Source organism: Rhamphochromis longiceps, linkage group LG3 (assembly GCF_057381845.1).
Source record: "Rhamphochromis longiceps isolate RC_006_pf linkage group LG3, R_longiceps_female_GT1.1, whole genome shotgun sequence".
Taxonomy (NCBI): Eukaryota; Metazoa; Chordata; class Actinopteri; order Cichliformes; family Cichlidae; genus Rhamphochromis; species Rhamphochromis longiceps.
Genome location: NC_140559.1, coordinates 72,152,891 through 72,210,551, shown reverse-complemented (window position 1 = coordinate 72,210,551; position 57,661 = coordinate 72,152,891). Strand labels below are relative to the sequence as shown.

The window sequence follows — 57,661 nt, the reverse complement described above, 5'->3', positions numbered from 1 at the left end:
GCTTTGGATCAAGTGCACTTCAGCTTGTGGTCGTGAACAGATGGCCAGACATTCTCCTTCAGGATCCCAGAAACTGGATTCTGTTCATCTTGACGTTGCATCTCCAGACTGAGAGATCTCAATTACTTTGTTTCTTATTTGCTTCTGAATTTCCTTGGATTGCGCCATGATGTGTAGTTTTTGAGGATCTTTTGGTCTACTCTACTTTGTCAGACAGGTCCTGTTTAAGTGATTGATTCAGCACAGGTTTGGCAGTAATCGGGCCTGGCTATGACTATGGAAAAATTGTATATTTTCTATTGATAAATGCAAATATTTTATGTCTGTTATGTGCATTGCCGTGTGGAGAATATAAGGAAAACAATTGTGTGGTTTACATTGTTTCTTCCTCTTAGATTTCTTGATTTTTTAAAAAAATTGCAATAACTTTATGTTAATTTCAGTGCACTTTCACATTTCTTTAAATTCAAACTACAGTCCTGTGAATAACTAGAAACACTTCTAGCAGCACAAATGTGAGCTAATTGTTTTCTGCTTGACTTTATCAGTCTCTCATATTGTTGTGGAGGAATGTTGGCCCACTCTTCATTACAACGTTGCTTCAGTTCTTTGAGCTTTGTGGGCATTTATTTAAGCACAGCTCTCTGAATGTCCCAGGTTGAGGTCTGGACTTTGCTTTTCAGCTATTCTGCTGTAGATTTGCTGCTGTGTTTGGGATCATTGTTCGACTGCAAGACCTAAACTTTACCTATTAAACAGTTAACTCTGTATTTTACACTTTATGTGAATATTGTTGCAGATTTCAATTATTAATGTTTTTATAACTTTGTTCTTTCTTATATTTAATATTATACAATATTTATACTTCATGTCTCTGTCTTCTTTTGAACACTCCAGCACAGCATCACTATAACTTTGTCCTCACTGACAATAAAGCTGTTTTATATATTTCATTGCAAATGTTTCAAGCAATTTGTAGCTGTATCTTAAGATATTTTGTTAATAATATAGTATTTTATATTGTTTTTTTCCCCATATTTGAGAAATATTTAACATGTAAAAGTCTGTTTATGTACAATTTGGTGATATTAGCCCTGATTATTGGAGGAACTTGTACATGAAGCAGATTTCTGAGACTTCAGATTTGAAGGTTGTTGTCATATAATCTAAATGATGGCAGATTAACGTTCCCTACCTCTGTCCTACAACCACAGGACTCCTTTGCATTCGACTGATAGAAATTTCAAGCTCAGTGTTAATGAAGATTTCAAAGGCCTTAGTGCAGGGGTAGGGCACGTCTAAAACCTGCAGGGACACCGGCCCTCGAGGCCTGGAGTTCCCTACCGCTGCCTTAGTGTGAAAGGAATGAAGCTGTAGCGCCTCCCAGTGGTTGAAAAGAGGTACACAAGAGGTTTTTGCAACCTGCTGTTTAATGAAGGTAATCAGCTGGGACAAAGGTACATTATGAGAATAATATCTCTGACAAACCTCTACCTCAATTAAAAGATGCATTTTGATTTACATGAATGCATTTCATCTTCTCTGCAAAGGCTACACAACCTTCTTTGCCATTTGAGTGTGTCCAGTCCAGCTGAAACCAGCTCATTACTGATGGCATGAAAACGATCTGTGAGGTAACATTTTTACTGTCATTCATTCCTGTTGAAAACTTGTCACGTGTTTGCTTAGGTTCTTCTCAATAATCCTCCCGTATCCTGTGTAAAAACTACCCGAGCTTAAAGTATACAGACTGCCGGGAGGGGCGAGACGGGAATTTTCATTGCATATATATATATATATATTAAAATACAGATAGCAGCAGCCACGAAAACATAGGCAAGAGAGAGCATAGCAGTGTCGTAGATGTAGCCAAATAAGACAGATAAATTAAGATGGAAAATCCCCAAAACAAAACCCAATCTTTAGTGTGGGAGCATTTCCATGTCATTCCCAAAGGTGTAATTATTTTCAGCGACTGCAAACTGAACACAAACTTTTCATAACTGAGTTTGTTTCTTCAGTTGTATTTTGGTAATGCTGTTGTACAGCAGGGAAGCAAACACAAGTGCTAACGCTAACAACATCCAATCAGGATTTATTGGTTAGATCAAAGCTAACATCTGCATTACATGTGAGCACTACACATGTTATTTAACATATATAACGTATAAGATTTTTACATCTTTCTCTTTCCCTCGAGAAGAACTGCTAAAACTGTAGAAATAACATTACAGAAAAGCAGGACATGCTCAAGCAAAACATTATAGAAAGTCTGTCACGGTTCTGGGTCAGTTTGACCCAGTATTTTGAGTTGTCATGTTTTTGCAGGTTTAGTTTAGTTCCATGTGTCATTTTCTGTCTCTCTCTCTATGTCGAGTCTGCGTCTTAGTGTGATGGTTTCTTGTTCCTGTTTTATTGTGAAGGTCTGCGTCTCATGTGAGTGTGTTCAGTTTGACCTCTGTCTCGTCTTGGTGATTATTCCCAGCTGTGTCCACCACCTGTGTGTAATTCCCCTGTGTTTCTCTGTGTATTTAAGTCGTGTCCTCTGTCATTGTAGTTGCTGGTCCGTCTGTGTATCCACCATGTCTCACCCGTGTGTTTGTGCTCTGTAGTTTAGTTGTTTCCAATCTAGTTTAGTTCATGCTCCATTTGCTGTTTGTCCATATTTATTTTTGTGTTCAATAAACCACCTTCACTTCTCCACTACTGCCTGCGATTGGATCCTCATTTATTATTTTCACACGGCTCTCCTCACCCGCCGTGACAGTACGGACCAGCCAGATATGGATCCAGCGGCAGTCACCCCACCTAGGGAGCTTCAGGAGGCCGTTATCGACTCTGCTTCTAAATTGATTTACCAGCTGTTAGAACATGAGGGAGAAGTGTCTCTTTACACTGTGGAAGCCAACCTACAACACCTTATTTCCAGTTACCCCTGGTTATTGGACTCACTGCGTCCGCTCGTACAGAATTTTGTTCTTCACGAGCTTCACCTACACCCCCCCGCCGCTACCGCTCGCCTGCTCATGCAGTGATATCATCAGTGACAAGTCAGGTGATAGAGGCTAATGCAAAATGGTGTTTCAGTGAGGCAGAATTTATTATGACAATACATTTTTTTTTAAATACTCAGTATGAATTAAACAGGTTAAAGGTCAATGCTCTGTTGTAATATAAAGACAAAATGATTGACAGCAGCCCAGCAATATCAGTAAAACGCAAATTAGCCACATGGTGCAATGTAAGGAGCTCTGTGATTGGTTAGGAAAGGACAGACTGGCCACCTCGATTTTTCTTCACTGCACATTGATCCATAGCTTTGCTCTGTAAAGGCTAACAAAGTGCTTTTGCTTTACAAAGACATTCAGCGTCGGTATTCACTCTTTTAAAATGCCACTGAACACTGGAGTGAAATGGAGCCCTGATCCTCAGAGTTTTATTGTTGCTAACATTTCTTATAGATAGCACAGATAGTGCCCCACTGCAGTAATCACTCATGTCTAGATATTCCTGTTAAAAACGAGTTTTTCCTCCCCACTGTAACATGGCAAACATAGCAAACGGATAATCCAGCTGAAGCTTCAGACAGCCGTCAGACAGTGAAACACTGCCATCTGCTGGACGCGAGTAACACAGACGCTGAAGGAAAAGCACGCACACTTGGAAGACTTGACCATTTGCACAAAATGAATGGCTGACACTGGACAGATGAGAGAATGTGGATGGTCACACCCTCGTGCATTAAAGAGGGCTTTCAGTTCATTGAAAACACAAAACCAAACACACAAAAGACACAATGAGACAGCTGATCAGTTTGCTTCACTAAATCATCGACACAAGCCGTGTTGTAGAGGGTACTGCAGCCGTGGCAGGTTATCATCTTAATGTGGCCCTGACACTCCATCGTACGCCACAAAGCTGTGAATAAATGAAAAGCAAAGAGGCATCATCACTAACATAATAACTGTAGAAGTTATCCCGCTGCATTACATTTATCAGGATATCGTAATAAATGTTCATCATATGTTGCTTTGACCCATCATTGTTGTCATTAATATCGGTACGTGACACTGGACACTTCCTGTCATTCATATGTCCTGACTTTGTGATCAGTGTAGCAGCTTGAAAATAACTGCTTGGTTAACAGCAGGTGTACAGGCAGGTGCTCTGATCAAATAACATGTTTGGCTAAAGAAACAGAAAATAAAAACATGTAAATAGGAACACCCACATCTCTACTTCTTCTTCTATTTTCCATTTCACACTTACAAAAAAGTTCTCCTGCGTAGGTGTTGAGACAAATATATGTCAATTTAATACTTCAGACAGGCCCCAGAGCAGGTCTGAACAATTAGTCCACTTAAAATCAAAACTGCAATTTGAAACCATGCAATTAGCAATTTTGCAAAGAAAACTTGGCTAGGCTAAGCTAAGCTAACTGTTAGACAAAGTAGAGGAGTTGGAAGAGTAAAGGATTCTGGTTAACTCCAGTTCAACTTAACATTAAATTAAACTGACAAATATCATGTTTATATTCATATCTTAGTCTTTTGATGAGCTCTATCTTATAAATCTTTTAGACTCAGACGAGGTCGGCACAGGGACAGGCCTCGGGGGTCCAGGCCCACCCGGTGAAGTCCTTCTTCCCCAACATCTTTTGATGTACTTCATTTATACATTTTGGTAATGAAGTACTTAAACTACCACCTCACTGATTAGTTATTGCAGTGTGAGCTCAGTTCAATTAATCAGGTCACAGTAGTTTAGCACTTCTACAGCAATCATGCAACCAGCAGGACTGAGGAGGACACAGGGTGGACGGGCTTTGCAGGTCAGACTTTGAAACTATCTTTTATTGTCATTACGCCAAAAGCAGTGAAATTATATGCTGTCCCATTCAGTGCAAATAAAGAATCTGTGTTTACTGACAGGACAAAGCACTGAACATGATTTCATCTGTTAACCTGGACAAATTCCAAAACAATTCCTTATTATTTCTTTTTCTTAAGTAAAACCAGTAAAAGCTTCTACTTCAAAAATATGGACTTAACACTGAGATCCTGATATTTTAGACCAGTTGAATTTAGATGATCTTTTTTAGTTCGTTCAGTTTGCTGGTTCTAACGACGACGGTCTTCATCAGTTTTAATGTCACTGTGACTCATATCTCTGCATGGCTGTTTTGTTCTGAGTGCACTGTGACAATGAAGTTAAGATCCGGTGATCAGCACAGCAGCCTGGGAGTGACTGCTTGGTTAACGACAAGGTTTACAAGACCTGATCAAATGTCACACTGGAAATATTTTGCAAGTGAAACAGCAAATGAAAAAATGTAAATATGTTAACTGGACCACCTACATTGTTTCGAGAGCAGGGGTGAACTAAAGAGTGCGACCCATCACTTCAGTTTCAGCATATAATTTCTATTTAACACTCAAAAAAATCTGTTGTACAAGTATTAAAAATATATTCACAAATGAAATTGACATGCCTGAGATGAAAACATTACTCATACAAGTTGTCAGGTAAAGTCTATAGCACTGTTACATCTAAATATGGACACTGAGCTGGGACGATGTCACAGATCTGAGCCTCTGCACCTTCACTATACGTTTGTGTATGTCAGGCCTGTCCTGTATCTCTCCACCACCTGATCCAACACACCACCAAATCCTGATCAGCTGATCATCTCTGCTCCTCTAATCACCTGAATATCCAAGTATCCGAAAGTGTCCATCGATCTGACAATACAATTGTAAAACCGATCATTGACCTGTGCCCTAATGTGTTCTGTGCACTTGTGAACACACTTCCTTATGGAGTACGTTTATTAAGGACACTCTTTCATTAGCACACAGGTTCAATAACACAACAAATAACCTCCAATAAACCTTTTAATAAACTGTCATTGGAGGCTGATGTGTTCTCTCTTGGCTTGTTTTCTTGTTGTGTGCCACACAGAAAATAAATGCATGGTGTCTTAACTCACTGATACGGGGATATCAATGAGCACAGAGTCCAGCCAACGATGGCACAAAGTCAAACCTCCTTCAAGGAAACTGGAGAGTCCAACACTGGCATTGAGGCTACCCCAACAATATCAATATGGTGTAACTTCCTGCTCTAACTCAGGCTCCTTCCCCACAAGAAAGATGATATTTTATGTACTCGAAGTCAGACCTGGAATCTGTGGGTCAGACTTCCTGGGCCCCCGACCCCTGACCTCTGAGATTTTCATGTCTTGTATTTTATAATATTTATCTTTTGTTCTCCTGCCAAAATTGTAAACACTGTCATCATGCCATATTGCACTGTTGTTCGATCAGCTTCATTAAATATACTTTTATATATACTTTTATCCTTTGTTTTGTTATACATCCATTTAAACCCTCATATGAAATTATTACAACCAACTGGTAGTAAAACAAAAATAAAAAGATTGTTCAACATTTTAACTGCAAATGGTCAAAACACTCACTTTATTTGCCAAAAATTATACTTAAAAAGGGGAAAAAAGAAGTGTTAATAGTTTATTTGAAAGGTCAAAATATACCAACACATCTTTTTATTTTAAATCTATTTGTTTGTGCATTAATTTTTTTTCTAAAGCCAGATGTGGAAAAACAGGCTGCATCTACATGCAGGTTCTTGTGGTCAGTGGTCATCATATTTGCATTATCTTTCTGAGTCACAAGCAGGGAAGTGTTAAAGTTTCCTAGAAGTGGTGGGCCAGTGATGTAGGTGTGGATGCAAAGGATTATTTGAGGTGGTGCTGATCAGAAGTATAAAAATCAAAGTGTCCAGATCCAAACACACTTTGTTCCTCTGTGACAGAAGTGAACTAGAACTCACAGCAGCATCTGAACTGCAGAAGAGATCTCTGCTCATCTCCGTCTGCATTCCTCTTTTGGTAAGAACTTATTATGTATCATTTAAAATGATTTTCCTTTTAAAGCTGGGCAGCAGGCTCACGTTGAACATCTCCATAAACTGTCATAATTCTGCTGCTACACTAAACACTGCATTCGGTGAGCACACTAAACTTACGTAAGCTGTATATTTGCACGGTGAGAGACCTGTTTTTGCTGATTTGTGTTCAAATACAACAAGATCTTATTTAAACTGACTGTCAGATGTTGCCTATCCAGTTATGTAATGAACCCACTATATACATGAACCACAGACCCTTCACCACATCTTCATCACCTGCTGTTCCAGACAACCAACTTATACCTGAACCACTGCAGGTTAATCATCATCATTAGTAAAGGAAAAAAAGGTGAGTGTCTTATTATTTTTATTTTGCAGTGTGTCATTGTTACTACAGAGCACACTGAAACATGTGACAGGAAAGAATAACTGAGTGCAGAAAGGCTTTTATATTAAATCGGATTTAAACTTTGTTCTTAATGAACCGGATCTATTATGACCTGGACTTTTATCTATAAAATGGGCTTGTGAAACCCAGAGGAAAACTCTCTCAATATATCTGTAGATATAAATATATATTTATCCAAATCACATCAAGTAAAAAAGGCAAAATGACAAAATAAAAAAAAAGAATAACAAAAAGTATAAATGAAAACACAAAATTTTAAGGCAAAAACAAATATCTTGATGTCTTAATACGATGAATATAAAATATAAAGTAATACAACAAGGTTAAATATCTAAACATTTAAACTACTTCAGCTTTTCAAAGCTTCTTTTTCCAGTTGAAAATGACATCATCACGCCTGAATCTGCTTCCAGGAGCCGTCCAGATCAGGCTTGTTCAGGATATTTAGAAATCGTCCTAACAGTTGAAAAATAAAAAATAAACAGAGAACAAAGTAATATATATGATTAGAAATAAATAAAAAAGAAAACTATAAATAAAACGACTTCTTTCATTTAAAGAAAAAGGTCTATCAGTCCTCTTGTCGTGTGTGTTTGCAGCTCACAAAGACGACTTACTGAGCTTCAGGATCCAAAAGGATGTATCTGCCAAATTCTTAATGTGGAAAAATGTCCATGTGTTTTCTTCTCCAGGAGACGATGAAGACACTGTTTGTCTGCACGATGCTCGTGCTGCTCTTTGCTTCCGGATTTTCCAAAGTGAACAATTTTCAACCAAGCGAGCACCGACCTGAAGAAACACCTTATGAAAAGTTTAGAAGACAGCATGTAGATGCTAAGATGACTGAAAAGCTGTGTAACACAGAAATATCAAATAGGAATATCTACAAACTTGACAACAGTTGTAAGGAAACCAACACGTTCATCCTCAGCATTCCAGCAAAGGTCAAATCTATTTGTAGAGGTGATGGGAGGTACGATGAAAATAGCGGCATGACGTATAGTACCGCAACGTTTCGCATAATTAAATGTAAGCTAAAGCATCAGGGAGCCAGGAAACCCAGCTGCCAGTATGAAGGCAGGCTTCTCACTAACAGGATCATTGTCGTGAAATGTGAAGGGAAGTTACCTGTGCACTTCGATCGGGACCTTCTACCCTCTGAGCGCAACGATGGCGAGCAACTATGAGGAAAGAGTGGTGTGGAGGGGGGGCGTGGTCTGCGATGCTGCTGCAGGTGAGATGGATGTACCTGCGCTGCATTTGCTATCACGCCTCGCCAACTTAAAAGGCTTTGTGCTGTCTGAGTTGTTGGTGTTGTGGATGTGTTGGCTGGCAGTCCACAGACAGACTGATTTACACAACTGTGGAAAAAATAAAATTAATAAATAAAATAAATTGGAAAACATAGATGTGTCATTATTTCATATAGATTTCAAATAACATACCATTTGATGTCAACATGGTTTAGTTGCATTTGCAGTGCTCGTGCTGTTATATTCTTATGATTCTGTTCATTTTATGAGTGTATCCTTCAGCCTTGCTTCACATATTTACTGCTGCTTGATCAGCTTTAGTCCTGCTAGCATCAGCACAGGTAGAAACAGATCACACATCAGAGAATCGGCCGTGCATCTAAATGCAAATGGAAACTAAAAATGAAAACATAGATAACTGAGCTGAACTTCATAGATCTGAAAGTTGACCAATGCATAGATAGTGCTAAAAATCAGGTATCGGGAAAACACATTATTTTATATTATGCTGTAGTCAGGGCTCTGAGTGCGGGCAGGTGGAAATGTGGATCCAAATGCAGGACTCCGAGACGAAATGTAACTAAAACCACAGCTTTTATTGCTGGCATGAAACAAAAACAGAAACCAAACCATGAAACCAAGCAGGAACACACAGGCAGGGTCTGAGGGTACGACGCGACACCAAGCGTGGGAAAACACAGGGCTTAAATACACAGGGTAGTAATGAGGGAATGGGCCACAGAAGGGAGACACAGCTGGGGGAGCTGAACTTCATAGATCTGAAAGTTGACCAATGCATACATAGTGACAACACATTATTTTATATTATGCTGAAGTCAGTTTTTATCCAATTTTATAACTATATCATATAATAAAGTCTGTTTTGAAGTTTACTATGGTAACAATTCATCTTTTTAGGCTTTTCAGAAACACTGTAACTTCATAGGTATGAACCAACAAACCATTTTTCATCATGAAAATAAAAAATAAATCTAAAGGAGATAAACATCACAACTGTTCAACCAGGCATTAAGTCCATTTTGAAACAAAGAACGATGTACACTCAGCCAATCACATGGCAGCAACTCAATGCAGTGTAAAAGGTGAGATGTAAAATAAAACAATTAAAAATATTAATTAATCTTAATCAATCTTAAAATATGAAGCAATCTTCTAACTCCCCTTTACATACAAAGCTGTGGCCAACCTTACAAACCATTTTGAATTTTTTCCAGCCGAGGCGTTCAAAATAACCAAACTGCTAATAGTCACGGTTTAATTTGGGCAGCTGCCTGCCTAATATAATGTAAAATCATCACAATATTTTACACAAAGAGAGTAAATGTATCCTTGTACTCAGCTAAGACAGCTGGGCTGCTGTGGCTTGTGTTTATGTTCAGAGTGACATCTGATTTAAAAGCAGACTGTCATGGTTGCGGCTGTGTGCAGGCAGGATGAGGACCCAAACGCAAGCTCACGGAGGCAGGAATGAACTCAAAACACAGCTTTATTGCTGGAGAGAGAAACCATACAACCTAAACGAGGAAACTATAACGTAATACACAGAGAAACACACGGCCATGAATGAGGGAGAACGCGACACAGAACTGAGGGAGACGCAGACATAAATACACAGAGGGTTAACGAGGGAAGTGGGAGCACACGGGGAACACAGGTGACACTGATAATCATAACAAGACACGGCAGGAGTGAACGCAACACTGACGGGAGACTGTCAAAGTAAAACAGGAAGTACACGGAGGTTCAGAGAGGAGGAGAGACAGCACGGGGAGAGCACGGACATAACGGGCTGGGAAAACATGGAATAAAACTCAAGGAGGGGAAACGAGGGCTCACAGATAAACAGAGGGGCACACAGGAGGTAATCAAATAAGGAACATCTTAACAGAAACCATGGCATAAATAAAGAACAACACACAAAACATATGAAAACTAAGAATGCTGGGCCAACATGGCCCAGGATCATGACAGACAGCAAAAGACACTGAGCAGCATATCAGTCAGCATGGGAAAAATGCCATAGATTTAAGGAACCAGGCTAAAATAATTGGTTTCTAGTGGGTTCTATTGTAAGTGCTCTATATTTCAGCATGACATACTGTATGCATCCTACACTGAGAACCCTTGAAGCTGATCATCAGGGTATGCTGTGTACTTCTTACACAGAAGATAAAATAACATGCAAAGATTTTAGATGGTTGTGGTTGGTCCTTACACACAGATGTAAGGTCAAAAAAAAAAAATCACCCACAATGGATCGTTCACAGACGCTGGTCCAGTGGAACCCACTTCCACAAAGGCTGCACCTGCTCTGGCAGAACAGGAAGCATCAACTACATAGTAGCTATTTTCATAATTAAGACATCAACTATAGGTGTTCCCAAAATGTGCCATGTTGTCTGCACACCTGACAGCTCAATAAGTCCTGTGTTGATTACAGATGGTGGTTGTTTCCAGAAACAGCACTTGCATAAAACAAGTACAGAGCACTTTATGAGCCAACCTGCTTCTTTAATGAGCATTTAGGTTGTTTGTATTCAGTGTTCACAGATAATATGCTCATTAAAAGGGGGGATCCACTATGTCCTTCTTCACAATCCTGTCTGCCAACTTTAAGAAGAAATCAGAGTGACGCAGAAGCTTTAAAACAGTGTTCAGAATAATCAGTGATGCTTTTATCTGAACTGATGACAGATAAAGATGAACGTGAGTGTGGCAGAAGAGTCAGTTCTCCCTCTTTCTTGGAAGTATACAAAAGTCTGTTGTTTCTAAAAAGTTAATAAACAAACAACAAGTTCTTACAGAATGAGACGTGAAGCCTGGAGACGAGCAGTTCAGACACGCTGTTATTAAATTCTACCTGAGCAGGTTATAGTTCACCTCAGTTACGGAAGAACAAATAACACTTGGCTCTGGGAGCTTCAGTTTTTATACACTGTCGTAGCACCACCCTAAGCCATCATTTGCATCAACACCTCCATCACTAGCCCAGCAGTTCTAAGAAACTTCTCTGTTTGTGGTTCAGAACCTAATGTGACACCAATGAGCACAACAGCATGCAGCTGCAGGTTGTTGTTCATACCTGGCTTTACAATAAAGAGCCATGTTTGCAGGCAGCTGTTTGAAGTTTTGTGTAAAATATCATTTTTATAGAAATAAACCAAATGTGTCTAAATATATTAAGTAAACAATCAGAATAAGAACTGTGGCGTGGGTGTGGTCCTTGGCCAGCTGCAGAGGAGGGGTGACGCAGTGAGCTCCCGGGACGGCGCAGGGGCGGGGTGAACAGGTGTGCTGGGATCTGACAGTGATTGTGTCTCTTTATATGTTGGCAGTGACAGACGGAGACGGAGGTGACAGCAGAGAAAGAGAGCGCGGGAGTATATGTGTCCACGTACAACCCCGAGTTTAATAAAAGGTTCTGCATTGTCAAAGTCGCTCCGGCTGGTATTTCTTGGGTCCACCATTACAAGAACATTTTGAAATAAAATCCAAAAACTGCATCTGGCTTAGTTTTTGTTGAATAAATAATGACTCTGTGTAATATGTCATGCGTTGTATATGTAAGTTGTATTTGTACAATGAAGCCAGGCTTTCTTTGTGTTAGCTGCCTGACAGAACCTAAAACTCTAGTCAGAGATTGCAGGTGTCACAACAGACATGATCAGCTTTCTCTGTCGATCCTATCTTTCTGTTTCACACTCTGTGCACTCATAGAAAAAAATCTTTAAAAAAAACAATCACATGACTCTTCTTCCACACAACATGATCCCTGAGTGCCGCCTGCTCCAACCAGACATGTTCTCACAGCGACGATGGTGATAATTAAAATCTACAAAGAACGTGATAAACATTATTAAAATGCAGCACTGTTAAAGCAACGTGATTAATGCTGCATTAAAATGAGCCTTTAGCACATAGAGATGATTCAACAGTTTCATTTGACTTCATTGTTTCTAAGGCAGATGCTACACCAGTGAAGGTGCACTTAGTTTTCACACACTGCTTCTGCATTGTGTCTTAGTTTTAGTGGATTAAATAATGACACAGTGTTTGTTTGTTTTTCTTTAGTAACAAATGACCTCAGACCAGCTTATAATATTTTATAAACAAATAAGCATAAATGCATAAACTCAGCCTGGAATCACATGGGATAAACATGGGATGTGCATTTTTTTATTTGTTTTGTGTTACTGAGTCTTGCAAGAATGCCAACCTTACCAGCAGCAGCTTGGTTTTTTTGTTTGTTGTTTTTTTAATTGAATGAGTGCTGAAAGTTGAGCAACAGCTGTGACAACGAGAGAAGATGGAGCCAATCAGAAACAACTGTGAAAATGTACAATATGCAAGCTAAGAAAGCAAAGTGTAGCAATGTTGCCATCATTTTTGTTGTTGTGGGATTTTTTTCAACATTCACTGAAAATCACTTCTCTCATATTTCCTCTTTATTATTTTCATCACTGTTTAAGAAACGTAACAAAGTCTTATAAAGCATCTAAACCAGCATCATGAAGTGATGTTTAAAGATGGCAGCAAGCTCACAGCATCTCTCAACTCAAGAGCAACATTCAAAGTGCACAGGCTGAAGGAAAGTATTGATTTTATCACATGCAATTACAATACGCCTTTTCATCTGTATCTGGATGTACAATGGGTATCGTTGTTTGTCCCAGCAGTTTACAATACAGAATGTGCACGTCTGTGGGGCTTTTATAAAGATTTCTATTTGCATTGATACAATTGCTTGGATCACAAATTGTTCTAACTTGATTAAAGTCACCAATGATAAAGGTATTCTTGCGCTTACAGTTACCATTATTATCTCTGTTTGCTATCAGATCATCACATCCCCCTTGTGGGATCATGTTGATGATCTGCTGGTTTTCTGAACACGTCCGTTAGTCATGCAGAGCACAGTGCCAGAGAGCGCCACCAGCAGGAACATGGAAGTCTTCATTGTATTTCTATATCGAAAAAGTAAACAGAGTGAATATATAAATCAGTATTATTTCATTTCATTTATTAACTTGTTTATTTTTCCATTTTCCTAAATGTTAATCGTGCTTAACTATTAAAGTAAAAATACAGATAGATAGGAAACTCTCTGAAAAGTCAAACTGTTTTCAGTGAGTTTATATATTTGCCAGAGGAAAGGTCAGAATCTGCATATCTGACCACTTTGAATCAATTTATATCTAAACAGAAATCAGTAAAAGTTCAAATCACTTTTATCAATATCCTCACTTATGAGGATATTGATATCCGTATAACTGGAGTTATTATAGATGTTCATACATGACATTTGTGAAAAAGGCGAGGGTGTCAGGGTCCCTGTGTCTACCCGCTCGCCTCAGTGTGGCTACATGTGTTTTTTTGTTTTGATTTTGTCCCCGCTCTCTCCCTCCCTCCTTCTCTCACTGCCTGGGCGGAGCTCATCTGTGGGCTCCTGCCCTTGGCCCACGCACCTGGTGACACCTGTGGCTCATCACCCAACAGTGTTCCAGTCCCCTTATAAGATGGCAGCCCTGTATTTCTCGTCGCTGGACCGTTGCCGACTCTCGTCAGTGTTAACCCCAGCTCAGTTCGTTCTCGTGTTTCCCTAGCGATCTTCTTACAGTAACCTTTTGCATCTCTGTGAATAGATTTCCCTGGACCTGCCCCTGTGTTACCTGAGCGATCAAGTGTGTGAGGATTGGAGCGAGCTTTTGTGTTTCTTGTGGAGTGTGAAGAGGAGCGTGGATGGAGTGAGGACTTTGGAGCGTGTGTGGACTGCAAGTGTCTTTCCCCCCTCCTGTTCGTGTGTGGATTCCCGGAACCCGTCTTTTCCCCACTGTGTAAATAGATCACCTGGTGCTTCTGTAAATAAAAAACCTTTATTGTTCCCTACTCAGAGCCTACGCGTGAGTCCGTTCAGTCCCGTTGTGACAGAGGGTAAGGACGTAAATCGACTGGTAAAGAGGGACTGGTGAAGAGTCTGCAGCCGCAGCACCGATCCATCTGTCCATCTCCTGTTCCCTTCTCTGATCACTCGTGAACAAGACTGCGAGTTTTGTAACTTAATAAAAGCAGTAATTTGTTTGCCAGAGTGCCCCTTCCACGTCACACCCTGTTCTTTCCTTCTTGTCTCATATGAAAATTCACTTTGTGGAGCTTTTTGGGAAATTGTTAAACTTCAGGAAGATTCTGAACATGCCCCATCGTTTAGCCAGCTCTTTGGAGCTGAGCAGGTTCAGGCCTGTTGTTGTAAGTTTTATAAAACGATCTCATTTAAACGGATAATCCAGCTGAAGCTTCAGACAGCCGTCAGACAGTGAAACACTGCCATCTGCTGGACGCGAATAACAAAGACGCTGCTTTGACGGGTGAGGGAGTTTCAACAAGTCTGCAACGACTCAAGCATCAAACTACAGAACTATTGTAGCGGACATGGTGCTCTAATGACTGCTTCATTAACGCAGCTCAGAAAGGATCAAACATATCAATAAATTATGAAATAAAAAAATTACTGTTTCACTGCACACACAAACCTTCTCTCATTAGCACAACACTGCCCAGGCCTCAGAGTGTATTCCTTATAGACTATTAAACCTTAGCATGTTATTTTAAAGTCTTACAGGTGAAACAGCCAACCAGTGATCCTAACTGTAATTTAAAATATTCAGCTGCAAAAATGCTTTTAGCAAATAGTTTTTTATGACTGTGCTAAGATTCAATACTAGATTTTTGCTGGTCTGATTAAAAGGTTAAATGTAGAAGTTTTGGGATCATATATTAATACTTCCAAAACAATAAAGTTGTTGTAGAGAATCTATGTTCATTATTGTTGCTCATCATGGAAAGACAAAGACATCAGACTCTGCTGAAAGATTTTACACTCCTACTCTCTGCACACAGCGGTCTGAGGGACCTTCCAGGATCGGGGATTTTATTTATTTTGTTCTTTTTCGGTCTTACTGGTTAGTAGGTTGTGATTTTCTACCTGTTGATCTCTCATTTGGAACATGATTTGCTCTGGAGCAGATTAGGTTCAAAGTATGAGTTGACCTGGCATTATGTCTTGGATTACAAAAAAATCCCACATTAAACCTTGAAGTTAGCCGGATAAGACAGCGTTCTGTTTCACAGTAAAGGCCTCAGAGAGTTGTTGCTAACCAAAGTCTATCTTGTACAGCCATGCAGCATCTAATGACGTTTTGTAACCTGTCACTACAAAGGAGCAGTGAAATGATTGCTGTTTTAGTGCACATACACAGTGTGGTGATCAGTATAAGGACATTAAAGTGATGTTGCAGAAAGCTGCATCTGGTCAGAAGGAAAAAAAAACACGCACACTTGGAAGACTTGGCCAGATTTGCACAAAATGAATGGCTGACAGTGGACAGATACAAGGATGTGGATGGTCACACCCTCGTGCATTAAAGAGGCCGTTCACAAAACCAAACACTCAACAGACACAATAAGACAGCTGATCAGTTTGCCTCACTAACTCATCTACACAAGGCGTGTTGTAGAAGTAGAGCAGGGCGATATGGCCAAAAATATTCATCACGATATAAATTTGAAAATGTGCGATAACGATATAACTGACACGAGACAAAATACTTTACAACTCCACTTCATTTGTGCAAAAAAAAAAAAACAAACAATCAATGTATTTTCACTTAAATAAGCAGCTGCTTTTCATGTGCATTAAACTTATATAAAAATGTAACAGTGCAAATGCAAATTCCTCCCTGACAGTTTAACCAAAAGGCATTTCCAGTGGAAACTGGCCGACATATCCTCAGCACAACCATGTATAATATCCACAAAACTTAAAAAGAGGTTAAACAAACACACAGTACAGTAATATTATGTTGAAGCACAGTACGTATCACTCCGCGGGGCTCCTGCCTACGATAGCCGTAATGCTCCAACAATCCATCAAGCGGTGCGGCTTCGTAGCTTAGCAAAGTCGTACTAAAACATTTGACAGATTTTCGAGCGCCGTGCACATAAAATCGTTTCCAAATCAGTAAACACAACCAGGATTCATACAGTGGCTTGCAAAAGTATTCGGCCCCCTTGAACTTTTCCCCATTTTGTCACATTACAGCCACAAACATGAATCAATTTTATTGGAATTCCACGTGAAAGACCAACACAAAGTGGTGCACACGTGAGAAGTGGAACGACAATCAGACATGATTCCAAACATTTTTTACAAATAAATAACTGCAAAGTGGGGTGTGTGTTCAGCCCCCTTTGGTCTGAGTGCAGTCAGTTGCCCATAGACGTTGCCTGATGAGTGCTAATGATTAAACAGAGTGCACCTGTGTGTAATCTAATGTCAGTACAAATACAGCTGCTCTGTGACGGCCTCAGAGGTTGTCTAAGAGAATATTGGGAGCAACAACACCATGAAGTCCAAAGAACACACCAGACAGGTCAGGGATAAAGTTACTGAGAAATTTAAAGCAGGCTTAGGCTACAAAAAGAAACAACGTCCCACGGAGCACTGTTCAAGCGATCATTCAGAAATGGAAGGAGTATGGCACAACTGTAAACCTACCAAGACAAGGCCGTCCACCTAAACTCACAGGCCGAACAAGGAGAGCGCTGATCAGAAATGCAGCCAAGAGGCCCATGGTGACTCTGGACGAGCTGCAGAGATCCACAGCTCAGGTGGGGGAATCTGTCCATAGGACAACTATTAGTCGTGCACTGCACAAAGTTGGCCTTTATGGAAGAGTGGCAAGAAGAAAGCCATTGTTAACAGAAAACCATAAGAAGTCCCGTTTGCAGTTTGCCACAAGCCATGTGGGGGACACAGCAAACATGTGGAAGAAGGTGCTCTGGTCAGATGAGACCAAAATGCAAAATGCTCTGTGTGGAAAACTAACACTGCACATGACTCTGAACACACCAGCCCCACTGTCAAATATGGTGGTGGCAGCATCATGCTCTGGGGGTGCTTCTCTTCAGCAGGGACAGGGAAGCTGGTCAGAGTTGATGGGAAGATGGATGGAGCCAAATACAGGGCGATCTTGGAAGAAAACCTCTTGGAGTCTGCAAAAGACTTGAGACTGGGGCGGAAGTTCACCTTCCAGCAGGACAACGACCCTAAACATAAAGCCAGGGCAACAATGGAGTGGTTTAAAAGCAAACATATCCATGTGTTAGAATGGCCCAGTCAAAGTCCAGATCTAAATCCAATCAAGAATCTGTGGCAAAATCTGAAAACTGCTGTTCACAAACGCTGTCCATCTAATCTGACTGAGCTGGAGCTGTTTTGCAAAGAAGAATGGGCAAAGATTTCAGTCTGTAGATGTGCAAAGCTGGTAGAGACATAAGGCAAACCGGATTATAAGGAGCACTGTCGATTTCCAGAAAAATCAAAGGACTGATTTTTAGAGTGCCTTATTTTCCGAAAAGCACAGTAATAACATAATAACAACGGCCCGCTAGCATGCTCTTGGTTGCTGAGGGCTATGCTGTGGCTGAGCTGCAAGATTAACTCTGCAAAACCAACTTTCATCAAGTAACAGGGCTCTAGAGTGCAACCAATTTGGTCGCAAATGCGAATCCGTGTAAATGAGAGCAGGTACACTGATTCCACACAAAGACGTAAACACAGAACGGACCGACGCATCAGAATCAACTTTGTCTTTCTCAGCTTTCTCACCCGACGGCTCGTAGACGGACACGCTGTCGGAGCTTAGCGATCCTGATGCGTCCGGTCCGCGCTGCGATTACGTCTTCTTGCGCTGATTCTGAGCTGCAGGTTTTGTCTCTCCAACCAAAATTCAGAGCCAGCAGCAAAAGAAGCAGCAAACTGCGCTTCACATTTGATCAATGTCATTAATTTTGCTGTTTTGCTTCCTCGACTATTAAAATCACACTCCATGCACAGCTAGCTCTCTCTCTATCTCTCTCTGTACTTCAAGAACAGTTTCCCGTCTCCAATCTCTGTTTTCTGTATTTTTCATTCGCTTATTACCCACCAGTCTACCGTTGTTTACAGCGCTGTGGCTGCTGTCTTTTTCTTTTTTTCACTTAAATGACCTCGGACAAGAAAGCCTATTTTTTCTGTTGTTCAATACTGAAGAAATTTAAACTTCATATGCAGAACATTGTAGAATATTTTTAAGGTTATCTGCTATAAAAAGCCAGACCAGGAAAATCTCCTTCATGTTTTTCTGTGTTTTATTCTCAGTTACTTTCACACAAAGGCATCTGCTGTGATGTTCACAATTCTGATGAAGTCAGTACTGATAAATGATCAGAGTTATAATATTTCTGACTGTCTGAGGCTAAGTTGAATCGAATCGGGACTTTGAAAACCGGAATCGAATGGATTATAGAAATCAGTGATGATACTCAGCCCTAGTGAGCAGCCTAGGCATGACAGAAGTGGATGTAGCTGTAATAGGAAAAGAACTATTGCTAACTTTTCTGTTAAGTTAAGGCCTGATCCTTCTGAAATTCATAGCCAGTGCTCTGACACGGTGTCATCAATCTTTGAATGCTGAAAAAGCACAGTGTATCCAGAAAAACACATTATATTATATCAATTATTATAAAATTTGTGTGCGCCTAACTTTTTAAAGTTAGGCGTACCGGTACGCCCATGGCAAAAAGTTAGTCTAGAGCCCTGCAGTAAAGACGAGAGTTGGTTTTGAAAGGTGCAAAGAAGGGAGGGATGAGAAGTAAAAAGCAGCTACTGTCAGTCTTTACAGACAGAAGGACTGATTGGCCGTCTGGGAGCCCAACGGATGTTAAAAAAAAGAAAAAAAAAGTTGAAAACGTTGAAGGTTTGATCATCTACTCCCTCATCTCCATCTCGTTTTTACTCCCACTCATTTCCAGCAGCCGTCTCTGTTAGTCTGCCTTCCCATTTCCATCCTAATGAGGATTTATTCCCACTGAAGCAGCTGCACGGCGCAGGGAAAGAAGACGCAGGAACCGCACGCTGAGTTCATCCACAACTTCTGACCTTCCCTGTCTCTCTCCATCCACCTCTCTTCTATCCGTTTAGATGTTTACCTGTCCATGTGACTGTTGACATTAGGAAGCTGTCACTAAACTGCTGTCGCTGCCAATGACTGTCATGTCCCCCTCGAGTGTTAGCCCCCCTCCAGAGCTCTAAAGCACAGGCTTTAATAAGCCCGGCAAGAGAAATGCCAGCTTCCTATGCAGCCTGAGCTGAGAACATTGGAGTGACAAAGAAGAGGGGGGCAAAAGTCTGATGCACACTAGGGCTGCCACGATTAGTCGACTAGTCACGATTACGTCGACTATCAAAATCGTCGTTTGAAGCTTTGTAAGATCACAAAAGACGCAGAAATAAGTAGCAGGATTTAAAGACATAAAGACCTGGACGGCCGCTAACTTTCTGCTTCTTAATTCAGATAAAACTGAGGTTATTGTACTCGGCCCTGAAAATCTTAGAAATATGGTATCTAACCAGATTCTTACTCTGGATGGCATTACCTTGGCCTCCAGTAACACTGTGAGGAACCTTGGAGTCATTTTTGACCAGGACATGTCCTTCAACGCACATATTAAACAAATATGTAAGACTGCTTTCTTCCATTTGCGCAACATCTCTAAAATTAGAAATATCCTGTCTCAGAGTGACGCTGAAAAACTAGTTCATGCATTTATTACTTCCAGGCTGGACGACTGTAATTCATTATTATCAGGATGTTCAAAAAGCCTTCAGCTAATCCAAAATGCTGCAGCAAGAGTCCTGACAGGGACTAGAAAGAGAGAGCATATTTCTCCTGTTTTGGCTCCCCTTCATTGGCTTCCTGTTAAATCCAGAATTGAATTCAAAATCCTGCTCCTCACATACAAGGTCTTAAATAATCAGGCCCCATCTTATCTTAATGACCTTGTAGTACCATATCACCCTATTAGAGCACTTCGCTCTCGCTCTGCAGGCCTACTTGTTGTTCCTAGAGTATTTAAAAGTAGAATGGGAGGCAGAGCCTTCAGTTTTCAGGCCCCTCTTCTGTGGAACCAGCTTCCAGTTTGGATTCAGGAGACAGACACTATCTCTACTTTTAAGATTAGGCTTAAAACTTTCCTTTTTGCTAAAGCATATAGTTAGGGCTGGACCAGGTGACCCTGAATCCTCCCTTAGTTATGCTGCAATAGACATAGGCTGCCGGGGGATTCCCATGATGCATTGAGTTTTTCCTTTCCAGTCACCTTTCTCGCTCACTATGTATTAATAGACCTCTCTGCATTGAATCATATCTGTTATTAACCTCTGTCTCTCTTCCACAGCATGTCTTTTATCCTGTCTTCCTTCTCTCACCCCAACCGGTCGCAGCAAATGGCCGCCCCTCCCTGAGCCTGGTTCTGCCGGAGGTTTCTTCCTGTTAAAAGGGAGTTTTTCCTTCCCACTGTTGCCAAAGTGCTTGCTCATAGGGGGTCATATGATTGTTGGGTTTTTCTCTGTATCTATGAAGCGCCTTGAGGTAGGGCTGCTCAATTAATCGAATTTTAATCACGATTACGATCTGGGCTTTCAACGATCATTAAAAATGACTGAGCCGATTATTAGCCCCTCCCTCATTTATCCGCGACACCTTAAAGGCCGGTCCGTGAAAATATTGTCGGGCATAAACCGGTCCGTGGCGCAAAAAAGGTTGGAGACCGCTGATTAAGAGGACCCGAGGGAAGCTCGGAAAGCTAAGCAGAAGTTATTTGGAGAGTGACTGCCGTTGGTTGAAAAGAGAGTTTAAAAAAAAAAAAAAAACTTCAGTGGTGTTGCACACTATTTTATATTATTTTTTTAAAGTCATTGTTAACCCTTTAAAGCCGGTCAGAGCAGCACGCTCCGTTTTACGTAACTATTTTTAAATCCCTGTAGAACCTGAACCGTGTAAGCTAGCGCAATAATTTGTTTTGCATATGAAACCGGAGGAGTTGTACTTACATCTGATGCCATCAGCTTGTCCTCGGTCACGGTTTCCTTCCACATATAGCTTTGCAAAAATTGCATAAAAAGCGCTTGCAGGAACAAAAACATAATATTCCAGAAACACGCTTTGCCGATCCTATCAGCTGTTCGTAACACTTCCCACAGTGAAATGATGCACATGCTGTTTTCTTTGCAAATTTGCATCATAGGATTGTTTTTTGTTTTTCCTGCAGTATATAAAAATTGGTGTATCTCCAAAATAAAACTATGAAGACACTCAAAATAAATTTCCTGTGGTGGGAAACTATTTTTTGCAACTTTATTGTATTTAAAGTTTTGAGGGATAAACCTCTTAAATTTCTCCAAGTAGAAATATATGTAAACAAAACAAAAGCGATTTTCTATTTTTTTTGTAGTTTATTGCACTTTTTTGCAATTTATGTAGTTACTATGGACTTAATGCATACATATTATTAAAATATGGGCTATAACAGTTGTATTGATGTATAGCAACTTGAAATGCTCCCACAAATGGCACTACAGCATGTAAAAAAAATAAATAAATAATATAAGCTCTGGTGGACTTGGTTCTATAGTAGGTCTTAAAGGGTTAAATAAATATCGTCAAATAATCGTGATCTCAATTTCAGTGAAAATAATCGTGATTATCATTTTTGCCATAATCGAGCAGCCCTACCTTGAGGCGACTTATGTTGTGATTTGGCGCTATATAAATAAAATTGAATTGAATTGAATTACTTAGCCGAAACCCAAAGACTGCTTGGTTGAGTTAACTTCCTGAACTATCTACACCAAAAGAACAAATCCTTTAAAAATATGATCCTGGTTCCAAAAATATGGGGTAAAGATAAGAAGGGAGGAGGGAAAGAAGAGGAACTAGGAAAAAGATGAAAGAGTATAAAAAGTAGACCAAGCCTGGACTTAACCTCTGCTAACTCCTAATGAGCTCAGTAAAACTGCTGAGGTGGTTCAGGGAGGATTTCACAGCAGGCTGTTTGCACATCCCTGGATTTCAGACATCCACTCTTCCACTATTTATGGGCCTGACTATGTGCAGCGCTTCAGCTGCTGAACTGCGCAGTTTGATTGCAATTCTCTGTGAGGTTGTGTGACGAGAAAGAGCCCATTCTTCTTAAATATTCCACGTGGCCAGTTTTTAATCGTAAATTAGGATCATGTGCTGTGGCTTTAACAGCTTCACGTGTGGAATTTTAAAGACACTCTGAGACAATATCTGTAGATCATGTTGTTGTGTTACAAGTCAATATAGAATCAGAGCAATGTTTTAACTTCTTTTGCTGAAATAATCTACCAGTGTTAAAAAGTGACATGCCAGTTGCTCTGATGTCCGCTGATCAAACAGTGTATAAAAAGTATAAAAAGTAGACGTGTGTTTTGACAGGTTAGAACGTTAAAGCTTACCAACACTAATTGTGCCTGTCCAGTAAATAATAGAACTATTTCTGAATGAAATAAGCCTGTTGTTGGGCAGCATCTTTCATTCTTTCACTATTAAGAGTTTAAAACTAAAGACGACTTGAATAATTTTGACTCACATAATGAAAAGAGAGGTTTGTTTTACTTACCCTGAAGGCTCTGAGGACTGCTAATGGGTCATCAGTTGTGAGTCTCTGCAGGAGTGCTGGCCAGCAGCGATGAGCCATAGGCAGCAGTTCATTTTCCCTCTCACTCAGCACCTGAACGCACAACTCCAGCACGTCTAGTACCTAAAGACAAAGACGCACAACACACCTAACAATTATCTCTGTTTTGATCCTGATTATATGTGAGCTGAAACTAATTACTGAGGTCTTCATTGAGAGCCCAAACTCCTGAGCAGGCACGACTTCAGCACAGACTTATTTCTGTTTCACTCCTGGACCAGACTGAATGTTTTTCCTTGATGAGCATTACACCACTGAACAGTCATCCACACAGTTCTGACAGGATGAATTGTACCAACGCTGGCGGTCCTACCTTCACAAGAATGATTATTTTTGTTATTAGTCCAACAGTTGACTCTACGTAAAACTACTGATACAGTACCTTGAGTCGGAGCCTGAGGCTGGGATCAGACAGCAGATGAATGCAGCGCTCCATAACATCCTTAGTGATGCTGAGGTGGGAGGGAAGCTCTGCTTTCACATCAGGACTACCAGTATCTTCAACATCCTCACACTCAGTGGGAGGGACTTCTGCAATGGAGCACATGTACAGTTAGACTGCCAGTTTAGCAGTGAGGTTCAGATTTCTATGACTCTTAATTACAATGATCCATCTCCTCTACACTCTGAATCTAAAATAATCACCACTACAACCTATAGCTTATATTCCACTGGCCCTTAGACAGACCTATTACCTTGGTCTTCAGTGTTATAATCATCCTCTATTCCAATGCCCTCTGCCAGTTCTTTCTGTTTGCGGTAATTCAGCAGGAATTGGCGAATGCTGAGGTCTTCCTGGTCACTGGAGCTCTACCTGGAGCTGACAGACATACTGGTCCTGCAACAATTGGAAGGAAACCACCTCGCTAAAGGAAAAAAAAGACAACAATATCAAAATAGGTTTGATTACAATAAAATAAGTCAGTTAATCAAAATCAGTGTGACAGAGATGCTGATGTTTTTGAAAAGAGCCCATTAGTGACATTTAATTCCATATTTTTACCGTGACGGCTTGTAAAACTGCAAAAACTGCAAACACCTATAGTGCCGCTGTCTAAATATTATTATGAATATGAATTCTATAACAGAAAACGACTGAGCATTTAAACCATCACGATGTATTAAATGTTTCCAAAGATACTGATAATTTGATAACAAGAAAAGTTAGTTCTCCTCAAAATGCGCCTGACTAAAAGTGGGATCAACCAGTACATATAATATTCATCCTGCTACATTTAGAAAGTGGCAACAACAGTAAACATGAGTAACTCCACCGTGTGTCTATCCGGTCTTTAAGTGATGACGTGATCAATCCTACTTCTGGGCCCAAACTACTCTGCGTTTAATAAGGCTGTTGTGTTTTTAACATGTTTTAATGCTTTGTAACTTGTTCTATTTAATCTCAACAAGCCCCTTACAAAAAGTAAGCGATCACTGTCGGCCTCTCTCAGTTTTTATTACAACTATTCATTTTAAAGCTCAGTTTTTAAAACCTTACCATGTAACTACAGCCCAGGCAATGCAGCAGCACATTAATGACTAACCTGTATGTGGATGGATTATCTCAGTTGTTCTCTTGACTGAAGTTTGGTCCGTTTACAGCATCCTGCCATGCCACTGCATTTGTCCCTAACCATCGGGAACCCTCACCTTAACTCTTATCCAGTGGAAAAAAGTTCCCCTTCATCACTGTGTTAATGTTATGCTAACATAGCTGTTTCGCTAGTCACATAGCACATCACTATATACCAGCTAGCCAAACTTCAGTAACCCTACAAACATCACTGCTGCTTACTTTCCTGTCTTCATGTATGTCAGAAGTGATAGCAGAGCTGTGCCTTTTAATTTGTTTTAGAAATCCCTCAGTCAGAACCTGGTATATTATATTTAGACGGAAACTAGTGAGCTAACTCTCTGCTAAGACCAAAAAAGTGGACCACATCAGTCCAGCTCTGAGGTCCTTACACTGGCTGCCTGTCCGTCAGAGGATAGACTTTAAAGTTCTGATGCTGGTCTATAAAGCTCTGAATGGTTTAGGACCAAAATACATCAATGACCTCCTGACCCAGTATGAACCATCCAGATCCCTCAGGTCATCTGGATCCGGTCTTTTATCAGTTCCCAGAGTCAGAACCAGACACGGAGAAGCTGCATTCAGCTTTTATGCTCCTTATATCTGGAACAAACTCCCAGAAAGCCTCAGATCAGCTGAAACACTCAGTTTATTTAAATCCAGGTTGAAGACTCACCTGTTCTCAGCTGCATTTGAATAAAGCACCAAATCCACACTTTAAGCTTAAATTTCAAAACTTACATTTAACTACTGATTTTATCTACTGTTCTGATTTTATCTGTTTTGATTTTATATACTGTTGTTTGTTTGTTTGTTTGTTAATTAGTTAGTTAGTTTATTTGCTTGTTTTATTCAATTTTAAATCATGCTTTTTATTTGTTCTTGTTTCTAATGTCTCTGTAAAGCACTTTGAATCACCTTGTTGTTGAATTGTGCTATACAAATAAACTTGCCTTGCCTTGCCTTGCCTTGCCTTGCCTTGCCTTGCTAACTTCTAACTTCAGACAGATTTTTAACTCTCAGTGATCATTTGACTTTGGGACCTGCAGTGTAGTTTGGGTCCAGACACGCTAATGACCAGACTTAAAGACCAAATTTCGGGTCACTTTTGCTGGTCCCAAGCCCCAATAAAGAAGCTAGCTTGAAGCTTGACATAAAAAACAATAATTGCTAAGAAAAGTGTAATTTGTAGTTCTAAATATATTCTAAATGCATTTAGATCGTTTTTACTCACTTTATGTCTCTTCCACGATGTTACGTCTCTCTCCTATGTTGGTTACAATTACATAAGCACTTAGCAGGACAGTGGAAAAACCCAGGGCCACAGTGATACTGAGAATTCCACGGTGTTCACTGTCTTCAGCAACCTTACGAGGGCCGGTTGAACGGCTACAGTCTTATCATACACGTGCAGTGTTCCTACAAGCCATAAGGTTACCTTGAGTGAGGAAGATGATGATTGAATGTCCGTCTGAGTCCATAGGTTGAGGTGCAAGCACATTTCTCCCATTCTCCACAGAGGGCAGTGGCGCATAGGTGTGACGTCACTAACACTTTAAAAGATAGAGTTTGCACAGATGTACAATCAAATCTTCTTCTATTTAAACACAAGAAACAGCAGGTCTATTTGCAGTGAGATGTAATACTCCGATGAATTTTAAACACGCTATAACATTTCACACATCGTTATGAGAGGAGCGTTTCTGAGGCAACGACAAAAGGCTGGTTTTCAAGGGGATATTTCTGAATTTTCTTTTTCGCTTTCCATCTTCTCTGCATCACAGCACAACAATTGGATTAATAAACCTGCAGCTGAATAGCAGCAAAGGGATTTCAAATATTGCTTCATCGCTAATAATTTCTGGTGTTTGTATCTAGTCATTTCTAGACAGTGCAGCCACTCCACCACTAAATATTCAATTTATGTCTGCAGCAAAATTCCAGCTTTTTTTATTCATTTTTTCCCCCCCAAGCATGACTGAGTGCAGACAAATCTACATTGTGGTCATAACTGTGTTTACTGTTGTTTACTGATTTAATCCCCTTGAATACAGATGAGCCAGGATCACAGTTTTAATGAGTGCCAGGTGGGTGCAAAAATATGTTAATTCAAGGTCATGTCAAGGGGTTAAGACTCACTGTGTTTCAGGTCAGCGGAGCCACAGCTCTGACTACTGCCACCTGTGACCCACTATGTTATTACTTTAGAAGGAAGAGGTGAGGTGATAGCAATGATTAAACATCCACTTTGTTAAAAAGAGCTGAAAGTCAAATACTGGAAAGCCACGTGTACTATTGGATTTTACTTTGCTCCAAGCAGATCTAATCTATATTTCAGAGGGAAAGATCTTTGTCCCAGGCCAGCACTGCAAAATCATCTGAAGCAGTCATTTAACAGAGAACAAGCAGCAGTTAGCCACACTTTGGACAACCTCTCCACTAAGAAGCTGACCTACATTCTTAAAGCAGCCAACTTTGAATGCTAAATCCTGCTGGGTTAGAGTTGAGAGACACACAAAGAGAATTCTTCTTTATGCATATTCTACTATGACTGCAGCGACAACTAATACTGTTGTCTAATGCTATCTGGACACTTGACTCTCAGGGCAGATGTTCATAATGATGATGACAAAAATGTGGCCAATGTTTTAACACAACCTGCACTAATGATTGTGAGGAATATTGAAGCTCTAACACCACATGTGTCTCATTCTTACATAATGCATCACAAGTATTACTAGGATCAATGAAAAATAAAGCATAGCTGTGCTTTTTAACCATCTGTATTGAACATCTGGATCTCTGCACTGTGACATAAAATAGAAATCTTATGTAGTACATAAAATTTTTCCCTTTCTCCATCACAGATTATAGACATTCGAAAAACGTCAAACACTTAAAAACTGAAGACAATCTGTTTCGTCTCGTATTTTAAAAATGGCGTCAGGTGGTTGCTGTCAGTGCCTCTGTCAGTGCGCCCCAGGGTGGCTGTGGCTACAATGTAGCTTGCCATCACCAGTGTGTGAATGTGTGGATGACTGGATATGTAAAGCGCTTTGGGGTCCTTAAGGACTAGTAAAGCGCTATATAAATACAGGCCATTTACCATGCTGTGCACGTGATGAAATTGTATGTTTAATGATTTTTTTCCCTGCCATTATTCAGATTGAAGACTCGTGGAACACAAGTAATAACATGATTAAGTACTCACTCTAATGCGATTACTGAGTTCAGCAAAAGTAATGAGTTACCGTTAAAATACTGCATTAAAGACAAAGTAGTAATGCTTTAATGGCTAAAAATTATGATGCATGAACGCTTCCCGGCCAATGCAGCCTTGCAGTCTGCTGTATCATTTCTGTCAGACAACCTTCAAGTAACCCGTCTTAAATCTGACAGCCACCTTCTGCTTTTCCGACTTCATGCCGTTTCCTGCAGCACCACATGGCTTTTTGCTTTGACTCCTCAATCACTTTCAAATGAAAACAAACTGTCCCACAGAGGGAAGGACAAACTTTTAAAAAGTCCAAAATAATCCTTTCAGGGAAAACAAAACAGGAACTACTACTCATTCTAAATCTGAGTGGGACTAGCAGCGTATAAAACCAACTGTGGAGTCGACGCTGTTGTTTTAACATAAAGCACCGAGGCAATACTGTTCCTAAAATTCAGTGGGACAATTTTTCTAAAAAAAAAGGAAAATACTGTGTGGACTGAATTCCAAGCAGAAAGCTACACGACAAGAGTAAGTAATGCTTTTACCAGAAAGTACAGCACAGGAGGACTTACAACAGCCATTAAAATGCACCCACATTTGGGTTGAGCGACCTCTGCATCAAACAGAGAGCATTACTGTGGAGAGCACAGATACAGGACTTTCCACTGCAGCATTCAATTACAGCAGTGTGGTTCAGAATGCAAAAACAGCTGGTGATAGTACAAAAGAGCCGTGTAATGCAAAAAAATTGATGAGAACATACCTGTCTCTCCCCACAGTGTGTCATGACTATCAATTTGCACAGCGTGCTCATTATTCAACGCCAGCAAGCCTCTCACAACCTGCCAAAAAAGAAACTTAGATTAATGACATGCTGTTTCAGCAGAAAAAAAAAAAAAATCAAATAAACCTTTGAGAGGTTACAGTATACAAAATGCTAATCTTAAAAAACATTAACAAAAACGCGCATTCAAATAGTTGAACTTTAAAAGGGTCTTTTCTGCATGCAGGTTGACTTCACTTGGCCCAGTTATGTTATTCTAATCCAGGCCTTGGGAGCCAATTCCAGCTAACGAGGGAGCCAAACTAAACCTTGAGTCTACGTCTCACCGGGGCAGCTGAAGGCGCTGCACTGTTATCGATTGTGAATCTACATGCAATTCTGAACAGTACTTCTGGCTTTGAGTCATATTCACAGAGAACGCTGTGTGCTCATTTTTATTTTATATATCTATAGTTCCTTCTGATCTTTAAAAAAAAATAAATCAGAAATTCTTTGTGAAGGCTGTTGTGAAACCATGCAAGAAAGAAAAGGTCTTGTCTCACTATTAAAACTGGAAAAACCAGGATCCTGTGTGGCTTAAAGTATGTTTTTTGTACATCCATGTTTTCTTTCTTTTGTAGCGAGAAACAGTACAAAAAAAAAGGGCATTTATGTCTATGGATCTGGTAAAATACATGCATGTGTGTCAGTCAGACCTGTGTGTGCCCCATGCTCGAGGCTGCAATCAAAGCCTGCTGCAGAGCTTTGCTCTTCAGAGAGCAGTCCTGCTGCTGCCCCTCAGCACTCCATTCTAGCTCCAGCAGGTACTGGATAATCTCAAGGTGTCCTCGTAGGGCAGCATGGACCAGAGCACACTGGCCACTCTTATCTACATGATCAACCTGGCAAAAAGAAGATTCTTGGTTTTAATAAACAGAAACAGCAAAAACCTGTGAGGTAAATGTACCGTATGCATGGTTCAGACGCATTTTTCAAATTTAAGTAATTTTTACGCACTTTCAAAGTCCATTATCAAGCTTTTCCAGTACATTACCAAAAAAAGAATGAATGTTTCAATTTGCATTACCTCAATAAGACCATGTAAAAATTGAAACAAATCATCTTAGGTCGACTTAAAAGTCCTTTGTTCTCCTTTTGTTAAAACAGAGAAAAATGCACCACACGAAAACACTGAAAAAGGAAATGGTTGATTTATATGCATATAGTGTACAAACTCAAAACACATATTTCTCTTAAAACAGAAAGATGTGCAAATGTGAACAAATCAACTTAAAGATATTCATCTCCACTTGACAAAAAACAACAACCACACAAAACAAGAAAACTGCACAAATTAATAAGTCTTTAATCATTAATAATAATTAATAATTTTTGTGACACAAAAATAGGAGACAGATGTTTGTTATTTTAACTAGTTAAGCACACATGCCCAGAGAAATGGGGGGAAAAGGGAGGAGACCACGTTTAATCGATTATAACACGAGGTCAGAAATATAAGTGCTGACATGAGTAGTGTCCACAGAAACCTCTGAATCTCAGCTAAAAGCTCATGTAAACCATGTCTACAAACACCAAACAAAGCAAAGACACCAGACAGTTAAAAGAGCAGTTACTGCACCATGAATCTGTGGACAGGTAATATCCCTATTTTGATTTATGATTTTCTGGAGTTAAATGTGAACCAAAGCATATTTTCAAACGTGTTATATGCTATAAAATACTTTTAAAAATTAGGTGAGGGAAATAAAAAATCATTTTTTCTATGTTTGAGTCACAGTAACTTTGACATAGTAACATCTGCAGTAATATTTACAGCTCTGATGACATCTCACCAGTGTTAGCTTTATTTTGACACCAAGACTGTTTACACAGAGTTTGTAATTGCAGAGAAATACATTTATTTTGGTCATTTCATTTTGGAGCAGGAAGCTCACCCTTCTTGGTATACCCTTTAGATGAATACAGAGTTTTTAATTAAATACATATTCTTTAAATAATGTTCCCTTTTAGAAAAAGTAGGATAATTAAAAAAACAAAACATTTATTATAGCTCTGTCACGTAGAAAAAAACCTGTCTTTTTTCTGTGGTCTGTTATATAACATTAGGGGTGTTCGTGGCAATTAACTTTTTAATCGACTAAGCGGGTCAAGTAAGAAACACTTAAATATTAAGTTACATTTGAAAACTGTTTAAAAAAAAACATATCCCCATTCCACATTCCAAAATGTCATGTGACAATCTGATTGGCTTAGGAGTGATGATGTCACAAGGATGTCACAAGGATGTCACAAGGATGTCACAAGGATCCTTTGAAGTTTTTCTATAAATAGGGGTGAGAAACAGCAATTTTCAGTTCGTTTCTTCGCAGCCTTTGTGTTTGCAGCCTTCAAACGTTGACTACAGAAAAATTTGGAAACCTCTCAGAGTCATCGGATACAAACGCCAACATGTATCCAAGATTACGGCAACCGAGACAAAAAGATTTCGCCGCCTCTCCTTCCACGCGTGGCCGGCCAATTTCTCCAAATGGCCTCTTATCCATCCAAAGGGCATTACAGGAGAGTAGGAATGAAAACAACCATCTCCAGAACAAAATTCGACAAATTGAAGAAGAAAAACGTCACCTGGAGAAGAAGTGCTTACAGATGGAAGCACAAAACAAACACCTGGAAGAAACACTACAGCGCCAGCCCGACATCAACATTATTAATGAGGGCTGGGGGATCAAGTTTGCTCAAGCCAGAGAGCAGATTGTATCCCTCATCAAAGAAAACAAGAAAAAGAGCGCTGAAGTTAAAGAAATGTCCGAGCAGCTTCAAGGCAGGAAAGCGACGATTGATAAAATGGAGTGGGATCTGCAATACATGGACCAAATGAATCACCTGCTCCAAAGAAAGCTTGATGAAGCTGAAGAAAAAAATAAAGAAGTCCTCCAACAGAAGGAACAACAGGACACAAAGCAAAAAGACCTGCAGCGCGAGCTCCAAGGCATGCAGGAAAAGTACAGAATGGTGAAGGCAGAGTTGGAACAAACATTGGTCCAAAATAAAGACCTCCTTCAAGAGAAAGAGCAACAGAAAGAAAGACTGCCAGAAGAAAAGTGCATTATCAAGGACTTTGAGAGTAAAAATCAAAAGTTGCAAGGATTCTGTGATGAACTGAAGGTCAAAACAAGTGAGCTGGAGGGAGAAAAGGAAACACTAGAAAAACGATGCTCACACATGCAGAAAAAGATTGATCACATGGCCAAAAACAACTCAGAGCTCATTAAGGGGATATTGTTGGAATTCAACAACTTGAAGCGGGAAAACACAGAAATGCAGGCCCAAAAGCAAAAACAAGACAAAACGCATGAGGACCTGCAGTGTACGCTCCGCGATATCCAGAAAAGAAATGAGCAGCTAGAAGGCCTGCACAAAGAAGATCAAGTGAGAAATGCAGACCTGCAGAAGGCAAAGCTGACACAGGAGGCAACATCCAAAGACCTCAAAGAAAAGCTTGAAGAAACACAAGCAACATTAGAACAGGTGGAACAAACATGCAAGAAACTAGAGAGGCAAAACACAGAAACCATCGATGAGTTGAGAACCCTCATCCTGGACAAAAAGGCGCTCGTGGAAAAGTCCATGAAAAAGAAGAAAAGATTCTTCAGCTTTTTCCGGTAGAGGGACAATACTGCTTCTTCAACTGATGTAGCCTCGTCTTGCTCCACCTCTGTTCACCCCCCCAACCAGTCCCGGCAGTTGACTGCCCCCTCCTGAGCCTGGTTCTGCCGGAGGTTTCTGCCCGTTTAAAGGCAGTTTTTCCTCCCCACTGTCGCCTAGTGCTTGCTCAGAGGGGATTGTTGGGGGTTTCTCTCCTCTACCTTGTTTCGTTATTTACTTGTTAACTTTTTGCTCTTACCTCATTTAACCTTGTTTCGTTATTTACTTGTTAACTTTTTGCTCTTACCTCATTTAACCTTGTTTCGTTATTTACTTGTTAACTTTTTGCTCTTACCTCATTTAACCTTGTTTCGTTATTTACTTGTTAACTTTTTACTCTTACCTCATTTAACCTTGTTTCGTTATTTACTTGTTAACTTTTTGCTCTTACTTCATTTAACCTTGTTTCGTTATTTACTTGTTAACTTTTTGCTCTTACTTCATTTAACCTTGTTTCGTTATTTACTTGTTAACTTTTTGCTCTTACTTCATTTAACCTTGTTTCGTTATTTACTTGTTAACTTTTTGCTCTTACCTCATTTAACCTTGTTTCGTTATTTACTTGTTAACTTTTTGCTCTTACCTCATTTAACCTTGTTTCGTTATTTACTTGTTAACTTTTTGCTCTTACTTCATTTAACCTTGTTTCGTTATTTACTTGTTAACTTTTTGCTCTTACCTCATTTAACCTTGTTTCGTTATTTACTTGTTAACTTTTTGCTCTTACTTCATTTAACCTTGTTTCGTTATTTACTTGCTTGTTTAACTTTTTTTTCAACTTATCTAACAAAATAAAACAGTTGAATTTATCCTTTGAGTATTGTTCATCTAATCTTTACAGAGTTTTTCCAAAACACTTTCAAACATTCAGATCTGTCTTTCATTTTCTTCTTGAAACCTCATGAACGGTGAACTAAAAACTCTGGAACATGGTTTGAAACACTGAAATTGTTTCAGCTGAAACTGGCAAAGTCATACGTGCCTGTGTGAGTGTCACAGGTGATATGGTGTCATTAGTCCGGTCATCATGTTTAGGCTCATTCACTCCAGAATTATTTAGGCCAAATCTTTAAACAGTGTCACTGCACACACATTTCAATCACACAAATGCAGGATTAATTCTTTGCAGTATTTTATCTGATTTATTATGAGAATGTCACGCCTGATCATTTGCACCCACAACATCAAAAATGGGGGCAAAAGAGAGGAGATCACGTTTAATCGATTATAACACGAGGTCAGAAATATAAGTGCTGACATGAGTAGTGTCCACAGAAACCTCTGAGTCTCAGCTAAAAGCTCATGTAAACCATTTCTACAAACACCAAACAAAGCAAAGACACCAGACAGTTAAAAGAGCAGTTACTGCACCATGAATCTGTGGACAGGTAATATCCATATTTTGATTTATGATTTTCTGGAGTTAAATGTGAACCAAAGCATATTTTCAAAGGTGTTATATGCTATAAAATACTTTTAAAAATTAGGTGAGGGAAATAAAAAATCTATTTTTCTATGTTTGAGTCACAGTAACTTTTAAAGTGTTTGTGCTAATAACATCATGTACAGTAAGACAGGCATGGAGAACAGCACTGACTGGGAGAGCCTTTGAACAGATGACATTCAGTTCAATTCAACATATAAGACTTTAAGAATGAACAAGCATCTAAGTAAAATCTATTTATTTAGTCTATCATCTGTGATATTATTATGTATAATTATAATGTATTGTTCACCTCTCTTAAATAAACAGGCAGCCTTAATGTATGAAATATTCATTCATTAAAACACTAAAATTTGTCTGTTGTCTCAGTGGCTGATAGTGCCCACAGGCATCAATAGCTTGAAATAGCTTGAAGCTATTTATAATTTTTATGTTTAATGGGTGGGTGCTCACGATAAACAGATTTTGAATGAAAGCCCGGGAACTTCAGTACCACAAAAAGTGGCTATTCTCTGTGCCCATATGGATCAGTCCCTCTTATTACCATTATTCCCTTAAGCCTCAAGTTGGCTAGTTAAGTATCAGACTAACGTTTAAAGCTTTTACTTGAGTGAAGTAACTCACATTACTGCTACTGCTAAGTAATGTTAGCTATGTTTACAGCATATACCATAAATCACCATGCCATAACCAACTACTGTACTATCACACTCAGTGCATTTCTCCAGCACGTTTGATAGCTAGCAAAATAATAATAATAGTTTTAAAATTAGCATGTGTTATGTACACATACTCGAAAATTATTTACTAGGACTCACCTGTCATGTGACTCAGAGTGCAAATTCCACCAGTGTCGTTTTCCATCAAACACTCATTAAAACAGCAACGTCAAGTTAGTGCACTCATCCCCAGGGGGAGGGCGGGGTCACACATTGAAACAGACTGGCACGCAGAGGTGCAAGGCAGACCAGATGGAGAAATTTTGCTTTCACACTTTGTGACTCATTCAGTTATTTGTGGTGAATGAAATATGGTTTCAACCACGTTTAAGCACCACATCTAAAATTCAAGCACTATTCAAACCTTGAAAAGACAATATTTAAATTCAAGCCTTTTTTAATGATTTCAAGCACCCATACAAACCCTGCATATGAAAAAGCCAGAAATCCAGAAAGATGGCCAAATGAAACCAAATGTCTATGATCACAAGAAAACTACATCAGTAGAGTTGTCAAGTAGTCACAATATGAAAAGTCCTCACCTTAGCCTCCTTTTTACAGAGCAGCATGACTTGTCCCAAGTGTCCTGCAGCAGCTGAGAAGCAGAGGGGGCTCATGCCGTTTTCTGAAACAACATCCACGCTGGCGCCGAACTCGAGCAGCAGTGAGACAATTTCCTGGTGACCGAGGTGACACTGGACGCAAAGCACTGGTGCGTTGTTCAGGACTTCTGTGCGGTAATTCACGTTTGCCCCTCCCAGCATCAGGAGACGGCTTACCTGATCATACAAGCAAAAAAAATAAAAAATGCAGAAAGCATTCACGTTTGAATATTTATTTCAAGGTCTTTGCAAAGAAGTGAATTTTTTATCACATGTACTTAAAGGTGAAAGAAATCTGAATTAAAAATAAATGTTATTCTCTTAAGAAGAGATGACTGTTTAACTATTTTACTCTTTATTGGCTAAATTATACACTTAAAAATGTGAACTACCACCCATGTTTGAGCAGCAGAATTGTTTCCATTACTCATTTTATGGCTCATACAGAGATCAAACTTCTTATTCTCATCTTCAGCTTTTTCAGACGGCAAATGAAACGGCCACATTCTAGCGAATGCAATTATCAAGTGTGGTATTCGCTTTCATTACGAGTAAATCAATAATAAAGGCCTAGTCAAACAAAACCAAAGAGTGAAATGAGTGTTTGACGACAGGAGATGAAAGTGTGTGTTATTTTCTGGATCCTCTGTAGCATAATTAACCCCCCCACCCCTCCCCCAGAGGAGAGAATAAGGTCATTTTGTAAATGTCTGTTTGACTAATACTACACATTTATACAATAACTCACAAACAGACACCAGGTGATGGAACGCCCTCTGAAACAATAACACTAACGGCAAAGAAGTACGGAGGATAATTTTTCTTCGAGCCAGAATGCATCATGCTGGCAGAACAGCCTTTCCAGGAAAGGCCAAATGATTATCGCCCTTCAAAACACGACTGAAAGCAGTACACAGGAAGTTGGCTCGTGCGCGAAGCTTATTAACATTTACCTGTCAAATTATAATTGGACACATTAACAATATAAAAGGACAGCGGTTATTAATAAAACATTCTCTGCGTGGAGCAACATTCGGGGATTAAAAGTGTAACTAAAATCTAAAGAAAGTTGCAGTTATTTCTGAGATGCATTTGCTTTAAAATGACCTAACCAGTGTATATGATTATATTACTCCAATGTAACAAAAGGGTTATGAAAATGCTGAAAATTGGATACATATACTGTGTGTTTAATATATAGTGTTTAAAGGTTTCCTATATCCCCTCAAGAAGCTTATACTTTGCATTTCAACAAAAGCAACCTGTTGCATTTAGGCATTTCAGGTTATCAATAATGTGTTTTTTTCATCGTTAGCTAATAAGCCGATTGTTCTGCATTCAACAGACGCGCAGGAGCAAACCTGAAGCAAAGGCTTACCTTGACATTAGGTGTGTAGAGGTTCCTCAGGGAGGCCAGGGCTGCAGAAAGGCCGTCAGTGCTGCAGTTTATCCACAGAGCCTGAAGGACACTGGATGACACGCCTGTCTTCTTGCTCAGACCCTGCACGCACGCCGATGCATAAATGCATGAGTAAATACACAAACACACATATGTAAAAACCAGCGAATCTGAGGGGCATAAGCTGTCAATGTTGCTTTCCACATCCCACGGCTTATCCTCTGGTGAACCATTGTCACAGTGCATAAATCAAGAGAAAGTGAACACCAAGAAATTCCTGCAAGGGATGGATTTCAAATAAAGATGAATGCATAGACCACGTAGGTTCCACATCTATACCTTGAAGATGTGTGCTTTGAGTATGTGGTGTCCCAGCTCCATTGTCTGCTGCCGATTCAGTTTCCCCTCTTGGCGCGATAACATGAAAGCCATGAGAGCGTGACCGGTCCTGGGTTAGAAAACAAGGGAACAGATAGGATACTCAGTCGTCAACAGTAGGAATGATTGTTCCTCTGCTTCAAACGACATGAAAGTACTGATTCATTCTGCTGATGACGAGGAGCCTGGCACTGTCATGGAGAACTATTGTATTCTGGAGCTAGTGTGAATAAGCTAAAAATGTTTGGCAATGACCCTCTGAACAACAGGGGGGAAGAGTGTCACTGAGGCACTAATTAATGCAGAACTTCATTAAAAAGGCATGCATGATTGCGAATCCCTTTGATCTGGATAAAAATCCTCTCTAGTTGTGCCCAGGCACAAACAGAGAGGCAGTGCAGGAGGCTTTTGTCTCTCTGTGCATCTCCTGCGCCAGACTACAAGCCTTTGTTTTTTTAATGATGGAGCTGGAAGGCTGTGAATGACCAGAATACGAAGCTCAGCTCTCGTCCGTTTGGAGGCATCGCCGTGTGAGCAGAGGTGAGCAACAGGGAGGAAAAAAGTGACATCATTCAATTTATGAAGTGTGAATGACTGAAATCTCTCATTTGCGTGTGGCTCCAGCATTTCAATTAGGTAAGCACTGCAAGTACTGCTAAAAGAGATAAGCCTGCCTCGCATTGCAACATGCAATATCTGCAAAATGCATAGGTCAGTACCCCCCCTCCCTCACAAAAAGCACTATTTATTAAAACAGGGCAAATCAGTGTGAGGCTGCAAGACAACAACAAAAAAAAAGCACTGATCAGGAGTCAAAAGTTGTGCGGGTGATCTACTAACAAAGCACAAATTCATGAGCACAGACGCAGCAGTTCATTTTACCGATGACCAATGCAAGCTGCCAACAGCAGCGCAAATTAGTGGGTTGCAAACAAGCAGATGAGGGAGCGAGTAATCCACTAACAACGCTGGTGCGGCTTGTTATTTGAAATTTGACAATTATAATACGGTACCAGCACATGTGAACAATTCAGACCGGGGAGAGGCAGTGGAAGGAGAATCGATGTGTTTGATATGAGGGTGAAGTCTGCAGTCAGGCATCTGAACTCGGATGAATCCTGACAGCTCCAAAAGAGCACAGGATTTATCTGCAGAGGTGCTGCTTTATTACAAACAGCTTCACTGTATCAAAGGTGCATTCTGAGATGACCTTTTGAATGTGCTGTACGTCGCAAACAGGCCTTGTGCTAATGAATTTAGTGCTGTGATGTGTCTGTAAATGCTCACATCATCACATCACTTCACACTCAATTTTTTTTCTGCATGCCGTGTGTATTTTTTCCGAGACAAAGGAAAGACTTTGGCATGCAACAAGCTGACACCAACAAACAGGACTTCAGGGAGTCTAATGTTTCTGCAAAATCTCAAATTACATTCAGTGAAGCCTGAATGTCATTGTTGCAAGATTCGAGCATTAATCTAACATGCTTCACTTCCACAGCTGTATTCTCACATTCTCACAAATGTTATGCAATGGAGTCATTATGCAAGAGAAGACGACTCGAAGAAGTGAAACAGCCTGCTTGAAATCTGATCTATGATGTTGCAGGGCTGCGTATGCAAACTGCTGACTAAAGGGGTTTATTTACAAATGGAAGCTTTGGTGCAGTCTGCAGTGTTTATTATGGACCGATTTCTGCGCAGATATGTGAAGAAAAACACTGAATTACTGCCTCTAATACATCCAGAGCCAGCTATTCTCCCCTTCTGCAGACATATCCCACGTTAAATTCTGCTCTCCTGCATTAAAATTGAGGACCGGAAATAAGCAGGACACTGCTTTAAACATTTTAGGTAAGAACTTTGTGACAACCGACAGGATGGACACCAAATTTAGGCATGATTAAAGCTGTCAGAGACCTAAAACAACTAATTCAGAAGCACTCTGAGATGCAAAACTTCATTCACATGAAGACACGTTTATCATATTATTCTGCAGCATTAGTTGTACTTTTCTTACTGTCCTACATGCCTATTTGTGCAATTCAAGAACCTTTTCTAAATGCATTACTGAAACATACGCAAACTCTAAATGCATTACAGAAGCCTGCAAACCACATTGAGAGCTGCGAAGTTATTGCATTAGCAGAAAACTGACCTGGGGTCACAAAGGAAGTCCGTACTCTCTCCATCAGCTCTCCACACCAGCCACTCTCTGAAGGAAGGGTGACAAAACATGCGCGTCTTGTCCCTCCGTTTGATGAGAAAGCACGAGAGCAGCTCCATGCGTTGCTGAAAGTCCTCCCATTGTAGCTCCCCCTGGACGAACCCCGCGTTGATGGCGTTGAACAGCTGCTCGTCAGTCAGGGGGTGCAGCGAGGCGAGCGATACGTTGAGGATCGGCAGTGAGCGCTCAAAGGCTGAATTGGTCATGAATTTCATGTTACACTGTAACTGGTACAGTTCTGCCAGTGAAACAGGCACGACTTTGTAACTGGCACTTTTGATCACGAGGTGGCCTCTTTCAAACAGATCCAGGGTGAGTTTGAGATACAGGTAGGACCCTTGGCTGCGGGAGATCAGGTGGCTACTTAGCTTGCCGACTGTGATAGGATCGGCCTTGCCGTTCAGGCTAATATTGTTCATGATGTCCTTGCTGCCGTTGATACGATACTGGATATATGCGTTGAGGTCATTGCTGATCTCTTTGTTGTCAGAAAAGTCATCCAGGGAGATTTTGGAGAAGGGCAGGAGGCTGGTGATCTCCTATTGAAGACAAGATAAAGACAGAGCGTGACATAAAAACATACACCTGAGCTTCAATGTACTATTAAAGTGTCAATGCATGAAAAAAAGTAATTTGGTGCAGTGTTTGCATTACAGACACAGCTGTATTACTCAATACCACAGCCAATAAATAAATAATTTAATTAATTAAAAGCAAAAATATTCTTTGCATCCTGAGCTGCCATTAAGAAAAACAAAATCTGCCTGTGTACGTGTATTATCAGAAGAGTTTCTTTGAGCAGTGGGGAAGCAAGCATGCTGAGCTATCAGGCCAAAGCAGACACTTGTTACTGTTCAAAATGTGGCTGTGAGGAAAACAGGAGTGGGGAAACTGAGTATTAAGAGGCAGGGGATGGATGGGATGGTAGCTAGCGGGCAAGCAGAGGTCTGAACTAGGGCTCACATTTCAATCTGTGTCCCAGGGGTTGGAGAAATCAATGCACCTTAATCCTCCAATCCTCTGCCTGTCTGAGGCTAGAGAAACATTGCCTCTGCAAGATAACATTTTTCCTCTCCCTCATCATGAGAAGGCAGCGCAAACAGACAAACACACACAAGCACATGTATGCACACGCTCAATAAAACATACCGAACACAATCCACAAGATTGGGGGGAGGGGGTGCAAACAACACCTCAGAGATTGTCCAGATATTAGTCTAGCAGGCAAGGGCCAATATATCGAACCCTTCCTCCGAGGTGAGATGCTATTTGTCTGTTCAAAGCACAAAACAATAGCGTGACAATTTCATCTCTATGCACAACTCTGATTCTGTCTGCAAATAAGAAACATTTCATGCCTTCATATTTTCTTGTCTTAACAATGCTATCTTGATTATTCTTCCATGATTCATTTTTGCTATGCCCCGAGTTAGTCGGGCAGTAAAGCAGATAAGCTTTATTTATTCACTGAGGGTTTTTTTGCAAGAGACACCTGAGTACAAGCGACAAGTACAAATGTACACGCATAATATTACAAGTATGAAGTGATAATGCTTTAAAGTCGATCATTTAGTGCTTCCAATTTCAAGCTAAATTGCAGCTTATACAAACACTAAGCTGCAGAGTTTCTGAACTTGTAGCCGAAAGCTTAGATAGCAAAGCCATACACACACAGACGCAGGTTTACCGATGGCTTTTGCATATTAATGATGGCCAAATGGTTCAGATAACTTACAAAGCCAAATGTAACCACTGTCTGCACTGAATGGCAATGCTGCTGACTGCTGTGTCCAGAGCTTTAATGTTAGGGGAAACGGTATGAGAATACAGCATGGAGCGTACAGTTTGTGCTTTTGATCTTTTGTAGGAACTTGCTCTAAAAACTTTTGAAGGAAGTAGGAACCATCATCATTAGCTCATATTTCAGTTTCAAGAACCTTTGAGTAATGCAAGTGTATGGTCATTATAGTCTATTGCATGGAGCAGGACTGACAACCATCATGTCCAAACAACATTTTATATACATTTTCTTTATTTACTGTATTTATTTCTCTATTTATTTTATTTTGAATGCTGTGCATGGTCCAGTTATCGTAGAATATCTTCAGTTTATCATTAATTCTGTTATTAAGCATTGTGCTGTCGTTATGTGTCATGGCATGTGGTTGTACGCAGCCCTGTTTGTTCATTGTTTTCATTTTGAATTCTGCTTTTGTAATATTTCTCATCACGTCCCACCGGACATAGAGAATTCAATTTTGGAATTTCTTTGTGATTTTGCAACCATTTCCTGCATCTTACCCAAATATGTGGACTCGTAGCCCCCCCCCCCCCCCCCCCCCCCCAAAAAAAAAATAAACAATAAAAAGAGAGGACATACAGGGTTTTTCTGCAAAAGACTGCCAACTCTCTTAAAAACTATTTAACTGACTTCTGTTACATTTTTGGAAAATTAGACATTTTCAGTCAGTGACTAACAGCCTTTCCATTGCACTTAAAGGGAACTTACTGAACATCATAGGAGCCTGATTTACAAAAACATTGTCAAACCGACTCCGAGGTTTTCACATGTGAAGTCGTCATATAGCTCCCATTAAAACAACAGTGCCATTTGATTCATTACTGCAGACAACTGCTAAGTGGTTACAGTGGGAATGTGAACAAAACAGAAATATAACAAGAAAAATATGATTACAAGAAAGTAAAAGACACATATGGCATGGTTAACAATGTGCTATCCTTTGCCACAGACCAGCATGTGCACAGGATTCACTAACAGAGGTTATAAAAAAAACAGCTACTGTTACATATGCCTTAAACCACACGTTTCCTTTCCAGCACAGTTGTTACTATGAAATCTACCACACGGACAACAAAAACACATCTCCGATAACCGACTGCAACCTTGTTGTTGTTGCTGTTCTTGCTTTGCCAGCCTCCAGGTGGCTAAAAACGTCACCCTAGCAAATTCACACAAACAGTAACTCCCTCTCATTAAACACTGTTTCACTTTGTCAGAAGACATTACAACATATATGTTGCAGTGTTCTGCTTATGGATGGATGGATGGATGGATGTTGCAGTGTAGTCGAAATGTATTACTTTAAGTGCAGTCACCTGGAACATCTTTCCACGTCAAAAAACCAATTCTAATGCATTAATAGAAGAGCATAAGAGGTGAATACAAAATATCAGCGCTACAATATATTGATTCACCACACTGACAGGGCCTTGCCTGAATTCTTAATAGCTAGGCTGAATTCACTATATAGTACAGCCCACACTGATGGACAACACTCGACCCTGGCTTCTGACTGAGCAATAATAACTCAAATTCCAGATGTCAATCAAAAACCACATTATTATCCAAGGCTCAGTGCTTTCTTTTTTCCCCCAGCAAGGAAAATAAGTTTTCATGTAGTTCATCAGTAGTGTCAAAGCCTCAGTTGTCAGCAGCGTGAATTTAATCCAAGTCCATAGCATTTCTGGAACTGGTCAACCTAGTGTCAGCTCAAGGTGACTGACTCATCTCTCTCCTGCCCTGCAGGTCATGTGTCTCAATTCTTTCCTGAATGTTGCTGGATATGCCTGACTCTGTAAAGAGTAGAATAACAAGCGGGAGCAGCTCAGGAAACACTTGTCAAAATGTAAAAATGTGCAGGGTCTGGTGACAGTGAGTGAGTGCCTAGAGAGGTGACGGCATGTCCAGCTAGACATTTGTTAAAATGAGAGAATTTTGATTCATTTCTTTTCTAGGGTTGCCACAGTGTTAGATTTTCCGATTTAGGATATGAAATGTTCTGGTCAACAAATCAATAAATGTGTTTTACAGTGTTTTATGGATTGGGAAACAGGGCCAGTGTGAACTGTAAGTGCAGGAGGACTGTTGGCTACAACCGGCATACTTTTTTTTCCTGCACTATAAGCCGCACTTAAAATCCTTTAATTTTCTCAAAAATCGACAGCGTTGATGCTTTATCAGGTGTAACTATTAAGTTCAACATCCAAGCATCCATGAAAACAAAATTTATTAAATTTAACGGAGTTAGAAGTTAGCTCACTAGTTCCACCTAAACATGATATACATGACTAAGAGATTTCTGAAAAAATTTAAATGTACAGCTCTGCCGTCCCTTTCGACATAAATGAAGACAGAAAACTAAACAGCAGTGACATTTATAGGGTTACTGAAGCTTGGCTAGCTGGTATAAAATGATATGCTAGCGACACAGCTATGTTAGCATAACATAAACACAGTGAAGCTAGAGGATGAAGGCTAACTTTTTTTCACTCATAAAAGTTAATGTGAGGGTTCCCGAGGGTTAGGGACAAATGCAATCGCATGGCGGGATGCTGTAAACGGACCAAACTTCAATCAGGAGAACAACTGAGGTAATCCATCCACAATACAAAGGTTAGTCATTAATATGCTGCAACAACATGGGAATAGAGCAGCTGCAAGAGAATTCAGCATTTATGAATCAATGTGGATTGGAGGAAGCAAGAAAAATGAGTTGACTTATCTGACTGTTTTGTTTCGCTTAATGCGCCTTATAATCCGGTGCGCCTTATGGTCCGAAAAATACAGTATATTAAGTAAGTGAAAACTAGCACTAATAACATTAAAATATATTAAAAGGTAAGACTGTAAAAGCACTTAGTTAAAGATGCTTAGTTAAACCAGCCTGTGCAAATTTCATTCAATTTGTATAAAAAAATATAACAACAGAAGTCTTGAGTGTTCAAACTTTTTGATAAGCTTCAGCTCAGAGCGCTTGGAAAGCAGATAGTAGAGGATAAGAGCAGACACGAAACTGGTAATTAAGTTAAGAATCAAGCCCTTAACAGCTTGCCTGTATCCAGTACTTCACTCAACAGTGTAACAGCCAAACTGCACCTGTGTGAGTTCATTGTGGGAAGCGAGTCTCTGAGTGTGTGAGAGAAGCAGCTGCAGCAACAGAAGAGTGAATGCCATTAGCAGTAGTTACTTTAATCAGCCGTAAAGTGTGCGGATAAGCAGAGTAGTTACCGAGAGGGAAGAAAGAGTGATAAACTTTTTAAAACTAAAACTCATCACCAGTATAATGTGACATCTGTAATTCTGACTCGAGGTGATTATAACAGTGAATATTTTGTCATCTGAGTGAACTCAGAGCCATGCTTTATAAGTTCTTTCTTACCACCAAGTTGATTCGAACAGTGACAACCAGTTTTAGCCAGGAGGGGAACTTGGCAATGATTTTTGTGATGAAGGATGCAATGGTGTCTCCATAGTCTGGTTTGTGGAACTCCGCTTCATTCAGCCCGTCTATTAAGATTATGTAATCTTCCTCTGGAATCCTTCGCTCTGCAAAGACATTTACAAATAAATTAATATTAAAATACTATGAAATGAGATTAGTGGTCTCATACACGATGAAAATGAAATAGTGCAATATACAACTACAGTGTTTTACCTTTCCGAAGGTTGGCCAACGGTTCCAGGACTCCTCTCCGGAAAGCAGCCATGGGGTCTTGGACACAGGAGCGCAGACTGAGCATGCTCTGGAGGTGGGGCTCTTTCAGCAACAGCTCCCGGTACGCACTCAGTTGATGAGCTCTGCACAGAAGGGCTGCGATGCTGTGCACAAATTCTGGGACCAAGCAAGTGTACGTGTTATCTGCCTGGCAATAATGATAAGCCACCACCTGGAAGACAAAAGGAACGAGAACAAACGCGAGTGAAGCCATTGCTTTTTGAGAATCAGGAAGAATTAAAAATATGATTCACTGACTGATGGGTACATTTGATAACTTTAAAGCGTTTACAAACACCAACATCTCTGGTGACTGAAAAACTACCATGACAAAGTAAGTAAGTGAGGCTTTTGATACCAACAAGCCTCCATAAAACTACATATTATCTCTACAATGTCAAAGACATGATTTTATCCTTTCATTATTTCACACAGAAGGGATGATGAAGAGATTGGGCAACGGATGAAAAGCTATAAAAAGAAGTGAGTAGATCCCAGGTGGATATCTAAAGGTAGAATCTTCTGTACCTGAGCAGGTTTCCGCAGCATTCAAAGGAGGTCTGATTTAAAAGGAAAATGTAGGGACAGAGGTGGAGAAGAAGGAAGATGACTGTACTAATTACAGTCCAACCTGGAGGAGCTGACACACTTCCAGGCCCACAGGAGGAGGAGCAGGTGATCGGTTCCTCTGACGGCTCAACCTCAGCTGTTGCTGTTTAGTTCTCCACAGAAAACCGATGACCAGCTTCTAGAAAAATGACTAAAGCCTCAAGATATGAGACTTTTTTTTTTAACATTTAGCATCAATAAATGTTTTGGACCCAAACTTCTCCCCACAGCACAGATCTAAATGCATATTTATGGTTCTTTCTTTTTCAAATAATAACATATAACTCACATGCCAATAAAGGCACAATTAAAGCTAGCGCAAATTAGAAAAGAGGGAGGTAAGATTTTAAAAATTATAGCTGAACTCCCTGGATGTATATAACCCATCTTTAGTAAGGAAAACATGTGACATCCAGTCAGAAGATGGACCAACTGAAACAATAACACAACCACTGATTCACATCTTCTCCAGAAACTGTCAAAAATCACGACCACCAGAATTTTTCTCTGATGTTATGCTTTAGCCTAAAAGCAGCAAACGTCTGAGAGAAGTCCGAACACTCCTTTCTGTCATTTTTGCGTCACGCGTTTTTTGAGCTTCATCACAAATGTGACATAACAAAGAGGGAAACTGATATATTGAATGCCTATTATTGTACAAAGTCAAGTAACCTGCTGTGTGCATGAACACAACTCTTAATAAGCCCCCTACTGCAGTGATGATTTAATTTAGCATACAAGTCACGCAGACTACCGCCTCATCAATGAGCAATACGAATCTCGACACACGATGATGCAAGGCTCTGCAGTCAAACCTCGGTAGCTCATCTGCTGGCAAAACAATAAATGCATTTTCAGAAATGTTACCTAAAGGCACGTCTCGATAATAAGAATAAAGCAGAAAGGGTAGTAGCCTCAGTGCTCCTGTTATGAGACCACTTTTAAATCAATGATTAAAAAAGCACTGGCAGAATCTGACAGAAGCTGCTCAGCGTTGCATCACACATCACAGGAACAGAGCCCCTGTGAAGGCGCCTATTGGAAACACTTTTCACCATAATTGGCTCAAGAGATACTGCTTGAGTTTCACAGACATTTACATGAAGCTCACTGCATTACCCTAGCTGTCTGGTGCATGAACTGTCCCCTTTGACAGGGTCACTAATTAGGAGGCCTCCCTGACAGGATAAGAGTATTAAATTCTAAAGGTGTTAGAAGGACAACAGGTTGTAATCAGTACCATTAAACGCAGCAGAATCAGTAGGAGACGTCACATCCACTGAGAAAGTCCTTCACAAAGCTGCCACCTATTAAATTACCTTACAACCTACCATCACAGCACTATTCAAACTCAACTGACTACAACAGTGGATCACAAATCTTCTCTGAATCCCGGTGGCCCCCAATCATCTTTATTAGACCTGCTACAAGGCAATAGCAGTGCCAAAGTCATCAAATGGTGCTTTTAGCAAGCAGTATTTCCAAAATGTAGTGAACGTGCACCTGCTATGTGACTGAACCCTCAGCAACACAAGAAGAGGTGGTGCGAGTAAAGATGCGGGAGTGAAAAATCGACAGAGAAATTTCAGTGGAAACAGAGCGAACAATTCCAAAACTAAAATAAAAGAGTCGTAGGCAAAAACCGCACACTGCTTAGTCGGCGTGCATCGAGAGAGGAACATTTTAAAGTGAAACATCGAGGACTTGTCTGTCCACTTCACAAGTCTGAAAGAGAAAGATGTGCAGAAATATGCTCAGTGTCTGGTATGCATGTTTGGGGGGGGGGGGGGTTTCGGTCACAGACAAGTGGTTAACAATGTTACTGACGGTGTGGGGGAGTAACAGAACACATGTAAAGCTGTTACCGTGCAGTACTTTATATCTTGTGAAAAATGTTGACAAGCTTATACAAGAAAACACTTAATCTTCTGCTCAACAGCGCTGACACGTAAACTTCCCAGAGAGGCAGTATTTAGACTTTATTTTGCGATCCTTGTAACGCCAGAAAAATCAACAGATGGAATATTCATCTGTCAAAAAAGTAAGCACTGTCCTCAGTAGTCAGTGTTGCTCCGCTTCATGGAATTTTGAGGATCCTTATCATGTTCAAACATCCCAGTTCAACACTTGAACAGGCGGCCTTACAATATATTTAAGCACCTATTTGAAGTTGACACAGGAACGGATACCAACCAGTAATTAAGCAGTAGTAGTGCCATACATGTCGGTATAACTGATAGCCGCCTAGATAAATGGTGTTGCTATTTGAAACGTGTGTTGATGTTTGTAAATTCCTAAATGACGTCTAATATTGATGAAGCTGGCTCTGTTTGACGTTGGTGTGTGTTTACATTCTGTGCTCTCAGGTCATGGCTGACAGGGCTCGCTGTGGGTTGTTGCTCCCTGAGGAGGTTCTAATCACTGACTAGTAAACTGCAACCTACCCTTATTGTTATGTATAATTTTATGCATCATTCAACAGAATATATCACAATTATCTGTGGTCACTATTAAAGAGGAGTTTTCAGAAGTCAGACTGAAGCTGTTGTAGAAGTACTTGGTAAAACCTGAGATGCTTTTTGGTCGATTTTCCTTCTTTTTCCTTTTTTTTTTTTTTTTTTTTTTAAAAGAAAGGAAGAAACAACAAATCCATCCATCAAAAACAAAAAATAATCTACTCACTGTTGAAAATTGTTAAAATTACTTTTTTTGATCCAGTGCACACACCAAACATTTTTTCCCTGAGTAAACACCACCATAACTAGTGCAATCTTTTTTCAGCTTCTTTGATTCCTGCTTCTTTGTTACTGTGAGCTCTCTTAGATGTTGAAAGGCGCACCTTTGCAGCCAGGCGTTTGACAGCCTCCTCCCTGTGCCGCTGCATCTCGGGAGTTCCTGGGCAACTGCTGGTCCTCAGTGTGTTGGCAGCACTGGATGGTGGAGTGGGCTGTGGAGGCTGGCTGAGAGGAAGTTCTGTGCTTTGTCCTGGGCCAGCTGGAAGACATGCACATGGTCACCAATATATAAAGTTATTACATTAATATAAACTAACATCTCTCTATATATGTATATGCTAGCATTAATAACATTAGTTGTGTGTGAGGGCATTCTTTTGTAAGGTAAATGTAATATTAGTCAACTTGATTTTATATTGCCAACGAATATATAATTACTTCCCTCCCACACTTTGCAAGCTAATGTTGAAATGAAATTATAATAACATTAGCTAAACACGAGCAGTTAATGTAGTGCTCACATCCAAAGGCAAATACTAAAACTAATTACTTTTCGGGGAGGCGCTGGGACTGTTGGAGGCGATCTGACGCATGCGTCCTCCATGGCAGCTCAGCGCCACAAGTCGGGAGATGATGGCCGTCTTCCCATACCCCACGCTGCCCACCACCACAGCACCGTGGTTCTCTGTGGACTCGCCGGCCTTCAGGACATCTTCCAGATGCTGAAAGAGCCAATCTCGGCCCACAAACACAGAATCTGTGGTGATGCTGGGAACCTCGAACAGCAAAGGTTTGAGCATGATGTCCACGGGTTTGTAGGGAGCAAAACGCGCTGAAGGAAACGGGAAAAGAAATGAAACAGATTAAAATTGTTTACACTACTTCTATTTTTTTTCCCCATGTCTCCGGGAAGTTAACAAATGATTACTTCTTTTAAATGCTGGAAACTTTACTGTAATAAATCGTTTTCCGTTGCAGTTAACCTACAAACATGCTTTGAGCATCTCCCGCATTCTTCTTCCCAGAAGGAGCCACATACATGAAAAACCCTGAACACTGTAGAGGATACATTTTCAATTAAGTGGAATCAGAGTGAAGACCTGAAAGAGGACTCTTATCTGGTCTACTTCAGCACTAATTAGATCTCATAACACTTGTTAACTAACATCACTTAATGACTGCTACCTTTAGTGCTAATGCACCTTTCAACATTACAACTATCACTGCTGTTAGCTGCTAGTGTTTTCACCTTGCGAGTTTGCCTGTGTTCACAAAAGCCTATTGTAATTGGAGGGGCAGTTGAGAGTGTTTATATTGGCAGGTGTAGGTCTGTTTATGTTTCTAGTGCCCTACAATGAAACCAAAAAGCGAACGAGCTGGTTCTGAGACACTTGAAATGATCACCACCTTCTACTATACCAGCAAAATAAGTACAGTGTTTGAAAAACTCTAACTTGAGCAAAAGGAGTATCGACGGGAACTAGAAAAAGAGTTATCTTTTATTAACCTCTCTTTATTGGATCCCCTTAGATTTCAAATCCATCTTCTTGAATATAAAGCCCCTAATGACCATGACTTGCTTTTTCAGTATCCTAAGCCGGAATGACAAGCAGAGGCTAAAGCTGCTTCGCTCCTGTGGAACCAGCTGGCTGTTTAGGGTTGGGAGCCAAACCCAATCTCTAATTTTAAGATTAGCCTCAAAACCTTTCATAGATTTATAGTTAAAGCTCGCTCAGCTAACGTCTGAATCACCCCTTACTTATTATGCTGCGACAGGCCTTTGCTTTCAGGAGGCCTCACATGGTGCACCGACATCCTCACCTCTTCTCCATTTCATTGTTCATGCATGTCAGTTTGTGTATTCTCTCTCCCACAGTTGAAGCTTTTCTCCTTCTCATCTTTTTTCCCCTTTCTTTTCACTCTCCTCTCATGGCAATCAAACGAGTGCTGCTCATCCCGAGTCTAGTTCTGTCGGAGGGTTCGCCCAGTCAAAAAGGAAGTCACTAAATGTTGCTCAAATCAGAACTGTAAGGTCCTCAGCGTACTAGGTTGAGTTTCCTAAGATGGCACATGTTGGGATTTTTGCAATATATGAATACAACTGCAATGAACTGCACTGAAATGTTGACCTACTGTTGCAAAATTTAGGTAAAGGTGGTGCCATCACACCCAAATCTGAAAAACAAATACCATAAATCATATAGATAGGGCTGGATCAGCTGACCCTGAATCCTCCCTTAGGTATGCTGCAATAGGTGTAGGCTGCTGGGGGATTCCCATGATGCATTGAATATTTCTTCTTCAGTCACCTTTCTCCCTCAAGATGTGTTAATAGACCTCTCTGCACTGAATCATACTTGTTATTAATCTCTGGCTCTCTTCAACAGCATGCATGTTATCCTGTCTTCCTTCTCTCTCTCCAACCGGTTGCTACAGATGGCCGCCCCTCCCTGAGCCTGGTTCTGCCAGAGGTTTGTTCCTGATAAAAGGGAGTTTTTCCTTCCCACTATTTCCAAAGTGCTTGCTCATAGAGGGTCATATGATTGTTGGGTTTTCATCTGTATGCGTTATTGTAGGGTCTACCTTACAGTATAAAGTGCCTTGATGCGACTGTTGTTGTGATTTGGCGCTGCATAAATAATACTGAATTGAGTTGAACTGAATCTCCCATAAAATTTATAGAAAAGAATCCAATTGTTTAAGATTGTTGCGTATGTACGAATTCATGTAGAAAAAACCTGCTCAGAACCACTGACCATATGCTTATGTATCAGCTTCATGTTTGAGACTGAGTGAAAATGAAAGAGGACATTTTCAAAAGGAAGACTAAATAGTCTGAGTATATATCCAGTGATGACTTATTCAGTAATTCATGTTCCCATGAAATATTTAATCTGCAGGATCTCTCAGAGGATTCAAAACACATAACCAAGATAAAAGTTAGCTGGGAAAAAAGGCATGATTTAAAAGCCAAAAAAAGGCTTTTGAGGATAATGTTAATACCCATAAGTGCTGCATTGTTTACATTGCAGTGTTCAAGTATTTGCACAGTTTTGTTGTTGGCTCTGCACTCAGACGTGGTACTTTGGAAACTTCAGAACTACCGTTGGCTGCCTATTAACTTCAGGGTTTTTCAGAGTCATACCACATAACATTATCCTATGTACTGCGATATTTTACACGTTTATTTTACAAATATCTCCCCTGAGTGCCTACAGCAGTAGTATGAATAGCCCAGTCACCTTTAGCGTCCTGAGGGGGCCTTCCTCCTGTATTATGCCAGGGTAGGCGAATGGATGTCCGGAGGGGGGTATTGCGCTGTTCATCAAGAAAGCTCAGGTCTTCAAGCTTTGTGGAACTGGTGGCTGTAGACAAGAGAGAAGACATACACACACACACAAAGAGTGAAGCTGACAGTCTAGTACCTCCCGAGTACATTTGTCATCACAACTATAAAGAGAAAGACAGAAACACACACTAGAGTAAAACCTTGTGGCACTTATGCCATGTCTGAGGGTGGATGAGTGAGGAAAGAACAAAGCCAGTGCGCTCTGACATTTGCAGGGGCAGTGTGAGCAGCTACCAGCATATACTGTGGCAGGAAGAATAGCAGTATTCTAAAGTCAAGAGCAATATGCAACGATTCTCTTTGATTTGAGCTGACAGCTGGACACGATATAGCAATGAGAGGTCCATCCCCACAAGCACGCCTGCTAGGCTGTACGGAGAGGGCAGATTACCTTTACCTTTCATAAAACTACAACGAGTTATAGAAATGCTTCACCGCGGGTTTGGCACTCATCACTGTCAATCTACAGGACGCACAGGTGTAATCTCAGGACTTTTGTGTACTACAAACTACAATATCTGTAAGTCATTTGACGTGAAATGAAATAATAAAATTAATTAAAACCAGATCACAACTTGAGTTGTTATGGAGTTCAAATCTACTGAGATTTCATTAGGATTTAGCTTCATTTTGAAGCAGAGAGAGAACAAGTCTCAAAGCAGGCAATGATTTCCATCCCCAAACACAGGATATCTCCTGAAACTACTAGTCTACAGATTAAAACCACTTGATGAGCCAGTGATTACAACTCAGCTTTTAATTTGAAGTCTAAGACACGGTCTGTTAACATAATAAAAATGTGCATTAGTGCGGCGAGGCCTCTCCTCCAACTGCTGCTCGTTTTTCAACTATGCTATCGCCGTTGCGATCCACGCTCTCCTGGGCTTAGTGAAGAGCAGAATCAAAGCCTCTCTTCTTCTTCTTTATCAATATCAGCTGGGAAAGACTGTCACTAACGCTCACTTCACTCCCTCACTCGGTCGCTAACTTACTCTCCGGAATGTCCCGCTAATTAAAACCGGTCTGCTGGCAACGGGAACTGAGGAAGCTGCCATCAACGCAACTTTGACTGGAACAGGAGAAGGGCCTGATGTTACTTTTACTGCAGTGCATTGTGCATACACAAACATCTACACTGGATAAAGCTTAAGGAATTGCAAACACAGTCACCAGATCTCAATCCAATAGAGCACCTTTGGGATGTAGTGAAACAGGAGATTCACATCATGGATGAGCAGCAACTATATCATGCCATAATTTCAATCACTCTGAGGAATGTTTCCAGCACCTTGTCTTTTTGGTGGAGATAATCATAAGATAAAATTAAAAACTAATAGCAATACTGTAGCATGAAGCAATTATGCCCTAAATGAACTCATGATTATTTGTTTGCTTCTGCCTTTAATCTCTGTGCTCCTATTTAATATCTATCAATAAAATAAAGAGAAATTTATAGATTAACCAGACAGCTCATTATCTCAGATGCTGTTTCACAAACACAGGACAAACAATAGTCACCAAGGTTCTGGCACAGAATGAATGCACTAATGATGAATACATATTATGTTTCGCCGTGGTAGCTTCTTTTCTCTCATTGCTTCTTTAGACTCGTTACTTTTTGGGGGTTTTTACCGAATACAATTTCCTTGAACAGAAGTGCCGTCTCTGCTATGCTGTGACCCCAAGAAAGATTTTACACTGTGTGACGAAACCCTGGGAGAGAGCATCAAGGACGCGATGAGACAACTTCATTTATGGCCTGAACCAATCTAAGGTGCGTGTTCTGCCGGTCTCAGAGGGCAACACTGCATAACTATGACATCAGCCCATAAACTCTGGGAGGACAGACAGACACAAGCACACCGGTGCTCACACGCAAACCAACACACATAAACAGCCAAACATTTTCTGGTCTGTTAAGCTTTATGAGCCACTGTGCGCCTGGACCGTCCAGGTTTATGTCACACACAATAATGATGAGATGTAAAAATGGTACGGACTCTTGGAACAATAGAATCATCAGGGAACAACACATCCAACTGTGGGCTGCAGAAAATATCAAAGCAGTGGCCACTGTGTAAAATACATGCGCAAGCTATGAGCTATGGTATGCAAGGAAATATCAGTACCGTGAGCCTACCATGTACTACTCCTTACTTCTTCTATAGCTTGTCCTCATCCCATCTTACTCCATTACTGCCTTCACAAGTTAAATTGCTTACCTGCTTCTAATTGTAAGGGCCTAGAGTGGACATTACACAGTTGCATTTCTCTGGTATGTTGAATAGGAACTGGGACTAGATTTTATCAAAGAGAGAAAACAGTCTAGAAGTAGACACACGGGAACTGTTACTATATTTCATCAAGAATAAACCCAAGGGAGGCAGGAGTCAAGTATCTGAACTTCAAAACATTGGCAGCTGCTACATACAGACTAAAGAGGTAAAGCAAAACAACATATTCAAGGAAGATTCTAGAGGAAAAAGTCTCATGAGGTCTTTTAAACTTTGAGTCGTCTCTGTCTAGGCCAGGTGTTTGACCTGAGTCACTCATGTTTTTATGCTTCTTTTCACAGCTCAGCCCAGGTTGCCCCTGCTGTGATTTTCCCTCACTGGCAGAATTGTCTGCTTTCAAAATTCAATGTAACAAACATTTCATCTGTGCTCTAAACTGTTTGTCTTTTCTTCTCTTTCTGTTTGCTCCTTTGAGTTGGACTCTAATGTAGTCTCACTCTTTTGTTTCTACAGCCTTACAGTTAACATACCACTCTGGTCCGTCAACGTTTATTCAAGTGTACATTCATTCTATCAACAAGCATGGGCAGCCCTGCTAATTATGGAGTAAAATCATTAGCATAAGCTTGCATTAACATTTGAGCCATAAAATATACTCCTGATTAGTTCAAGATTCACTTACGTGTCAAAATACAGATGCACCGAGTCTATGTCCATGCGGAACATGTACACGGCGGTGCAGGCAAATAGTCGCAATCAAACTTATAGCTACATGCTAATATGTTGCTAGTGTGAAGTATGTCAGGGAAAGCTGGGTATAATTCTTTGTGCCTCTTTGCAATAGCAGAGCACTTTATTTTCAACTAAGTGTGAGAAGATCTTGCAACTTACTGCAGCTTGAGGGAAAGTTTGATCATGTCTTTTGTAATAAAAAATAATATTTTGCATTTAAAAGGTAATTTTTGGGGGGGGGGGTCCTGCGCATCTCTAGTCAAACCTGTCCAGGGCGTACCCCACTAGGATAAACTGCAGGCAACGCCTCCAACCCTGAATGGGATAAGGAGTAAAGAAGGGAGGTGGGTGAGTGAGTGGATGATAAAAGCTGTACATGACTCATACTGTCAGCTTAGCTACAAACTGCATTTAGGCAAAATTATATATAGGAAAATGCTAAACGTACTGCTGTTTGATTCACCAAAAATAGGCCGAGGTCAAAAGCAATAAGGTATGAGGAGACCTGGGAATAGTATGGGTGAAAAGACATAAGGGAAAAGGGGGTGAAGGGGGAAATATCAACAACTGTGACAGCTGTGTGGATATGGTAAGCTGAACCACAACAGGGAGGCTCCAGGGCAGGAATGCAGAACAGATCAGCCAGACCGGAGCGTGTGCTTAGGTTTGACATGGCGAGGCAGTGGCGAGCCACACCACACAGCAGCTGTCTAATCCCAAACTTCTGCCTTGATACTCCTGTTCTGAAAAGCACAGTCCGTTCTTTGAACTATTGACTTCTTATTTCTTCTAAACCTACTACAGATGCTCTCACTCTTCGGTGTCTATCACTCGCTTGGATTAAACTGACATGCCACATGTCAGCCTCTGGCACGCCACATGTCAGCCTCTGGCACAGGTCGTATCTCACGGTTACGATCTTGACAGGCAACACAATGCAGTCACAGATGAAAAGTATACAGAGCATTTCCTGTATACTTCTTGAGCTCCAGATGTCAAGACCTCAAAAACCAAGGAGTCTTACCTGCTACAGAGTTTGGCCTCGGCATCATGAGGGAAGCTGATGTCTGTGGCGGGTACGCAATGGGTCCCTCAGGTGAGTGACTTGGAGGGTGTGGTGGCCCTGGAGCACCCGCAGATATGTTAGGGTGCTGCTGGTCTGTCCTGGATGGGGTGTCTGCAGGTGTTGCTGTGGCACTGCTGGAGTCTTCTTCGGCCACAGGAGAGCAGGTGTCCGCCCGCACGCTCTGTGCCAGGCCATGGCGACCGCTGCCTCTTAGGCTGCCATCTTTACTCCACTCCAGGCTGGAGCCGCTGCGGTCATCATTCTCTGAAGAACTAGTGATGGTGGCTGAGAGCAGATTTAAATTTAAAAAAAAAAAAAAAAAAAAAAAAAAAAGAGAGAGAGAGAGAGAGAGAGAAGGGATTTTCAGCAAGTGAGGGAGGTGAAATGAGGGGAAGAGGCACAAGATATATCTGAGTAATGGTCTTTATGTGCGATGAACATTTATCCGTCTTAATCTCTAGTGAGACACCGAGCTGTAATGGAACTTTCAGCTTTGAGTGGCTTGGTGGTTTTGCTGATTGCCCTATCAACAGTTCTCAGAAGCTCATTTTATATTTACAGCGATCGTCTTCCTATACTCGTGAAACTCGGAAAGTAATATTGCACAGATTTATAGAATGTAATGTATTGTTATTGTTAAGAATCAGCGTTTGAATGATTTGGAATCATCCAGTGCAAACAGCAACTGCAACTGCAACAACTAGTCGGAGGGGAAAATGCAAAAGAGCAGGAATAACAATATAAAACCAAACATGGACATTTTTTTTTTACCCCTTCAGTTTAGACAGGTGTCTCTTCTAGAAGAAGAACTCCTTTAATCTCCCCTCGAGCCAACACAGCGACCTACCACAATCTTAAAAGCAAAGGAAAGGACTAACTCTCCATGATGACAGGCAGCTGGATACAGGAACATCAGCACTGTTAGTGGACTGGAGCCGGCCAGCCAGCTGGCCATGTTTGCATCACACACTACTAATCTGGATTTCATAATGGCGCAGCACGTTGCATCACCACTAATATTAATACAACAAACACATCTTGGACCCTGTGATTCCTGCGCTGGTTTCCTGGGCAAACATGAAGTCCTCTCATGGCAGCAGTCACGATAAACCCTGCTCGGACCACGGCATTAAAAGTCATCGTGATCTGACTGGCTAAACTACAGGACCTTGCTAAGAAGAATATGTAATTATTTATTCAAGCTTAGTGAAAATTTGAATTTTTATTTTATAAACAACTACATGCAGTCAAGTCCAGGCCCCTCGTGAAGGACCTTCTGAGGGAGCTGTTTTGTAAATGTTAAGACATTGCAAAGTCTCACTAATTCCATCAAGGAGCTTTTAATGCAAAACAAAGCCAAATTAATGTGCTTCTGAAATCAGAGTCAAAGTGAAACTTCAAAGAACAGAGAACATTAATCACAGGCATCAGTCTGACTTGTGGACGCACTGTGACTTTGTTCTTTCTTTTCCTTCCTGCACAATTTTATTAAGGAGTGTGGGTGGGATGTTGTAGACCAGTGGTACTTTACACCCCCTTCCCAAAAACACTCCACCCGCCCACTCAAGTACATAGCAGACTAGCATGCCATAGTCACCGATGTAACAATTTAATTTAACATCACTCTGCTGCAGATTTAAAAGCCCTCTGCTGCAGATACAGCTCAAGAATCTGCTGTTAGCAGTGAAGCAGCCAGTCAGTCACAGCTTCAAAGGATAGCTAAACACAGCTAATTAGACTCGAAAATTACATGCACATGGCATTTCATAGTTTGTAATGGGTGTACAATAAAGGGGTCGTAGAATTAGGGATCAAGAAAGGAAAACAAGCTGACCATAGTTATAGCACATGCTGCATTTCTGCAAAACTGTGTTCTGTCCGTTTCAAAGTTCAGGTGTTTGATAGTTGCTCATAACGTCTTCATTACTGACAGATTTTGATGCACAACTAGTGTTACTTTCTGCATGTCTGTGTGGGTCTGTGGGTTTGAGCAGCTAATGCACCCTCCCAGCAATCTGTCTGTGACCACAGCAAAGAGCTGAGAGAGACGGAGGCACCGATTTCCATTAAGAACTGGGTTTTATGCAGCATGACTTTACTTCATACCAGCTCGTTTCGCTAACTTTCCTGAAACCTGCTTACTGAAGTTAACAACCACACT

At 40.5% G+C, this 57,661-nt stretch overlaps 1 protein-coding gene across 3 annotated transcripts; it reads right to left on the bottom strand.

Annotated features, from left to right (window-relative positions):
* Positions 1 to 8,298: 8,298 nt before the first annotated feature.
* Positions 8,299 to 55,781, bottom strand: LOC146676691 (protein TANC1-like). 3 transcript variants are annotated; one of them, XM_085400803.1, is made up of 16 exons: positions 55,459 to 55,781; positions 51,362 to 51,484; positions 48,670 to 48,951; positions 48,224 to 48,378; positions 44,716 to 44,947; positions 44,440 to 44,606; positions 39,191 to 39,798; positions 36,994 to 37,102; positions 36,634 to 36,756; positions 35,196 to 35,432; positions 29,481 to 29,666; positions 28,765 to 28,843; positions 26,223 to 26,337; positions 23,907 to 24,077; positions 23,594 to 23,742; positions 22,787 to 23,274 (listed from the first exon to the last, which is right to left on the bottom strand). In XM_085400803.1, exons 1-14 carry the CDS (start codon positions 55,484 to 55,486, stop codon positions 24,011 to 24,013), a joined length of 2,511 nt encoding a protein of 836 aa, XP_085256929.1. In that variant the 5' UTR covers positions 55,487 to 55,781; the 3' UTR covers positions 22,787 to 23,274; positions 23,594 to 23,742; positions 23,907 to 24,010. The 3 variants fall into 3 exon arrangements, with proteins under 3 accessions (XP_085256928.1, XP_085256929.1, XP_085256926.1); XM_085400800.1 differs by lacking the exons at positions 22,787 to 23,274; positions 23,594 to 23,742; positions 23,907 to 24,077; positions 26,223 to 26,337 and adding an exon at positions 26,407 to 26,975 and having other exon boundaries at positions 55,459 to 55,558; XM_085400802.1 differs by lacking the exons at positions 22,787 to 23,274; positions 23,594 to 23,742; positions 23,907 to 24,077; ... (1 more) ...; positions 28,765 to 28,843; positions 29,481 to 29,666 and adding an exon at positions 8,299 to 8,700 and having other exon boundaries at positions 55,459 to 55,558.
* Between the last annotated feature and the right edge of the window lie 1,880 nt (positions 55,782 to 57,661).

Excerpts from the sequence above, each read along its gene's own strand:
- LOC146676691 (XM_085400803.1), bottom strand. The coding sequence starts at position 55,486 with ATGATGCCGAGGCCAAACTCTGTAGCAG. Across the intron at positions 48,379-48,669 it reads TCCCAGCGCCTCCCCGAAAA|CTGGCCCAGGACAAAGCACA; the intron begins GTAATTAGTTTT and ends CATGTCTTCCAG. Across the intron at positions 37,103-39,190 it reads GACTTCCTTTGTGACCCCAG|GACCGGTCACGCTCTCATGG; the intron begins GTCAGTTTTCTG and ends TTTCTAACCCAG.